At 45.1% G+C, this 60,948-nt stretch overlaps 2 protein-coding genes across 3 annotated transcripts; both read right to left on the reverse strand.

Annotated features, from left to right (window-relative positions):
* Positions 1 to 8,037: 8,037 nt before the first annotated feature.
* Positions 8,038 to 37,383, reverse strand: Ift52 (intraflagellar transport 52). 2 transcript variants are annotated; one of them, XM_057781772.1, is made up of 13 exons: positions 37,233 to 37,383; positions 32,698 to 32,822; positions 31,675 to 31,762; positions 30,696 to 30,825; positions 30,181 to 30,256; positions 27,649 to 27,720; positions 26,402 to 26,528; positions 24,776 to 24,862; positions 22,898 to 22,966; positions 18,870 to 19,024; positions 14,861 to 14,948; positions 11,114 to 11,222; positions 8,038 to 8,709 (listed from the first exon to the last, which is right to left on the reverse strand). In XM_057781772.1, exons 2-13 carry the CDS (start codon positions 32,814 to 32,816, stop codon positions 8,552 to 8,554), a joined length of 1,278 nt encoding a protein of 425 aa, XP_057637755.1. In that variant the 5' UTR covers positions 32,817 to 32,822; positions 37,233 to 37,383; the 3' UTR covers positions 8,038 to 8,551. The 2 variants fall into 2 exon arrangements, with proteins under 2 accessions (XP_057637755.1, XP_057637756.1); XM_057781773.1 differs by lacking the exon at positions 37,233 to 37,383 and adding an exon at positions 37,110 to 37,176.
* Positions 37,384 to 38,121: 738 nt separating this feature from the next.
* Positions 38,122 to 56,502, reverse strand: Sgk2 (serum/glucocorticoid regulated kinase 2). Its single transcript, XM_057780830.1, has 13 exons — positions 56,396 to 56,502; positions 55,069 to 55,230; positions 54,454 to 54,503; positions 53,868 to 53,925; positions 53,631 to 53,714; positions 51,234 to 51,365; positions 49,646 to 49,758; positions 49,341 to 49,377; positions 48,304 to 48,390; positions 44,637 to 44,732; positions 43,678 to 43,833; positions 41,377 to 41,466; positions 38,122 to 38,962 (listed from the first exon to the last, which is right to left on the reverse strand). Exons 2-13 carry the CDS (start codon positions 55,102 to 55,104, stop codon positions 38,801 to 38,803), a joined length of 1,101 nt encoding a protein of 366 aa, XP_057636813.1. The 5' UTR covers positions 55,105 to 55,230; positions 56,396 to 56,502; the 3' UTR covers positions 38,122 to 38,800.
* Between the last annotated feature and the right edge of the window lie 4,446 nt (positions 56,503 to 60,948).

Raw genomic sequence — 60,948 nt, forward strand, 5'->3', positions numbered from 1 at the left:
TCTGTGCCTCATTTCCTCATCTACAAAGTTTATCAAGATCTTAAATTTTTTTTACTATGTATTAGTCAATATTCCACACATAAATTTTAATTGATTTGATTTCCTAATAATCCAAAAAGTTATATACTAGCATTACCCGTTAGCAGATGGAGCAACTGAGGCACAGACTGCCAAACTCTAATTCTAGAGTTTATAGAAAAGAAAGAGAAAAATAAAAATGACTTTCGCCCTAGTGTCTTTGGCTTGTTTACAAATTAAATGGATCAAAAATATATTAACAGGAAAAAAACATTTGATTAGTTACATATCCATGGGAGTCCCAAAAAATTAGGATATCATATGAAGGCTCAGATAACTGAAGCTTTCTGGGTCCTAGAGCTTCTGGCAGGGTGGTAATGGCAAAGTTACTTGGGGCTAAGGAAAGGAATTGTATAACAAACAGAAGTGCTCTTGTCATGCAGATGTAAGTCTCCCAGGTTTTTTTTTTTTTTAAAGTAATTGGCAGCAGCTGGGTTCCTAGTACAGCACGCCGCCTAATGTAGATGTCCTTTACGAAAGGTCTGCCTTGCAAAGTTACTCCCTGATCTACAGTTTCTGCAGAATAGCCACGCAAAAGGAAGTGGGAGATTATTTTCTCCTATAGTCTATTTTGGGGTGCTGTGGTAGGAGCCTTTAAATCAGGCACTACAAAGATATCTGCCCTGTATGATAGTTATAGGATCAAATACATGAATATGTAGAAGGCACATGGTAAGTGTTATATCACTGCTAGGTTGTTTTTGTGGCTGAGATTAGATCCAGGGCTCTCCGCATGCCTTTCTCTCAACACCTGTACCCCTTCTATTAGTACTGATTATTATTCTGACTCCAGCAGCCTTCCCACTTGTCTTGTGAGGCCCAAGAAGCTCCTTTGCAGGTGGCACACACTCACGTAGATTATCAGTCTCCTTTTGGGCAAAAGCAGGACCTAGAAACTTTCATAAGATAAGTGCCCAAGGCAAGAGGCAGGGAGCAGATGCACAGGCCACCTGGGACCTAAAATTAAAGCCAGATAAACAGAACACCAGAACTAGAGCAGCGTGGAAGTCAGTGTAGTGAATCCAGCAGCAAAATCACTCTAGTGTCTCAAGGAATCTGGTGACCTCTGCAAGTGTGTCCTCCAGCTATCAGCACAGCATCAACACACAACCTCTGTGCAGAGGACTCCAGGCCTTCGCACCTGGGAGTGGTCTCTAGACTCAAGACAGATAATCAGATAATGTCCATTCTAAACAGCGCTGGGAGGGTTTTTTTTTTTTTTTTTTTTTTTTTTTTTTTTTTTTTTTTTAAATATGACCTCCAGGGATGGAAAGTCTCTTGCCATTTAACCCATTTAACCATTCAAGTTATCTGCCCCACCCTGGACTCCAAACACAAAGCGGTGCTTGGGTCAGGAAGACAAAGACCAACTCTTCTTGTTATACACCCTGGGCCTAGCAACTGGTAGGACACAAAAACACTGGTGACAGCTGGGCGGTGATGGCGCATGCCTTTAATCCCAGCACTTGGGAGGCAGAGGTAGGCGGATCTCTGTGAGTTCAAGACCAGCCTGGTCTACAAGAGCTAGTTCCAGGACAGGCTCCAAAGCCACAGAGAAACCCTGTCTCGAAAAACCAACAAAACAAAACAAAACAAGACACTGGTGACGAATAATAATAGATCACCGCTTTTCTGTCTGAAGTCATGGCTTCCATCTGCTGAGCAACTTTTGTTTTGGTTTTGCTTTGTTTTGTGCTGGGCTTCAATGTTTGGGTCTTCAGCCTGCCAAGCAACGACACTACCTGTAAATAAGCTACACACACGACCCACATGTGAAAGATCAGAAAACTGACACCAAAGCCATTCGGTAAATTGACTGACTGTATAGGAGGTCCTGGGCTGGTGGAAGGAAGCTGTGGGCTCACCCAATCATTGGTTCACATGAGGCTCTTCAGAGTGGGCTTTTAGGGATCTGCAGGTGGACAATGCAGGGAATGGCAAAGAATACTCAGGGAAGAGAAAGATTAGAAAATCTATGCAAGCCATGGTGTCACAAGTCTTAAATCCCTGTACTGGGAAGGCCAAGGCAGGTGCATCCAAGACCAGACTGAACTGTACAGTGAGTTCCAGACCAGACTGAGATACAAAGAGACGTTGTCCCCAAAACCAAAAGAATAAAGAAAATTCTCCCTGAAGTACTGGTGCATGCCTGAAAATTCCAGCATTCTGGGAGGTTGAGACAGAAGGATGGAGAATTCAAAACTAGCATGGACCAGGCTAGGGAGACCCTGAATCAAAAGAAAAAGGTAAAGGAGGGAGGGAGGGAAAGACCAAAAGGAGAGGTAGGTGGGGAACTTCCTTAGAGACTGGCAAGACTTCAAAGCCATTCTTGACTCCTTTCAAGTCACAAGTCACAATTCCTTTTTGTGTGTGTGTGTGGGGGGGGGAACAGGGTTTCTCTGCCTAACAACTCTAGGTGCCCTGGAACTTACTTTATAGACCAGGCTGGCCTCAAACTCACAGAAGACCATGGCAATTCTTTTAGAGGAAGGCATTTCATTTGGGCTGGCTTACAGTTTCAGAGGTTTATTCCAATATTGTCATAGTGGGAACCAAGGCAACATGCAGGAGACATGGTGCTGGACAGGGAGCTGAGAGTTCTACATCTTGATCCACAGACAGCAGGAAGTGAACTGTATTCCACACTGGACATAGCTTAAGAATATAAGACCTCTAAACCCACCTTCATAGTGACGCACTTCCCCACTCCAACACGACCACACCTCCTAATATGCCACGCCCTCCCTATAGGTCAAGCATTCAAACACAGGAGTCTATGGGAGGCATACTTATTCAACTACCATATGCACCCACGTAATCCTAGCACTGGGGGGAGGGGGGATGGCAGGTGAATTGTAAATTTGAATCCAACCAGAGGTAAAGAGTGAGATTCTGTCAAAAAAAAAAAAAAAAAGAGAGAGAGAGAGAGAGAGAGAGAGAGAAAAGGAAAAAGAAAAAAAGAAGGAAAGGAAGGAAGGAAGAAAGGAAGGAAGGAAAGAAGGAAGGTGGGGTGGTGGTAGCACACACCTTTAGTCCCAGACTTTGGGAGGCAGAGACAATCAGATCTCTGCGAGTTCTAGACCAGCCTGGTCTATAGAGCTAGTTCCAGGACAGCCAGAGCTACACAAACACTGTCTTGAAAAGCAAAAAAGAAAGAAAAGGGATGGGCAGTGGCCTGTCCATGTAACCCAAGCTGGCCTGGAACTTACTCTATAAGCCAACCTTAAGCTTTTGTTTGGTTTTTGTTTGTTTGTCTTTTTCTTTTTTCGAGACAGGGCTTGTCTGTGTAACAGCCCTGGCTGTCCTGGAAACTCACTTTGTTGACCAGGCTGACCCTGAACTCTCAGAGATCTGCATGCCAAGGTATGCGGCACCATTCTGGGCCAGACTTAAACTTTTTTTTTTTTTTTTTGGTTTTTCGAGACAGGGTTTCTCTGTGGTTTTGGAGCCTGTCCTGGAACTAGCTCTTGTAGACCAGGCTGGACTTGAACTCACAGAGATTCGCCTGCCTCTGCCTCCAGACTTAAACTTTTAATTCTGCTTTATCCTTTGTTTCTTTCTGTTTTTTTGAATTTGATTTCTGATTTTCTCTGTGTAACAGTCCTGACTGTCCTAGAACTCGCTTTGTAGACCAGGCTGGCCTCAAACTCACTGAGGTCAAAGCCACCACCGCCTGGCTTGTTTCTTAAACTCATAAACAGGCATGGTACAGGCCTATATTACCAGCTTAGGAGGAAGCTGGTGTGGGAGAATTAACTGAGCCCGAGGGTTCAAGACCAGCCTAGGCAACATAAAATGGCCCTGTCTCAAAGGAGGAAAAAGAATGTAAGAAAGTGCCCAGCTGTAGTCCCAGCACTCAGGAGCTGGAGGCAAAGTTCCTACAGAGCCAATGGCTGGCCTACAAAGCAAGAGTTGGGGTGTGTGGATAAGCTGGGAAGAAGCTTGGTAGAGGGTTTCCTGGACAGATATGAAGACCCAGGTATGATCTCAAGCACCATGTAAACCAGACCTGGTTGCACAGATCTGCAAACTCAGCACCAGAGGCAGGAGCATCACTGGAAGTTTTTTTTTTTTTTTTTTTGTTTTTTTTTGTTTTTCGAGACAGGGTTTCTCTGTGGCTTTGGAGCCTGTCCTGGAACTAGCTCTGTAGACCAGGCTGGTCTCGAACTCACAGAGATCCGCCTGCCTCTGCCTCCCGAGTGCTGGGATTAAAGGCGTGCGCCACCATCGCCCGGCTTGCATCACTGGAAGTTTGAGCCTTGCTTGTTCTACATGGTAAATTCCAGATCACCCTGGGTTACACAGTGAAATCATCTCAAAAAACATCTCAAATCAAAGAAACAAACCCACCCAAGACAAAACTCCTCCCCCCATAAACAGAAAGAGCAGCCTTACAACTATACACCTATTGTATGATCAAATCTTCATAAGTGTACACACCCACACACAGGCTTTCTCCTGTATATTTACAACAGCCCCAAACTGAACGGGTAAACAAATTACAGATAGGACCTGCTTTCAAAATAATTACGCTGAAAGAAGTCAAAGAGAACAAGACGGTTGATGCCATTTGTACAAAACTTCAGGAACTGCAATCCCATCTACTGGGATGATGGTTGTGGAGAGGGAAGACTCACAGCGGGACACAGGAAGTTCTGTCCTTTTGCATGACTCTTCCACAATCACTGGAAGAACTGTGGAGTCGGAAGACCTGATGACTTTCCCTGATCTGACAAGAGTGAGGCGCCGCGCTGCATGTCGTCACTAGAGGGCGCTTGGACCTCCCCAACCTGACGGTGTGGGTCGGCGGAGCTAGCGGCCCCTAGCGGCCAGGCCTCAAGCTGCGCCCCTCTCCACAGAGAGTCCCAGGCCCTGCTTAGCAAGTTTTAACATGCCGTAGATTTGTCATCCTTTGCATTAAAGCATTTGTCTCTATTTATGGTAATACTAGTCGCAGAGAGGGGAGCTGGATGGTTGAAGAGGTGAGTTCTTTCCCTTACACCATTTAGTTCAGCGCTCAAGACTTACACTGTTAATTCCTTTTTTTTTTTAAATTAAAAACTAAATCAGAGTTTAGTGCCCAGCTCACAACCATGGTTAATTCCAGTTTCAGGAGACCTGGTACCCTCTTCTGGATACACTGGCACCAGAAACAGACATGGTGCACACACATACATGCAGGCAAAACATGCATAACATAAAACTTGAAAAAAAAAACTTATTATCTTTTTTCTCTAAGATAGGGTTGTTTGTGTAGCCCTGACCCATCCTGGAACTAGCTACGTAGACCAGGTCAGCCTCGAACTCAGATATCTGCCTGCCTCTGCCTCCAGAGTGCTAAGATTAAAGGTGTGCGTCACAATCCCTGGCATAAAAACTAAATATTAGTTTTAAAAAAAAAACAAGAAAACCTAAACTTCAAGCTAGTTATGAAGGCCCACGCCTGTAATGCTAACACTCATACGGAAGAGGTAGGATGATCGCCAAGAACTGGAAGACAGTTGGGGCTACAGAGAGAAACTGTCTCAAAAATAAAACAAAATAAAAACAAGACAAGACAAAAAAAAATGAGTATCCAAACAAACATCACTCCCTAAATTTCTGTAAGGCGTATGAACAGAGTAAACTAGCCCTCTGATGCTTAGGTGTAGTGTGTGTGTTTTGTTGTGGGGTAGAATTTCTCTATGTACCCAGTCTGGCCTGCTGCTTCAGACTCCCAACTAGCTAGGATTACAGGGGTGCACACTGCACTAGCTGATATTTAGAGGGGGCTTGTAGATTCTTTTGATTTGAGACAAGGACATGCTATGTATCCCAGGCTGGCCTGTAATTGAGTTACATGTCAGGCTGGATTCAACAATCCTTTGTCTTCGCCTTGTAAGTGTTGAACTGTAGACAGGAGCCATGCTTGTTCTAAATTTAAAGCAATAGAGGGTGGGGTACATATCAGTGTAGAGTGCTTGCTCCCTAGACTTCATACTATAATGCCATTATCACATCTGCCACTTATGACACTCAGACTGTCCTCCACATGTTTAACTTTTTTTGTTAGATTTATTGTGTGTGTTTTCTACATGTAGATATGTACGCCATGTGGGTTCTTGGTATCCATGAAGACCAGAAGAGGGGGAGAGGTCACCTGGAACTGGAATGATAGATGTCTGTGAGCTACCATGTGAGTGCAAGGAATGGAATCCTGCTAAGAGCAGTCAGTGCTCTTAACCACTCTCCAGCCCCACTTTTTTCTTATTTGAGAAAAGGTCTCCACAGCTCAGGCCGGCAATTCTCTAGCCTCAGTTCTCAAATGCCAGGATTACATGTGTATGCTATCATGCACGGCTCTCACATGTGCTTTGTGGATATTTTTCCAAACCAGGATTCAGTCAGTTCACACATCATTGGTCTGTTTTATAACTACTTTTGGGAGGTGCTGTGGGCTAAAAGTAAAGTCTTGAACATTATATGCCAGTGCTCAACCACTGAGCCACACCCCCAATTTTTCCCAGTTTAAAATTTCTAAAAATGTTTTCCTCTTCCCACCCTCCAGTTCTTTTTGAGACCGAGTCTCACATGACCCCCTTGCTGACCCAGAACTCACTATATGGACCAGGCTGGCCTTGGACCTCCACGATACCTCTTGTCTCTGCCTCCTGACTGCTACAATTATAGACTTGGACCATGTCTAAAACTGATGTGGGATTCCCATTTGTATGCTATGGATATGTTTTATTACCATTGGTCATTAAAGAAGCTGTTTCAGCCAATGGCTTGGTAGAGTAAAGCCAGGCAGGAAATTCAAACAGAGATATAGAGAGAAAGTAGGCAGAGTAAAAGAGATGCCATGTAGCTGCTGAAGGAGACAGATGCCTTGGAACCTTACCTTACTGTAAGTAGGCCACAACTTCATGGTGATACACAGATTAATAGAAAAGGGTTAATCTAAGATGTAAGAGTTAGTTAATAAGCCGGGCGGTGGTGGCGCACGCCTTTAATCCCAGCACTTGGGAGGCAGAGGCAGGCGGATCTCTGTGAGTTCGAGGCCAGCCTGGTCTACAAGAGCTAGTTCCAGGACAGGCTCCAAAACCACAGAGAAACCCTGTCTCGAAAAACCAAAAAAAAAAAAAAAAGAGTTAGTTAATAAGAAGTCTTAGCTAACAGGTCAAACAATATTGCCATTAATATAGTTTCTGCGTTATTATTTGGGTTTGGGCAGCTGGGAAACAAACAAGCTGTCTCTGCCTACACTGGTCATTTTTTTTTTTTTTTTTTGGTAAGCTATTCCAATAGCTTCAACGATCATATGCACAGTTCAGACCTTAGCTTCTGTTAAAATATTCTAGCCATCTGCTAGTTAAGTCTTTCTTCTTTTTCCTTTTTTTTTTTTTTTAATCTTTCTTTTTGAGATAGGGTCTCATGGTGTACGGAACTCGCTCTGTAGACCAGACTGGCCTCAGACCCACAGAGATCCACCTGCCTCTGCCTGAGTGCTGGGATTAAAGGCGTAGGCTGCATGTTCAGGTTGTTTTGTATTCTTTCAAATTAGTTTACAGGGTCAACGTTAGCTTAAGCAGTTATTTCCTGCTAGGCTTTGATCTGACTTTGAACCAGCCCAGAAGTCATACAGTATTTTAACAAGTTCGACCATTAGTTATATCTTCAATAAAAGACTCAAATCTTGAGCAGGAATGTGGAGAAAAAAAAGATATTAATGACAGACCATTTCATGAATTATGAAAGTTCCATCATAGATTTAATTCAAGTAAATGAATCATCTCTTCCACCTGAACACTACAGAGGATGCACAAACCTTCTAAAGCTCAGAGAAGTAACTGTAGACACTTTGGTCGGGAGGGCAAATTCAGAACCCCAGAGTTGGCAGTCAGAAGGTGCTTTAAGAAGAGGCATGGTCCACAGTCCTGGAATGTCATCCCACTTGTATCAATAGCATGTACAGGAGGAGACAGTAAACACAGAATTTTATTTTATTTTATTTCAGTTTAGGGTCTGAAATAAGAACCTCTTTGGTATTTTGAACATCAGCTTGACATTCCAGGTCACCATTAGTTGGAACAAGTAGGAATTGTTGACTTGATGGTTGATTCTAACCCAAGGATGAAGTTTTCACAACAACCATGCACCACTCAAGTACAGTTGAAGGTTCTGGTACAAACAGTACCCCAGACTCTGGCATCCATGTGTACTGGGCCAACTCTGCTCATTTCAATAAATGCTGGCGCACTGGATCCCTCTGGCCTAGCTCTGTTTTTTCGACACCACATCACTTACCACCTCTAGCCCGCTAAGTGCTTGCTTATATACTCTGCTACTGTTTGCTGGGACCCTCCAGCTAGAAGTTCCATTCTCGAAGGGATCATCATGTGCTGTTCATCTGTAGACTCTTGGAAAGTACTTGCAGAACTAAGGAATATTGTAAACAGTCTATGTGGGTGACATCACCTGAAGGGCTACCATGTCAGTGGGCCTCCTGGTTCAATTTCTTGAACTCCACCACCTGGAAGAAGATGTGCTCAAGAATATGTTTGGCGTCCTGCTGATCCTTTGGAAGTTTACTGGTTACTCCAAGAATGTCCCCACACTTTCTGACATAGAATTCCAGGTCTTCATCAGTACCTAAACACAGTACAGTTGGATTAACCCTTCAGTTCCACTCTTTCCAGAGTGCAAACATCGTGTTTGAGGTGTTCCCTTCCTCTTGAGATTACTTAATTCTTCCTAGAATGATGTGATCATTGGACTTACATTCTGGCAACTCTCAGGTCTTGGATGTGCTGCTTTCATAAATAAGAACAAAAGTAGCTCATTTTGTTGTTTTTTAGTGAGACAGTGTCATGTTATAGGCCAGCCTGGCCTCAAACTTGTAACAGTCTTACTGCCTGCCTTCAGCTTCCTGAGTGCTGGGATTACAGGAGTGAGCCACTATGCCCAGCCTAAAATGATGAACCTAATCAGAGCAAAGTCCACCTGTTCTGGCTTTCCCACTCTCCAAATCAAGCACTGGTGCACACCAAAGCACAAAAGCAACCAAAGGAACTCAAGTTACCAGGCTCTAAACAGAGGCCACTGTAAAAAGGTCATATGTGAAGTTTAAAGTAGCATTTATGCTAACCATGGTGTACACACCCAGAATCCCAGCATCTGGGAGACTGTGAAAGAGGATTACAAGTTTGAGACCAGCCTAGGTGACACAAGAACACTCTGTCACATAAAAGAAGTCAGGGATATAGTTCAGTGGTAGAGCACTGGGTTTCAATCTCTAGTGCTGGAAGACAAGGAATGGCATTTACCAAAAGAACATTATAGAAAAGTCCTGGGTTCAATCCATAGTAAAACAAAAATAAAACCCCACCATTTACTGTAGATTATTACAGAAAAGCAGGTCATGACACAAGGTGGCTCACCCCCACCCTCACAGCACTCGAGAGCTAAGGCAGGAGGATATTGGGTTTGGGGCCAGCTGAAGTGACCCAGATGAGTTTCAGAGCCAGCTTACACTACTCTGCGTAGCCCAGTTTAAAAAATCCAGAAAGAAGTAAGGCCTGATGAGAAGTGGACACGGGGATCAGGAGTTTGGTCAGTCACAGCTACATACTGAGTTCAAGATCAGCCTGGCTATATGAGACCATCTCAAACTTCATCCCACGCCCCGAAAATTAGAAAAACACAAAGAAAAATTTACCAGTAACTACAGCAGTCTTCTGTAAAGTCAGTTCCTAGCAGTACTATATCTAAGATGTACAGCCATTACTGTTCTTCTCGAGACAGGGTTGTATACTGTAGCTTAGGCTGGCCTTGAACTCAGTGTTCCTCCAGTCTCAGCCTCCTGAGTGCTGGGATTATGTGAGCCAAGCTCCATACCACAGATTAAATGTGAAACAAAAAACTGCCATTCCTTTGCTAGTTAACATGAAGGACAATCCCAATTTCATTGCTTTTTGTTTGTTTTTTTGGAGACAGGGTTTCTCTATAATAGTTCTGGCTGTCCTGGAACATTTATAGACTACACTGGTCTCAAACTCAGAGATCTGCCTGTCTCTGCCTCCAGAATGCTGGGACTAAAGGTGTGTGCCACCACTTACAACTCATTGCAATTTGAAAATAAACAACACCATCTGGGTATGTTCATACGTCTTCTTAGTTGTACTCCAGGAGTGGGGTCACTGCTTCACAGTGAGTGCTTAACTTTATGTCTCTTGTATGGGTGCAGGTCTTGAAGCAGAGCATATCAGAAAGTTTAATAGGCAGAAGGACACTACAACTTGAAGTCTACGTAAGTCTTTTTGGTCTGACTTCTTTTTATGTTCTTGGTTTTATGGGGTGTTTTATGTGTGTTGTTGTTGGGCTTTTTTTTTTTTTTTTTTTTTTTGAGACAGGGTTTCTCTGTACCTTTGGAGCCTGTCCTGGAACTCCCTCTGTAGACCAGGCTGGCCTTGAACTCACAGAGATCTGCCTGTCTCTGCCTCCCAAGTGCTGGGATTGAAGGTGTGCACTGCCACCACCCAGCTCTTGTTTTTTGTTTTAAAAATACTTAATTGCTTTATTATTATTTGTCTGCGGAGCTTGTACATGACATACATGTGGAGGTTGAAGGACAACTCCTTTTCCTTGTGAGTAGGTTACAGGATGTCAACTCAGGTAATTATGCAAGCACCTTTACCTGCTGAGCCATCCTGGCAGCTTGTGACTCTTTCTAATATAAATGCTCCTATGACCAGTGACCCAGCTCTGTAAGATCAGGGTTAGTATTCGTCTTCTCGTCACTCAGCTAAGGGCCAGAACTAAGGGCCTTTGGGGATCCAAAGTGAGACAGTTTCTGCTTAGCATCGTGTTCTGATTCACTAGATTAACTGAACTCAGAGGACCACATTCACATGCAATGAAGACATGTTCAGCTTTGTCCATGTGCTCAGATTCGGTTCTCCAAGAACAATCTTTGAACATTCTCTTACAGCAAGTCACAGTGGTCCACGGTAAATAAAAGTCGTAAGGGAAAAAGTCTTAACGGGCTAATACTCACATTTGTTGGTGATCTGAGCAAGACGCGCCTTTTCAGAGGAGAACGTTTCATCTAGGTCAAACAGCTCCAGGGGAGGGGGCGCTAACTCCCGGAAACTGGGTGGGAAGACCTAGAGGGAATGAAGGTTTTTAGCGAAGTCTCCCAGAGCTTAACAGCGACAAGAAGCATAAGCAATAAGAGGCTGACTGAGCCCTTCCCCTGGGAGGAACCTTCCATCCCAACTCCATCACCTCTGGCTGCCCTCATTCATTAGGCCCATGTCAAGACGGAGTCCCTTGTAAGCAACCAAGCAGAACCAGATTTAACTACACTGCTAAACTGACAAAGCCAATATAACAGTGCCATGAATTCTGCACAAGCCCAGAGCTTAGGTTTGCGTAGAATATTTGAGGCCACAACTTGTTCCTATGTAGTTATGCCTTTGTTTTGAGAAAGGATCTTGTTGTATAGCCCAGAGCGGCCACAAACTTGCAGTCTTCTTGCCATAGTCTCAGAAGTCCTTAATCATAGGTGTACATCTTTTTTTTTTTTTTTTTTTTTGGTTTTTCGAGACAGGGTTTCTCTGTGGTTTTGGAGCCTGCCCTGGAACTAGCTCTTGTAGACCAGGCTGGTCTCGAACTCACAGAGATCCGCCTGCCTCTGCCTCCCGAGTGCTGGGATTAAAGCATAGGTGTACATCTTACACCCAGCTAGTTATGTGTTCTTTAGGAACAAAAGTCATTGGGGAAGCAGATGTAGATCAGTGCAGACAGGGTAAACTTAACATTAATATGCTAGCATTTTAAGAAGTGCTCCTGGACAGTAAAGAAATACAGATTCACAATAGGCCAGATTCAGACATAAAAGACCTCTAAATGGGTCACAGTGTTGGATAAATGTACGTAGGCTTGGAAGAGAGAAGAAAAAGAGTATAGAGAGTCATAAAATAAAGTTAATGCTTGTTTTTCTTTTAAAAGGGGAGGGGGGTAAAGTCTTTAAAGAGACAGTACAGAAAGTCATAGATTAAAAGGAGTAAAGAAAAATAAACCATGTAAAAATGGAAAATTCACAGTGTCTAGATTATGTAATCATTGTGTTTTCTTTGAATTATTTGACTGTGAAGGAGTTAAGTACAGAGAGACATTTCATTGTATGGGCTGCTAAGCTAAACCACGATGTATATTATAAAGGTGCCATGACTTTCAAATTTGGGCCTAAGGATATATTGCTTTAGAAAAGTTCTTCTCTTGTTTTCACAGAAGATGAGAATCTGTCGACTGCTTCTAGACCAATATGGTTTGATAGACCACAATCCCCTGAAAGATTGTCACGAACACCCTCAAAAAATTACTTCGCCCAACTGCTGACTGAGATGAACCTAGCACACAGGATATAGCATAGAAGACCTGATTAATAGTGCCCTCAATCAGCAGGAAGCAGTATGCACAAATCTAAGCCCATATTCCCAAATACTGTCTATAATTTTTTTTTTACATTTAAAGGGGGATATGATATAGATATGAATAATTTGCATTAGTATGGATCTTGGTTTACTGATACAAATTTGAGGTCAATTTTGTTATATGTATATGTATTTCTGATCTTGATTAAGATATTGTGTTTGTGTAGCTCATTTAAAAATATAATGTATAATTAAGAGATATAGGTTAATAGATAATCTATAATAGTCAAGCTTGTAATCATGTTAGATTTTCTAGATGTATAGAGATATATTTCAGTTAGATAGGTATTCTTCAAATCTTTCAGAGACCTTCAGAATATGGCATTTAAAATATTTTAAGAACTTAGAACTTTTCATGACAGTGAGATACATCTGCTCCTGACAGCACAAATTACTTAAAAACTGCTCTTGCCTGGACTGCTAAACTGGACATAAGGACCCACAAAGAAATGACTGTTGAACTTGCCTAAATATGAGATGGTCCTTCGGGGTTCCTGCTTCATGAAAGAGTCTGCAAGACACTCTGCAGGATACAGACGAAAGTGACTGGCAAACTGCCAATATAGACAGAACTGTCTTTGAAATTTTCTGCTTCATGGAAAAGTCTGCTGTATACTATGAGCCTGTAGGCTAAAGATGGATGCTTCAACGATACAGAAGAACTTTGGGTGACTGTCCAGGCAGCGAGATGTCTCTGTCAATTCTAGAGTTTTGGAAGTTGCTTATGATGCACTTCCCATTAACTTAAGTAATATTATAACCTTTTGGAGTCTTTGATGAAATTGAAGAATTTATAATTATAGTTAGAGTTTTCCTTAGTTATGATAAAAGATAGATATAAATATTGTAACTGTAATTCTTGCTTAATAACTGTTTTGTTATATGTAATTTTACTATGTTAAAGCCTTACTTTTTGTTTAAACAGAAAAGGGGAAATGGTGTGGGAGGTTCTTCTTTCTATGTGTTGCTCGTATTTGGTTAATGAATAAAGAAACTGCCTTGGCCTGATAGGGAAGAACTTAGGTAGCCGGGGAAGACGGAACTGAATTCTGGGAGGAAGAAAGCAGAGTTAGGGAGATGCCATGGATCCACAGATGGAGTAAGAAATGCTGCCAAAAATTTAGCCGGTACACTGCCATGTGGCAATACACAGATTAATAGAAATGGGTTAAACTAAGATGTAAGAGTCAGCCAATAAGAAGTTAGAGCTAATGGGTCCAGCAGTGTTTTAATTAATATAGTTTCTGTGTGGTTATTTCAGGGCTAAACTAGCCAGGTGGCTGGGACGAACAAGTGGCCCCTCCCTCCTACATGTTGTTGTTGTTTCTTTGTTTTTGGTTTTTCAAGACAGGGTTTCTCTGTGTAACAGTCTTGGCTGTCCTGGAACTCTCTTTGTAGACCAGACTGGCCTTGAATTCACTGAGATCTGCCTGCCTCTGCCTCCCAAGTGCTGGGATTAAAGGTGTGAGAAACCACTGCCTGGCCTCAGTTATGGGCTGGTTTTGTGTGTCAACTTGACACAAACTAGAGTCATCAAAGTGAAGGAGCCTCAGTTGAGTAAATGCCTCCATGAGATCTAGCTGTAAGGCATTTTCTCAATTAGTGATCAATCGGGGAGAGCTCAGCCCATGGTGGTGGTGCCATCCCTGGGCTGCTGGTCCTGGGTTCTATAAGAAGGTGGACTAAGCAAGGCACAAGAAACAAGCCAGTAAGCAGCACCCCTATGTGGCTTTTGCATCAGTTCCTGCCCTGACTTCCTTCAGTGATGAACATCAATATGAAAGTATAAGCTAAATAAACCCTTCCCTCGACAACTTGCTTTTTGGTCAAGGTGTTTTGCTGAAGCAATAGAAACCCTAAGACAATGAAGTACTCAGAAGTTGCACAATGCCTTGCATATGGCTGCTGTTCTGTAGCTGCTGCTTCTCAACTGAAACATTCCCCCCAGAAGGAGAAAAAATAGAGTCCCACAGGAGTTAGGAAACTTACAAAGTTCAGGAAGCTCACAGTCTACCTGGAGGGTAAATGAGCAGTATGTTATGTGGAGAGGCAGTGTTACAATCAGGGGGAACTGCCTGCAAGTGGGCAGAAAACTCCAAGATGCAGTTTTCCTGAATATTCACCTATGCCGGGGTTGGGCTTTTCAGTGATGCAGCTGACTGAGAAGAAACCCTGTCCCTGCCCTCCTGTGATTAACTCCTAACCCATGTTCATGTAAGTAACTCACTGCAAAAAATCATTGGTGCCCACATCGAGGGTAAGCAGTGGAGTTCTACAGCAGGAGCCCCTAAACACACTTAACTCACCGCAGGCTGAAGGGCTGGCAGCGGCATCTCAAACTGAGGTTGGACAAGCTGGAGTGGTTCATGTTTCACATTTAGCTCCTCATGAGCCCTGAGTTAGTCAGACAAAAATGTGGGAATAAAGGTAAGGCACTGTGGTAAAGCACAGCTAACTGCTCACATCAACACTATTCAGAAAATATACAGAGTGTGCTGTTCTAACAGCTGTGGGAATAGTTCATAATAGGGCTTATGCCTAACATAAGTGAGGGCCTGGGTTCTAGCCTTATCCCTTCCAGAAAGAAAAGCAAAACAAACTATATCTGTTGCTCTGGGTTGGTGAGATAGATCAGCAGGTAAAGAACTTGCCATCAAGCCTGACGACCTGAGTTTGATCCCCAGAACCCACATGGTAGAAAGAGAGAATTGACTCCTGTAAGTTACCCTTTGACTTCCACATATGGGTACACATGTACACACACACACACACACACACACACACACTGTGACGGCTAATCTTGGTTGTCAATCTGACAACCTGGAAAGAAGGAGCCTCAGTTGAAGAACTGCCTCCACTGAAGAGGCCTTTGGGGCATTTCCATGGTCGCTATTGATATAGGAGGGTCCAGTCCACTGTGAACACTACTATCCTCTGAGCTGACAGTCCTGAATTTCATAAGAAAGCTTACTGAGCATGAGCCAGAGGGAGCAAGTCAATAAACAGCATTCCTCTGTGGTTTCTGCTTCAAGTTCCTTGAGTTCCTGCCCTGACTTCTCTCAGTGATGAGCTATGATCAGGAAGATGAAATAAACCCTTTCTTCTCCAAGCTGCTTTTGGTCATGGTGTTTATCACAGAAACAGAAACCAAATTACAGCACATAAAACTGAATACAATGTAATGCAAAGGAAAAACAATTTTAAAATGTTGCTCTAACAGGATATCGTCTATGATACTTCTCTAGGGAATCACAAAGCATTATTTGAGAGGAAAACTTACTTTTAAATTTTAACAGTCCTCTCAATGAGATTTGGTTTTTACCTGGTGAGTACTGTGACTGTTTTCACGACCGAGAGAAAGCATCCCAGTGTGGTAATATTTCATTTGTATTTTAATAAATAAACTTGCCTGAAGATCAGAGAGTAACACAGCCCCACTAGTCAGCCTTACACACCAGGCAGTGATAACACTTTAATCCCAGAAAGCCACAATAGTTTTCCAAAGAAACCAAGCAGTAGTGTTGCATGCTTTTAATCCCAGCACTAGAGAGCATTATAAAATGGGAAGAGACAGCTCTCAGACACACTCTCATTCTGAGACTCCTGGAGACAAGATCGCCATTTCAGACTCAGGTAGAGGTAAGAGCCAGTGACTGGCTATTTTGCTTTTCTGACCTTGAGCCTGAACCCCAATTTCTGTCTCTGTATTTTTATTAAATATGCTACAGTCCAGCATAAGGACTGCTTCTGGTAAACGAACACATCTTCACGATGTGAACTCCCGTGTGTCCACTTTTCTCAGCAAGTACTGACTCACTGTCTGCTATGTACCAGGTAGCTTTACCTGTCACAAGCATCACAGCAAGAAGAACCAAAGGAGGTTCTCCTGGGACCTACATGCTAGGGAAGGGACATATAGTACATGGAAAACCAGGTAATATGCCAGGTATCAGTAAGTAGTAAGAAGAAAAGCAAATCCAGGACAGAGAGACAAGAAGGGGGCAGGAAGTGAGGATGGTCAGAGAAGCCCTGAGTAAGAGAGAGAGGGAAGAAGTCACACAGTTATCTTGAAAAGTATCTTTTTTTGTTTTTTGTTTTTGTTTTTTTTGTTTTTTTTTTTTTTTTTTTGGTTTTTTTGAGACAGGGTTTCTCTGTGGTTTTGGAGCCTGTCCTGGAACTAGCTCTTGTAGACCAGGCTGGTCTCGAACTCACAGAGATCCACCTGTCTCTGCCTCCCGAGTGCTGGGATTAAAGGCGTGCGCCACCACCGCCCGGCCCTGTTTTTTTTTTTTTTTTTTTGGTTTTTCGAGACAGGGTTTCTCTGTGGTTTTGGAGCCTGTCCTGGAACTAGCTCTTGTACGCCAGGCTGGTCTCGAACTCACAGAGATCTGCCTGCCTCTGCCTCCCAAGTGCTGGGATTAAAGGCGTGCGCCACCACCGCCTGGCCCTTGAAAAGCTGAGTCAGGTATGTGTAACACATGCCTATCTCAGTGCCTAGGAGGTTGTGGGGGAAAAAAAAATCACAGGTTGAAGGCCAGCCTGGGCTACACTGAAAGTTTCACACCAGCTTAAAGTACAAAGGAAAACCTAGTCTCAAGAAAACAGTTTTTAGGAGGCAGCAGACTCGGCAGAAGGGATTGGAGTCCTTTTGTCCCAGCACAGTGGCGAGAATGGTGAGGGCATCAGAGACTAGAGTGCCAAGCTCAAGTGGCTGTTCTGGCTTCTGCTTTGTCGTCACTGTCCCTAGCATTCACTTTGTCCTTCTGTGCTGTATGTAATTTTGCAAGCTAGTCCAACTCCTAGTTCAATTTAATTGTTCTCTTTATTCTACTCATTTAGGTTTTTTAATACAGAGTTTGATTTATTTTCAATATGCCTCAGTCTCACAAGTGTGGGTGGAGATTACAGGCCTGACACCACTGTGTCTGTCCTCAAATGTGCATTTAATACACATCTGTGGCCTTTCAAAATTAAGTGAGTATACAGCCTGAGCAGGAGTGAGGTCTGTGGCTGTAAAGAGGCAACCAACTGAACTACTACTGTCTCAACCACTGTCTGAACACGCGCAGGTGCGGGGGATGGGGGGGTTGGATCCTTTCCTGGCAGTGAGGATTACAGGTTCAAGACAAGGCAGACCCTGTCTCAAAAATACTACATGAACAAGTTAAGGAGAGAATTAAAGTGGACAAGGAGTTGCACTAGTTAGCAGAATTACAGACATACAAAAGGACAGAGTCCCATGGAGGAAAACAAGTAAATCCTGGTGTCTACCCACTACACACGTGTTTTCTGACCCTGTAGTGTGCAGGGCAGGGTCACTGAACTCATTTCGTTTAAGTTCGCTCAGACTCAAAACACTCTAGACTATGGCATAATTCCTGAAGCCAGAGAAAGCGAGATACAGAGACTTGACGTAGTTTCCAAAGTTGTCTTTTTAAGAGACAGGCGAGGAGTTCAGTCTCTCCACATCCCAGGCTGATGTGACAGTGCGCCCTACTCAGCAAACGTCTCTTTACTTAACCTGTGTCTGCTGAGCTGTGTGCTGTCAGAGATAAGAATGATGTTAGGAACTAAATCCACTGCGATAGGGTACTCTGCAGCAAGCATAATCGTCTGATCAAAGTCCTGGAAATTTACCCATGTTGTAAAAGTCCTGGCAGAGGAACAGTTGAAACTCAGGGCCAGGATCCTATCTGTGAGAAACTTAAAAAGACCTCTAGCAGAGGTGCATGCTTCAATCTGTTTTTCCAGAAATAGCCAAAACAACTTTTGGGAAAAAGTATCTGAGAGTCTTGCACGTTAGCTATACTCAGCACCCATAGTACTGCAGCAGCCTGCCAAATGACTGGAGTCAGGAAGAGTAGAGACTTGCTGCAGAGGGTTGACAGTGGAGCTAGGAAGAGCAGCTGAGGGGTAAAGAGTATGGGAGGAAGAGTCCACGGGCATGGGCCTCACAGGCTGTGTTGGACAAGCCCGAGAGACTCAGTGCTTTCTCTGCTCTGTTTAATTGCTTCTAAGGGGGACCAAACATACCTGTTTACTAAGGAGTTTTTAGAATCCAGGACTTGTGCTAAACCCAGAAAAGCTGTTGGCAAAGTAGAAAAGTCAGGTTACCTGAAATGCCTTTTAGATCCTGGGACACAGGCGGACAGTGACTAGCAGCAGTTCCTCTACACCATTCATGCATCCCACACCAGTGTCCCTATACTGACTTCATCACAGAGCTGAGAACACGTTTTCCTGTCACAGCTCCACGCTCATGTTTTCAAACCACAGTGGACTGCAGTGTGCAGCCCAGGCAGCCTCAGTACTAACTTGATGACCTTGGGGAGGCAGGTGGTGTCCAGCTGGTAAATGGACAGGTCAAAGAGGGTGGTAAAGTCACGTGGGTTCTCATCGCCCTCCTGGAGGCACACTCGGAGCTGCTCTGAGAGGGTGGCGGTGTCTGGTACCATCATGTAGTCAGAAATCTGAAAGTCAAACGAGAGTCCCTCTCAGCAAAAGTAAATGGAGTTTACTCTGTCAAGCATCCATTCGGGTCACAATCTACAAAACTTCTATTTCCTTGCCAAGAGATCTTACCGCCGATCATCACCAACAACTTCCATCAGACACTTTAAGCAGAAAGAGGAAGAAAGCTACTGGACTGAACCCAAAGCTAGCTGAGTCCAGCTCTGCCATTACACACGCAGTTGAACACAGCAGGAGCCATGCTGACTCAACTGCTCTCCTTTTACTACCGTGGCCTTTCACCCTGAACACTAAGCAATCAACTCTCTCAAATTTACTCACATCTCCATCTGAGGCAATATTCCTTGTACCACTGCAACCATCCAAAACAATGTTCCTTAAGGTTATTTTAATTAACAACTTTCTTTACTATTACAGTGAGATGGCTTTGTGGGAGCCTAGGCAGTTTGGATGCTCACCTTACTAGACCTGGATGGAGGAGGGTGGTCCTTGGACTTCCCACAGGGCAGGGAACCCAGATTACTCTTAGGGATGATGAGGGAGGGGGACTTGATGGGGAAGGGGGAGGGAAATGGGAGGTGGTGGTGGGGAGAAGGCAGAAATCTTTAATAAATAAATAAATAAAAAAAGAAAAAGTCCATAGCCGGGCGGTGGTGGCGCATGCCTTTAATCCCAGCACTCGGGAGGCAGAGGCAGGCGAATCTCTGTGAGTTCGAGACCAGCCTGGTCTACAAGAGCTAGTTCCAGGACAGGCTCCAAAATCACAGAGAAACCCTGTCTCAAAAAAAACAAAAAAAAAAAAAAAAAAAAGAAAAAGTCCATAAACTCTTGCCCCAGCATCTGGGCCATGTCTGCTATCTCCTGTTAGATGCATGAACACATATGACACCAATGCAGACAGGCCCTCCCCTGCACCCTATACCCCAATCTTTCTCCCTCAGTCAAGGACATCCCAGCACTGTTCAGAGCAGTGATGATGTGCTCTGTGCTGGTAAGAGGAAAAGACCAGGAGAGTCTAACTGTCCATCTCAAGAGGACACTGTTTAATAAGGGGCAGCATGTTTATGCTTAAACAAAGAGAAAACACGGCTCGGCATTAGGAGCTTTTCAGAGGACCGGCATTTCATTCCCAGTACCCACTTCAGGAGACTTACAACAACATGTTACTGCAGCTTCACGGGTTCTCATGCTGGCCTCCTTGGGCATCTGCATATGTGGTACATATATGTATAGAGGCAGGCACACCCATACTCCAAGAAAATAAAGTAAATCTTAAAGAATAAAGAACAGATAGGAGGTTCTTCAATAAAGAACAGGAGCCGGGTGGTGGTGGCACACACCTTTAATCCCATCGCTCGGGAGGCAGAGGCATCCTGGTCTACAGAGTGAGTTCCAGGACAGGCTCCAAAGCTACACAGAGAAACCCTGTCTTGAACTCCTCGGATGTGGGATTCCCCTCTGTATGCTATGAATACCATTGGTTAATAAAGAAACTGACTTGGCCTGATAGGGTAGAACAGAGCTAGGTGGGGAAAACTAAAATGAACGCTGAGAGAAAGAAGGGTGGAGTAGGGAGAAGTCATGGAGCCGCTGCCAGAGACAGACGTGCTGAAACTTTGCTGGTAGGCCACGACCTTGTGGTGATGCACAGATTAATGGAGATGGGTTAAATTAAGATGTAAGAGTTAGCAAATAAGAATAAGAAGCTAGAGCCGATGGGCCAAACAGTGATTTAAATAATATAGTATCCGTGTGATTATTTCAGGAGTCTGGGCAGCTGGGAAACGAACAAGCGGCTTCCCTACAACACCCCCCCCCCCCCCGCCCTCCTCTCCCTCCCCGCAAAAAAAACATTTCACTGATAATTTTCTTCCCAGGGGTCACATGTAGCACAGACTGGCCTAGAACTCACTACTAACCTGAGGCTGACCTTGAAGTTCTGATCCTCTGGCTTCCACCTCCCAAAAGCTGGGACTACATGTATTTGCCATCATGCCCAGTTCCAATGGTAATTTTTAAGGTGGTGGATAATGCACACACAGTGTGTGTGTAAGATGAGGGAAGGGAAGCCCACACAGACTAGCTTACCTAAGCAGACACTGTCTCTGAAGAAGCTATGGGAGACTATGACTGCTGTCACTGGAGAGAAACAGAACAGCCTGGCTGGAAGACAGAAGAAAGACTACTCACTGTGTATGACCTTTAAACCCAGAACTATGTCAATCCATTACCTATTAGTCTATGCCTGGAATCCCTTTACTTTGGAATAGCTTCAAACTGCACTAAGGCCCAAGGAACACCGAGGAAGAGAGAGTGGAAGAGTGTAAGGGACTGTAAGAACCAGAGGACAAGAAAGTCTCCTGTGAGACTGTCTCCCAGTAATGACAGAGAAGCTACACTTTGTTGGTACCTCAACAAAGTGGCAGCCTAAACAAGACCTGAACAATGACAAGACCAACAGACATGCTAATTTGGAAGGGGCAAATCTCACAGTGTTCCATCCCTAGACAAAGAACTACGAGCAGCTAATGACTGCTATTGCTGAGAGTAGAAGGAGCTAGTCCCAGGGATGAGCCTCCTAATTGGCTGTCCAATAGAAAACTGATTTAAACTTAAAAAATAAAATAAACAAGCAAAAAACCCTGATATATAACCAGACGTGGCAGCACAGCCTATGATCTCAGCACTCAGGAGGCTGAAACAGGAGGACTGCTGTAAGCTCAAGGCAAGCATGGACCACACAGGGATACTATCTCAAACAAAGAATAGCAACAGAAGCTGGTCATCTGAAGGGCTGGGGGATGGCTCAGACACTGAATGCTCAGTGTATGGGAACTCTGGATTTGACCTCAACCACCAAACAAACCAAATTGCTAGTCCTGTTTCACAAAATCTTTACCTTCAGCATAAGAGACTTGCCTGAACATTATAGAAATAATAAAATACATTCACTGTTTTTCTGTAGCCCTGTGATTAATTTAATCCCAGTACTTGATAGGCAGCAGAGGTAGGTGGCTACTGTGAGTTCAAGGATAGTTTGGTCTACAAATTGGGATGCTGGGTAGCCAAGACTACACAGTGAAACCCAGCCTAAACAAATATAAAAACAAAAATGAAACCAATGACTTTTCCCAATCCTCAAACTTTTTTTAACTCAAGAAACAAACAGATGAATGTCCTTTGCAGGAATATGTGGCAGCTTTAGCTACTTTAGTCTCCAATGACGGTGGGCTAAGAGCGAGAGCAATGGCAAGGAGACTAACACCCAGCACACAACTCAAAGACAGAAACAGGCCAGCCATCTGTTTCCACATCTCCAGCCAGAGGCCTTCCATGAAATCCTAGTTCAGACAGTCATCAAGGCTTAGACACCCAGACATAAACATAAAGAGTCTTCCCAGGATGACCAGCTGTCCTAACTTGTTCTCTTTTTAATTTTACTTCGTATTTTATTTATTTGTATATTTGGGGACACATGCACCAAGGAATGCCTGTGCCAGTGAAGGACAATGTATAGGAGCTGGCTCTCTCTTTCCATCATGTGGGTCCCGGGGATTGAACTCAGGCTGTCAGGTTTGACAACAAGGGCCTTTTCCCACTGAGCCATCTCGCTAGCCCAGCAATCTTCCAGAGTGCTAATTTTAATCCTGATGTTTATACGGAAGCACTGACTTCAATTAATCCTATCATTAACTATCTATTGTGTCTATTGATACCTGACTTTCTATAATGTGCCCTTCCTTTTCCCAAGCAGCATCGCTTTCTTTCTGACTGTCTCAAGGATGAGTTAAGAGACATCTATTCCTGTGGAAGAGGTTCTAAGAAGCTGGCTTCATTTTCCAGTTCAGTCTTCCAGTGATTCAGTCTCCTACCTCTGGGTCCTCAGCATCAATCTGGTTTAGGTGGATGTCTCCTGTCGTGAGCCACTGGAATACAACATCCTGTATTTAAAATGATAAATACAGTTAGACACCTGGCCGTTTGGGAATGCTGAAGGTCAAGCTAAATTAATTAAGGTGGGGAAAAAAGACAATCAGTAATTTTAAAAAGGACTTTCAGTCTTTTGTTGGTAAAATCTTTGGAAATTAACAGGTTTTCTTCAGTCTAATGCAAACCTTTATTATCATTTGCTTTAAGGTATTCTAACAAGTTGCAAGTCAAAACTTACTAAAAACCTGTTCACAATCCTAAGCAGCCTTTGTTTACTAGAATGACAGTCTAAATTTTTAAAAGCATACCTTTTTAACTGCGGCTATTGTAATATGACAAAATCATAATTATACAAAAAAAAAAACCCAAGCAGCTTTTCAAAGCAAACATTTAGGATTCCGAGCACAGTGAGAGGCACTGAACCAGGTAGCCCCTGGTCCACCTCCCACTACATAGAAGACTAGAAGGGCTCACTCCACTAACACACATCTTCCTCTGGCAGGTGAGCGGCTGCAATTCCAATGTTCAGGTCTAGCAGGCACTAGGAAAATACTTGCTTCCCCATTATCATCCACACAAGACACGTGCTTTTCCCACTACGTAGACAGGGCAAAGGCATGCTTCTACTTCAATCCTCATCATCTTATACAGAAAAGTCTCGCTAACTCATGCTGCCAGCCCTTGCTACTCACTAGTCACAACCTTCACTCAGTCATCGTCCTTGCTCTGGTAACTCCATCAGCCTCCTAACTGGCTCTGATTGTGCTCTTCCTTCCCACTGTCCACAATCTAGAGGGGTCTGAGAACTGTTGAGGAATATTATTTTAAGGTGTGTTGCGTTTGTTTATGTTGCATTTGTTTAACTCTATAAAGCTGTTTGTCAGGTGGTAGTGGTGCACGCCTTTAATCCCAGCACTAGGGAGGCAGAGGCAGGTGGATCTCTGTAAGTTTGAGGCCAGCCTGGTCTACTGAGCTAGTTCCAGGACAGACTCCAAAGCTACAGAGAAACCCTGTCTCTAAAAACAAAAACAAAAAAACAAAACAAACAAACAAAAAGCTGTGTTACTGTGCTTGTCTAAAATACCTGATGGTCTAATAAAGAACTGAATGGCCAAGAGCAAGGCAGGAGCAAGGATAGGTGGGGCTGGCAGGCAAAGGGTATAAATAGAAGGAGAAATGAAGACAACGGGGAGCAAGCAACGAGAGAACAAGAAAAGGAGAATGTCAGGGGTCAGCCACCCAGGTACACAGCAAGCCATGGAGAAAGAAGTAAAGTAAGATATTCAGAAGTAAGAAGGAAAAAGCCCAAAGCCAAAAGGTAATCAGGATATATTTAAGTTAGAAAAGCTGGCAAGAAACAAGCCAAGCTAAGGCCAGGCATTCGTAACTAAGAATAAGCCTCTGTGTATGAATGATTTGGGAGTTGAGTGGTGGGTTCCTCAAAAAGCCAAAAGAGTGAAACATCACACAACAGAACACCACCATGGTTGTTCCCTGTGTTTTCAGTGTAAGCTCACGCTACGTGCTTTACAAGGGAGGCTTGCTCCTCACCACTTTTCCAGAGTCAGTCAGCACTCCTATTCAGCATGCTTCCCCAGTACTGTTCTAGACTCACCAATCTGTCACTCTTCTGATACACCATAAACTTCTGTAACGCAAGGGCTAAGCCCAACTCAACTTTGTGTTTTTAGTGCCTGATATCTACTCAGTTCAGTACAACTCATGTAGACGAGTGGCAAATGTACTTATCAGTATTTTCTATTGCCATAGAAGTCATACTTACATAGTGTGCATTAATTTGATGAAAGAAAAAAGCTTACCATAATCTTATTGTTTTCTTCTTTATCCAAATATTGGTCACTGAACATGTGACATGAGCCAAGCACTGCCAGCTTCCCACCTTGGTTCTGTTGGTGACAAAGCAGGGTCAGGTGCTTAGGTCTGGAAACACACTGCATGTATCATTTATCACATTAGCAACTGTCTGATACACCAATAAATGCCAATTCACATGAAGACTTAACATTTGAAAAGTATCAACTATGAAAACAATTACTCTTTACTGTTACTCATTTTTAGAGACATTTATTTTTCATTTATGTATATGAGTGCTTTACCTACATGAATACATGTGCACCATGTGCACGTAACAGGCTGTGCACGTAACAGGCTGTGCAGGCCAGAAAAGGGTATCAGATGCCCTGAAATTAGAATTACATGTAGTTGTGAGCCTCCAAGTAGGAATCAAAGTGAGGTCTCTGAAAGAGCAGCAAGTGTTCTTAATTACTGAACCATCTCACCGACACCTACATTACTATTTTTCAACAAATAAAAACAAAGTATCTTTGCCTTTCTGATAAATATGAAAAAAAAATGATGATCAGTGTTTATTAGATTTCAATGAGTGAGTTCTTTTCTTTTCTTTTTTTCTTTTTTTTCGGTTTTTCAAGACATGGTTTCTTTGTGTAGCTTTGGAGCCTGTCCTGGAACTACTCTTGTGACCAGGCTGTCCTCGAACTCACAGAGATCCACCTGCCTCTACCCCCTGAGTGCTGGGATTAAATGTGTGCGCCACCACTGCCTGGCTAATGAGTGAGTTCTTACACTACACTGCTACTAAAAATTGTCTTTATCTTCAGCCAAGGTGGAAGAGATAGCTTGGTGGGTAAAGTACTTATGTGAGCACAGGGACTGAATGTTAATCCTCAGAATCCATATAAAACCAGTTGAGGTAGCACTAATGTCTACACCATAACCATAGCACTCCTGTGTGGTTATGGGAGACAGAAAAAAACAAAATCCCTAGAATTTTGTGAGCCAGCTAGTCTGGCATATATAACAGAAACAAAACAAGAGACTTTGTCTCAAAGTCAAAGATGAAGACCAATTTCCAAGGTTGTCCTCTGACTTCCATTTGTGTGCCATGGAATACATGTGTTCATATTCATACACACAAATGAAGACACATGCATACCTCCCGACACACACATGCACACCATACGAACATCTAAACACACACACACACACACACAATTTTTAAAGGAAACAAAACTCTGCAACTAACAATCCAAAACAGAAACTCTATACACAATCTGTAGTCATAATTACAGACAATTAGAAATAGATCCAAATGTTCAGTGGAAAAACAGACTAGCTTCTATATCTCATAAGAAGTAAACATTTTACAGGAAAAATATTACTATTTTGTTGCGTGTGTGTGTATGTGTTGTGTGTTTTCTGTTCAAAACATGGCACCACTGTGTAGCCTTGGCTAGCCTGGAACTCACTAATGTAGACCAGGCTGGCCTAGAACTCAACTCACAGAGCTCTTAACTGCCTCTGTCTCCCAAGTTCTGGGATTAAAGGCATATGTCCATCACAACGTAACCTTTTTACTTCAAAAACAAAATAATATTCCCCACCCACATATCTAAGAAAGTCAATACCTTTGAGTGATAGAAAGCCAGAATGGGTCTGTTAAGTGGGAAGCAGACAGAGCCTGTGGACAGAACAGCTACTGCAGGTTTCATGACGCTCAACGTGGCACCAAATGGGTAGACAAAGGTGAGAGCCCTGTAAGAAAACAAACACATCCAAGTGATTACGGAATGGATTTTAGGAGCCAAGAGATGGGTCAGTGGGTAAAAACACTTGTCACCAATCCTGAGTTCACACAGTAGGAAAGAATGACGGCATGCTGCTCTCCAACCTCCACACATGTGCTGCTGACATGTGTGCACAAACCACACACACACACACACTAAGTAAAAATATAATAAAACCAACCAAGTACAGTCTCTGGCAGGACATGGAGCACACATCTGTAATCTTAGCACTCAAAGTCCTGACACAAGAAGACTGGGAGGCCATCTCATACTACACAGCAGGTTTCAGGCCAGCCTGAACACATAGCAAGACCTTGTCTCCAAAAAAAAGGTAGATTCTCTCTGGGGCAAACCGCATAGGTCTGAATCCAAGATCTGACAACAGTTTAGTCATGTGAAGTAGGGCAATGTATTCACCACTACTTAGATAAATTAGGATGTAGCTAATCTGATCCAATCATTTAAAATAATAAACTGCTTAGTTACATAAACCATTATAAAGTGCTTAGTTAGCTATATCATTATGTGTGGGGGGAAAAAACCCAAAAACCAAAAATAACAACCAACCTGGAAATCTAAATTCCACACTCTTAAGACACAATGCCTCTCTTGAAGGGAGGAGCATGGATTTACAGTGCGGAATTTCTACTCTGCTTCCTTTTAAGCTTTACCATGGGTTGGAGTTTGGTTTATTTTCTTTTATTTGGTTTATTTCTTTTAGTTAAGTGTGTATGTGTGTGGAGGTGTCCACAGACCAGAACAGGGCTTCAGATTCCCTGAAGCTGGAGTTACGTGTAACTGAAGCTGCCTGATATGGATGCTGAGAGCTAACCTCAGGTCCTATAAGAGCACTATGCACTTTTAACCACTGAACCATCTCTGCAGCTCCCAACTGGGATTTTGCTGCTCGTGGTTTTGGGGTTCTTTTGGTGAGAATTACTTTTATAACCAGAAAACTCTTCATCCTGAAAAAGGCAACTCTTGGAAGTGAGAGCTCCTTCCCTGCAGGGAGCTGCAGAAGCACACTCACTGGGCAGGGAGCTGCAGAAGCACACTCACTGGGCAGGGAGCTGCAGAAGCACACTCACTGGGCATTGTTTCCATTGCTCTCTTCATCAATGATTCCAGGCACGGCCTTTCCTGCTGCTCGGCTAATTTCCCTAAAAGAAAAACATTAAAATCTAATAAGCAAAGAAGTTGGGGAATTTCACACCGCCTTCATCAACAGTAAATATCAACTAGACAAAAGAACTCTGTATTTTAGCAGTTTTTAAAAAGGAAATAAAAGCACATACCCACATACCCACATTCTTTTCTGATGCTTGCAAAAATTTCCATTAAAAATTAGACTTGTTCCAGGCATGGTGGTGTAGGCATTTATCCCAAGTACTAAGGAGGTAGAGGCAGACAGATTTCTGAGTCCAGACCAGCCTGGTCTACAGAGTGAGTTCCAGGCTACCAAAGGCTATATAGGATGTCTCAAAAAACAAAGCAACAATAAACCGTGACTATTACAACAAAAAAATTAGGCTTGGGCTGGGGCTGAGCTGGAAGAGTGCTGGCCTAGCACACACCAGGCCCTGAGTTCAATTCCTAAGACCACATACACAGTCTGGTGGTACACTCGTGTAATCTCTACACTTAGGAGGGAAGAACAGCACGATCAGGAGTTCAAAGCTAGCCTGGGCTATGTGAGACTGACTCCAAAAAATTAAAAAAAGAAATCAACTAGACAAATATTTAGTTGAGTTCCTTTTTGTGTTGTTTTAAGAAGAGAAGCTTAAAAAGAGGGAGGATGTGATGGGGGAAAGCCTTTCTTTTTTGTTTAAACAGAAAAAAGGGAAATGATGGGGGAGAGTCTTCTGTTTTGTGTTAATTTCATTGGTTACATAAAGAGACTGCCTTGGCCCTGATAGGACAGAAAGTTAGGTAGGTGGAGTAGACAGACAGAATGCTGGGAGAAAGAAGCCGAGTCAGTCAGTCGCCATGATTCTCCCACTCCAGACAGACGCAGGTTAAGATCTTTCCTGGTAAGCCACCTTGTGGTGCTACACAGAATATTAGAAATGGGTTAGATCAATATGTAAGAGCTAGCCAATAAGAGGTTAAAACTAATGGGCCAAGCAGTGTTTAAAAGAATACAATTTCTGTGTAATTATTTCGGGTAAAGCTAACCAGGTGGCAGGACACAGCCCCGCAGCTCCATCAACAAGGATCCAAAGTTGGGGTGGGAAGATGGTGTGAATCTGAGGAATTAAGGGGAGGAAGAGGGGGTAATATGACTGAAATACATTGTATGAACTTCTCAAAGAGTGAACATATAATAAGGAAGGAAGAAGGGAGTGAGGGAAGGAGGGAGTGAAGGAGGGCCCATGGTTGGCATGGTTGGCACTCTTTAGCCAAGACTGGCCTCAGAATTGAGCCAATCTTTTTGTATTATATTCCCAGGTGTGAGGATTACAGGAGTGTTCGACCACACTGTCTCAGTCTCTCCATCTTCGGTCCTAAGGAAAGCACCTATACCCTAGATCCACACTCTACACTGTGTAAGTAGGGTCAGCAGAGTACTTGCAGATGGCAAGCTCGAGTGTAGAATGAGTAATTTCCAACATGGGAGAAAGCTCATGGGACACCTGATACTGCCTTCTGTACCCATTTTCCAATTCCAAAAGCCCCCCATCTGTTTTAGGATCCAGAGCAATGAAAGCTGACGCAGTCTCAGTCTCCATGATGTGAAATCAGGGTCAGTTCAGGCTGGGCATGGGTCTGAGGATGGCCCAAACAGCATATCATGGAGCTATTACTTGGTGTTTTTTTTTTAGATTTATTTATTACATATACAGTGTTCTGCCTATATGTATGCTTGCACACCAGAAGAAGGCACCAGATCTCATTATAGATGGTTATAAACCACCATATTGTTGCTGGGAATTGAACTCAGAACCTCTGGAAGAACAGCCAGTGCTCTTAACCTCTGAGCCATCTTTCCAGCTCAGTTATTACTCTTGTGGGAATGGTGAGACCAAATCATATCATGCTACCTCTAGACGCTGTGGCAAACAGTTATGAATTAGGGAACTTTAAAACTTGTTGGAAGGTAGCTCTGGAGGCACACAAGTCATTCCAGCACTTGGGAGGGTGAGGCAGGAAGATCACAAGTTTGAGACCAGACTGGGCTACATATGGAGACCTGGTCAAAAAAAATTAAAAAATAAAGTGGGGGAGAAGATGACGACCTGACAAACAAACACACAAAGATAGTCAGCTACACAAACAAACAGGAATGCAAATCTGAGAGTAGAGGAACTGCGGTCTTAGCGCTGTGGCTCCTTAGTCACTCCATACTCAAAGCCTGCTCTACTGCTGCACATTCCCGTGACCCAAAGCAATAAAGTTTCTTTACTGCTCAATCCTGCCAGGATGAGGTTTTCTTTTACTTGGAGTGGAGAGAGAATATCCTGACCAAAGGTAAATGTGAAGTTTCCAATGATGAAAGAATAGTTTTGGAGAAGAAGAAATAAATAAAACATAAAGGCCAAGAAAGGAGGGAGGTGCGGCAGTGAGAAGGTGTGAGAAGAACGGAAGCCACATGAAGGGCATTCTGCTTTCAGCGCCCTTACCTGTTCAACACTCCGTCTGAAACCAGAGCTTCCTTGGGATGGAAATACTTGTAATATACATTTCTAACCACAGCATCTTATGGGGCAAAAGAGGAAGGCACATTTTAGATTAGAAACAACCTTGACATAGAGACTCATCCAAATTTTGAAATAAAAAGAAACCTAGAACTCTGTTCAAATTCCTCCCACTTTAGTGTACTAGTTCAGTGTACCAGTGAGCTCAGGATGGTGACCATGTCACATTGGGAGAGTCTTCCCCCAGTGCATCAGCAGGTCAAGAGGGTTATGATACAAACATTAAATAGGCAATCAGTACCTTTGTTTAAAATACTAACAACCATACCAATGACAGTTCAGTGAGTAAATGCACTTGCCACCAAGCCTAACAGCATGAGTTTGAACCTTGAAATCCACATGGCGGAAGGAGAGAACCAACTCCCCCAAGTTGTCCTCTGACCCCCATATGCACACTGTGGCACACACAAATAAATAAAATGTAGTGAGATAATAATCACCATTATTAACCATGATTCCATATTCTTCTAGAAGAAAGTTGATATTGGTATCAAATCTGGATTCTCCCCCTTCTCCCAGCATCACAAGGATATCTCCACCACCGTCAAGGTACTTCTTCAGGACTTCAAACTATGTGAAGGGAAAAGCAGATTGTGAATATGGTCAAAAGACTTTTGTTTAAAATATCCATACCATGAATAAGACCTTAACTAACTAAAAAGAAACATTTAAAATCTATAAACTACTTAAATGTTCTTAGAATAGTATAAAATTTTCTCGCTGTACAAGATCATCTTCCTCTGTGTGTGGTGGTGCATGTTTTTAATCCCAGCAAGGCAGAGGCAGGAGAGGATCTCTGTGAGTTAGAGGCCTGCCTGATCTACACAGTGAATTCCTGGATGCCAGTAGAATGTAAAACAAGCACACAAAGACCCATCTCCAGGTTTACCTTTGAACATCAAAGCTCTAACATGCTCAAACAGGGACAGGGGAAGTAGCTTAGGTGATAGAAGTGCTCCTCTAGCAGATAATAGATCCTGGATAAAACAGTGCTGGTGTACACCTGTAAGAGGACCCAACACTTCGGAGTAGCATACCACCTGTATTATAAATGCCACTGTTTTTGTTATGGGTTTCAATGCACTGATAAGCTGGGCACGGTGGTGCACGCCTGTAATTCCAGCACTCAGAAAGTGAACGTAGGAGGATTACAGATTTGAGGCTAGCCTAGGCTACACAGGAGTTTTCCTATGTTCAAAGTAAATTTAAGGCAAAGACATGTTCCTGGTCCTTGCCTACCTTCCCTGTGGGTTAAGGACTCCATGGGTTACCACAGTTCATCGCCAGAAGGGGAAATGACCACTTCAGGCAACAGAGTAGGTCTAGAAGGGAGACTCCAACCCACGAGTTCAGGTCCTTGCTTGCTCCTGGTTTCCTCTCTTGTTTTCTATATGAATATTCTGTATAAATATTCCTTACCTCAGCTGCAGTAAATTTTTCCCTCGGTCCAGCAGTAATCCATAGTTTCACCCCAATTAACTTCTCAGATGTGATTTCATCTTTTAAGCTATAAATAAGATTTTAAGAGCAAGTTAGATCCATAATTTAAACCAATTTATAAATTATTTTAGCCTTTTAACTATATGGCACCATAAAGGCTGAGACAGTTAGGGACATAGAACAGCCTCTCTCCCGAAGTGAGATCCTCTCTCGCTAGGTGAAAGCCCCTCTCACGTGTGCCCTGGAGGCATCTGGTCTTAGTTGAGATCTCCCAATAAGCAAAGGAGTTCAAATGAACTCACACTAAAGAATAAAGAAGTCTTCCAAATATTAATTTAATCAATTATTCTATTAGTTTCTCTACATTTTAAGACAGGGTCTCATAGAGCCCAGGCTGACCCCAAACTTACTATGTAGCCAAATCTAACCTCAAACTCTTACTCCATCTACCGCTACTTCCCCAGTGCTGAGATTACAGGCACATGCCACCAAGCCTGGCTCTAACCTTAATCTATACAACGATGTTTTCACTCATTGAAAAAAGAAAAAAAAAAACCACTTAAGGACTGGAACTGGAACTTAGTACTTGCCGAGCTTATGCAAGGTTTTGGTTCAATCTTCATGACAAGGGGGAAAAGGACATTTAAAGAAGGCACATTTAAACAAAGAGACATTCTCATTTAACTCTCACTTTTCCTTCCTTAAACTGAGATTTTAAACCAACTTAAAATATAGAGAATAACTTCTCTGCCTTTTGGCTGAGATCAAGTATAAAAAATGGAGAAAACTTCTGACATCTTTTAATACTATATATGCATAATTATGAATCTTTGATTTTATGGGGGCAACTTAATAACATTCAGTTTGATCTTCAAAATATTAACCAGGTAATTTTTAAATTGAACCCCTCCCACTTAAACAACGAAAGTTAAGAAATTACTATTCAGTTCTACTGTAGGCCACCATTAGTACTTAGAAAGCAGTGCCCAAGATCATGGTCACCTCTGAATCTTCCAGTTACTCCGAAGTCTTTTCTGCAAAGATTTGTAGCCAGTATTGGTGGTAAACACCTCCTTTTTGTATGCATTGAAAACAATGGTACTCCGCACCTCCTTCTCCATGGTTACCTGATAAAGACAAATCAGAAAAGCAGCATTTTAAAAGTGCCCTGTAACACTGGTGAAGGATACACAGCTGCAACTACATGTAAAACCCTAATGATTCTCAAAGGCTGAGAGGGAAATGCATAATCATAGCTGAAAAACCAATGGCCAAAGCCAATCCTGCCTGTGCCTGGCTTTCGCTTTTGGGCTGGTCTCTGGCTTTCCTACCAGCCAACTTTCATGACCTTGCCACCACCCTCCCATTTTACACCAAGATCCTATTTCCAAAGTAATTCCTCACCACTCACTACCATCAAGTATAGCTCTCGAGATTTTAGGCAGAACTTAATTTTATGAAATAAACCTTTACAATAAATGCTCCTCCAAAACATACCATGTATTTGATACCCTTTCTTGTCAATATACATAGACCAACTCTTTCATATAACTACATAGTATTGTTTTTTTTTTTTTTGGTTTTTCGAGACAGGGTTTCTCTGTGGCTTTGGAGCCTGTCCTGGAACTAGCTCTGTAGACCAGGCTGGTCTCGAACTCACAGAGATCCGCCTGCCTCTGCCTCCCAAGTGCTGGGATTAAAGGCGTGCGCCACCACCGCCCGGCCTACATAGTATTGTTTTAAGGATGTTGCACAAATATTTAACCAATCATAACTTTAGTGACATGTTATTCAATTTTGTTAGTAAAATACTAAAAACATTCCTAGATTCGTTTTTCAATTTTTATTTTTTGGGACAGGGTCTCACTATGTAGCCCTGGCTGTCCTAGCACTCACCTGCCTCTACCTGAAAGTTCTGAAATTAAAATCCTGCATCCCTATGCCTGGCTAGAGCCATTTTATTTTTATTTTTATATATGTATGTGTATGTACATGTGCCTACAGAGGCCAGAAGGCAGATCCCCTAGAGACAGACTTACAAACGGTTATATGTCACCTGATGTGCTGGGAAAACCATGGTCATCTACAAGAGCAGTATATCCCAACTACTGAGCCATCTCTCCATCTCTCTCAAAACATTCTGAATGTGAAGTTTTGTGTATTTTGCAGCATTAGATTACTATCTGTTGAATGGTTAAATAATGTGCAAACTGCCCTCCAAAACACTAATCGTTTGTACTTTCATTAACAAATTGTTTCCATTCAACACAATTTTCCAGTCTTTGTCATCTTTACCAACAAAATAGAAAAGTATCCCTATCCATGGCTTTGCTTTTCAAGGGCTGTTACTGGGTTAAATGTGATTTGATATTTAATTGTTTGTTTGTTTTTCAAGACAGAGTTTCTCTGTGAAACAGTCATGGCTCTTTTGTAACTCACTTTGTAGACTAGGCTGACCTCGAACTCCCAGAGATCCACCTGCCTCTGCCTCCCAAGTGCTGGGATTAAAGGTCTGCACCACCACCACCCAGCTTTTTCTTTCTTTCTTTTTTTTTTTTTTTTTTTTTTTTGGTTTTGTGTGTGTTCAAATATAAGAGTGATCTGAAATTTTAAATGGAAAGATCCAAAAATAAAATTTTAAATTGTGAACCATTCTGGGTAGTATGGTGAAATCTTAACACTATCCTACACTACCTTCCCCTGGACATGAGACATTTCTTTGTAGAACCTATCAATGCTATATACACTATCTACCTATAGTCACTCAGTAATCTGTCAGATTGGTGGTTTTGGCATCACAGGGCTGTTATTCAATGAACCAAAACAATATCCCGGTACCATGTATGTCACAAAGCCTATGTCATTCTCCTTACTTCACAGCATCACACAGCACTATCTATTAGATATCGTCACATAGGTATTATCTCAATCACAACACTAAGGCTAGAATAAGCTATTTTGAGAGAAACCATATTCACCTAAGTGTTACTGCTTTTTTAAGATTTATTTTTTACTATGTATACAGTGTTCTTGTCTGCCATGCATGGCTGCACACCAGAAGAGGACACCAGATCTCATTACAGATGGTTGTGAATCACCATGTGATTGCTAGGAATTAAATTCAGGACCTTTGAAAGAGCAGCCAGTGCTCTTAACATCTGAGCCATCTCTCCAGGTCAGTTTTACAGATTTTTATTTATGAACGAGTGTTTTGTCTGCATGCCAGAAGAAGGCATCAGATCCCATTACAGAGGGCAGTGAACCAACAGGTGGTTTCTGGGAACTGAACCCAGGCCCTCTAGATAAACAGCCAGTGCTTTTAATCAGACCATTTCTCCAGCCCCAGTAATACTAGTTCTTCTAAACATAAACAAATACAACCCACATTCACGCACGGTTTGTTACTGTTTGTGGCTTCAGGTATCCCCGACAGTCTTAGAACAGCTCCGAAGGCAAGAGGAAACCGCTGCATTGGTCACTGCTCATTTTCTTGTCTGTGTCCTCTGCTCATTTTCCCATTGGGTTTTATGTCACCAAACAAAACTTTCAAAAGTTGATTTGCCTTTAGCCTTGGCTTCTGGTAACCTTTTGGCTTAATTTTACAGGTCACATGTTTTATAGATCCAAAAGTATTAACATTTCTCTTTTTGGCTTCTGGACAGCATGAAGCATTTAAAACAAAAACTTTTGCTGTAGTAAGATTTCTAGGTATATCCAATGATGTTTTCTTCTTGAACTTTCATGATTATCCTTTTTTATTAAGATTTTATTAGCATATATTAATTCAACAATTTCATTCATGCACTTAATGTATTTTTTTATCATACTTCCCAATTTGTGACCTTGTCCCGTCCCCACTAATCCCCTTCTCTTCCCTAAACCGTCCTCCCTTAACCGTCATGTCTTCTTCTTTTCTCTTTCAATAAATGAGTTTAGTTAGGATTGCTTATGGAGCTGTGAGACACGGATGGCAACACTGTACCACTGAGGAAAATGTCTCTCCTCGCCCACAGAGCTTCAGGGAGGGACAAGGCCTCCTCTCCGTGAGATAATGTTGGCAGGCCCCATTTGGGATAGGTCTTGTGCAGACAAGTATGGCATAATTTTTTAACACTGAAATCTGGGACCTCTATGGACTGAAGAGATGACTCAGTAGTTAAAGGCACTGGCCACCAAGCCTGAAAAACCCATAGAATGACTCCTGCAAGTTGTCTTTGGACTTCCACAAGTACTTGGTGGCATGTTCACCCACACATATACAACAAATAAATGTAAATTAAAAGTTAAAAACACTCTTGGTCCATTTGAAACTTATCTTGATGCTCAAAATGAGCATCATTATTTTTTCCTAAATTACCAGAAGACTGCCCAATAACAATCCATGTTTTCAGAGCTGATAAGAGATTCCTTCAATACATTTTTTTTTCTTTTGAGACAGCATCTCATAGCCCAGGTTAGCCTCTAATGTACTATGTAGGGGAGGATGACCTTGTACTTTTTTTTTTTTTTTTTTTTTTTTTGGATTTTTTTCGAGACAGGGTTTCTCCGTAGTTTTTGGTTCCTGTCCTGGAACTAGCTCTTGTAGACCAGGCTGGCCTCGAACTCACAGAGATCTGCCTGCCTCTGCCTCCCAAGTGCTGGAATTAAAGGCGTGCGCAATGTCTTAGTTTCCTGGGTGCTGGGGTTACAGGCACACTGCCACCATGCCACAGCCTTCCCAATGGCATTTATTTTTCTGTGCTGAGATCAGACACCCAGGGCCTCATGCAGGCACTCTGTGCTAACTAAGCTACATCCTAACTCCGTCAATGAAATAAAAAACATTTTGCCATGTTGATTTCGCCACGTAACAGTGCTATATTTTTATGTTCCATGGACAATTTTTTTTTTTTGGTTTTTTCGAGACAGGGTTTCTCTGTGGTTTTCCATGGACAATTTTAATGGCCACAACGAACCCATGCATCGCAGTACTGGAATTATATTTTTCTGGTTTTGGGACTTTTCTACCCCTCCCCCTTTTTTTCTCTAAAGGGCAGATTTCCGGGAAAAGCAAATAACCTGCTTTGGGTATTGGATGGTTCTTAAAGGAAGAATACACTTCGTTTACAGTTTATTGTAGTTTTAGCCTCGGGTGAGAGCAGCAGATGTGGGGTCCTGATGTTTGGGTAGAGTAAGGGCCAACCTTATTCTCTTATTTTCTCTTCAATAACCTTATTAGGTAAATCATATTTTGTCAGAGTGATGAAAAAACAGAGGTGGTAGCATGAATAGCCGAGTCCAAGACCTGATGGCTCCTCATCCAGGATTTTTTCATACTGTGCAGGACGACGACAAATCCGCGCAGTCTGAGGAGCTAGAGATTCCAGATCACTTCCAGGACCCTTCCCCAGCCCATTTACGCGCCCTCAGTTTACCTCCGCCGACCTCGGGTTTCCCACAAGGCAGGCCTAGGGGTCTCCGGAGCCGCACGACGAAGCCGTCACCACCCCCGAGGCACCCAGCGCCCAGCCGGCCCGTGCGACCCGCCCTCTCCTTACCTAAGGCCCAGAGGCCGCCAGGTATCCAAGGCCGCGCGCCGAGAAGGCGTGGCTCTGGGCCCCGAGCGACTTCCGCCGCGGAGTGATGACGACAGAGAGCACAATGGTAGTGCCAGCGAGCCGCGAACGCTGGGGCTGATGGGCAGGGGACTGGACTGATGTTGGCCTGGACAGTTCCCGCGGGTGGAGGGAGCAGCCAGGCTTGAGGACTCACGTTTTGATAAACCCCAGCTTATTTCCTTATAACTACCGTTAAAGACTGATGTAGATCCCCAGGCTCCCTGAGGGCGGAGGCTGTGGGCAACCCACGCCCCGGCTGCAGGACGCAGGCGCAGGGCGTCTTGGCAGGTGTTGGGAGAGGCCGAAACACCTGTCGGCCTGCGGCACCTGGGACGTTTGGGAGGCCAGGTGTCCTGAAATGCCAAATTACCAACTTTTAGAAATAGAAACTGCCGCAGGGAGATGTGGACTTTGGGGAAGCATTTGGGACAGAGGGAAGTGCTTGTGCAAACGATTACCATGGAAATGAGAAAGGCCTGCACCCACAAACAGGCCCCCTCCTCTTCAGGAGAGCGCTCTGCCTTCGTCGAGAGGGCTGTGGGTTTGTGTACAAAGCGGTTGCAGCCTCAAGGCTTGAGCAGGCCAGTGATGGAACCCTTTCCCTCAATGTTTGAACGCCCTTGCTATGAGAGGTAGCTTGTGCCCAGGCTCCATTAAGTAGGGCTGGAGATATATGACATGCTAAAAAAAGTCACTGAACTGGGCTTCTGGGAAACTCTTTAATGGTGTCCTTTTGTAACCCACTCCTGTCCCATACCTTTTTTCTCTTGCTTAGAACACAAAGGTGGCTATGGTATCAGCAACCATGTTGTGATCATGTAACCCCAATATTCAAAGCTATTTTACTTTGGATCCAAAGGTTCCCCTGTCCAGCTGATGGGGTTTTAGTATATGATTGGGTCACGGGGGCCCAGGCTTCATCCGTGATTTAGTCCATTCATAGATTTGTATGGCGTGGAGAGGTGGTGGAAAGGTAATTAAAACGTGGGCCCCGCTTGGAGGGTGTCGGTCACTTGGGACGTAAATCGGAGGGTAAATCTTATTTCCAGCCCAGTCTTCTACTTCTGCTTCCTGGTAGGAAGAAGGTGAGCAGTTTTTCCATGCCGCTCCTTTCACCGAGGTTTCAGCTTTGCCAAAAGGCCACAGCAATGGGGCCAGCCAGCCGTGGACGGAAACCGCTGAAGTGGTGAGCCTGAGGAGATCCTCTTTCCATTACCTTTCTTGGATATTTTGTCACAGCAGCAGCAGCAGCAGCAACAACAACAACAGCCACCAAACACAGGAGTCATTTCTCAAGACGAGCAAATCAGAATGACAGACGCTTGGTACTCGGTGGCCTGTCCTGCCAGCCTGAGCGGGTACTCGGTGGCCTGTCCTGCACTGTTTTTCATGTGACAGAAAGCACTTCCCTCTTCTTTGAGTCATCAAACTCATTGTGTCTTGCTGGCAGCAGAAGGTGGCCCCTGCAGGTGCCAGCTGGTCTTGGCGGATTTGCAAGCGCTTGTCACTTATGAGTCCAAGATGTTATCATCCTGTGCATAGGAAAATCCAAGGAATGCGCTTGAGGCCCCAGAACTGCTGGCCATGGTGTCAGGGGTGCAGCCAATAGACCTGGACACAGCTTCCTGGGTGAACTCTGGGTCAAAGTGTTTCAAGTCAGCAGGTCCTTCCTGTAAGTAGAAGCCAAGGGTGAGAACGAGGCATTGGGATATGAGTCACGAAGGGTTCCAGAGTCTAGAAGAGGGATGCCAGGCCTTCCTCTCTGAGTGAGTGTCTCCTGGTCCTTCATATTTAATAGTGATTGTCTTGTGCTCCGCATCAATCCTCAGATAAGCCACTAGTCAGTGTATACTTCCTAAGTGCTTACCACAGTCCCGGTTTAGAGCTCTGGGAATATGGGAGGACAGAGCAGAGCAAGCCTCTACTTTGACTTTCAAGGACCTTGTATGATGGAGGAGGTAGGAGGATCATTTAGGGACTACTAAGTCCTAGATAATAGAGACAAAATAGGGTAATGTGGTGAGACCCTGGGGCTGCCCAGCGATATTGGAGGGAGATCTGTACGGGAAATGGCAAAATGGATCACAAACAACACAGCTGTGCACACCTGAAATCCAAGCTCTTGGGAGGTGAGGTAAGGGAATCAGAACTTCAAAGTCATCCTCAGCTACAGAAGTTTAAGTTTAGGCAGGAGTACATAAGATCCTGTCTTTAAAAGACGTGATGCTAGGCATAGTGATGCAGACCTTTAACCCAGCACTTGGGAGGAGAGACAGGTGTTTTTCTATGAGTTTGAGGCCAGCCTGGTCTACCTACATAAAGAGTTTCAGGACAGCCAGGGATACATAGACAGACCCTGTCTCAAACAAACAAAAACAAACAAACAAAACAAAAAGAAAAGAAATGATAATAATTGATTCTCTACTTCCACTTCAGAGACAGACTACATATAATATCTTTTCAATATGGGCCAGTCATGTGACTGGCCAATCAGATACTGCCAAATAACTAAGCAAAGGTTTGAGAAGGGCACCTCAGAGGAGTTGTCTTTCTTGGTACCCTGAGGCCACCACATATACAAACTCAGACTGGCTTGATGGAGGCAAAGAGGATTCAGGGAACAAACATACGTGAGGTAATTCCAGACCACCAGCCTCAGCTCCTTCATTACTAACCACAGACCTGAGGGCTCCACAAATCTACTCCAAAAAACCCATAGAATCCAGGTAGAAGACTGTTGTTCAGCAACTGGAGCGATGACTCGGTAGTTAAGAGTGCTTGCTGCTTTTGCAGAGGACCCAAGTGTGGTTCCCAGCAGCCTTCGGGAAGCTTACACAGCCAGCTGTAACTCCAGCTCCAGGGGATCTGATGCCCTCTTCTGCTCAGCTTGCACCTCAACCACACCCACCTGCACACACCCGCTCCCCCCACATACATAATTAAAAATAAATAAATAAAATCTTTTAAAAGATTGTTATTTGAAGTCCCCTACTTTAGAGGGCAAGAGTAAACCTAGGCTAGTGTTTCTGCAACAGAAAAGACGCTGTTCTCAGACATAAGCAGATGAGTAGTGGGAGGTCTGCAGGTGTGCTTACAAGCAGGTCTTGGACTGGGGAAACACACAAGCCACAGCTGCCAGCTTCTCAGGAGGGCCATAGGGTACAGTAGTGCGGCCCAGAGTTCAGTTCCTGGACCAGAATGTGAACCTCACCCATGACCCTTGCCTAACTTTGTTAGTTGTATCACTCTTGACAACTCAATAGTTTCCAGTTTTTACAAACAAAGAATGTGGTACTAAGTATAATGTGATACTTTGTATAATGTGTGTAATAGTTTTTATCAAAGCAGGGGCAATGGGGGAGAAGGACAAGACACACACCACACACACACACACACACATAAAACTGGTGCTAGCTGGTCATGGTAGTTCATTCTTGCAAACCCAGTACTCAAAATGCAGATGGATCAGCATGGTTTGAGGCCAGCCAGAGACGCAGGGATAGTGAGATAGTATCTAGGATAGCCCAGTACAGAGTCTCACAAAAAAAAAAAAGGGAAAAGAAATCTAGTGTCACATTCAAGGGCAGGAACTCCACAAAGGAAAAATACAAACAGGGAATGAATGATAAATCCCGGCAGTATTCAGGTATGGAAGGAAGTCTACCAACAGTGGTTTCCCTTGCCTGGCGAGACACCCAGCCGTTTCCCTATCGCTGCTTCCAACTCCATTTTACACACTTCCTACAAAAAAATGCACATTGTTTTTATCATCAGAAAAAGACTGTATAGGAGAATCTTGAGCTGAAGGCTAGCCTGAGCTACTACCTCTCAAAAATAAACACTGTATCAGTTCTGTGGTGGGGTTACAGTGCTGGAGATGATGGAGCAGGCCACAGCTCATCCTTCTAAGGCTGAGCCAGCCATCAGGGGCCAGGATGGCTAGAGCCAATTCTCATTCTTATTGCTTTGTATGAGACTCTTGGCCCCTTCAGTTTTTCCAGCTGTATGAAGGGAGTTGGCCTAGATCCTACCAGCCCTGGGAATCCAGAAACCAAAATCTGGAGAGATCCTTGTGCTCACTTACCACGTTTGGGTTGAAGGGTGGAGTTAGCCTCTTGTGGTACAGGTCATCCCAATTTATGGGACTGAAGAACACATGGTTCTTTATGTCGAGCTGCAGGGAGAAGACACTGGTCAGCAGTCCTCACCATAGCCACTCCCCAACTGGTGCCCACAACTGGCCACCAACTAGACAGAACTCTGCAGCTCTGGCTGGTTTGCTCAGCCCAGAGAGCTTTCTGTTGACAGCTTACTTCCTGCATCATCCGAACCCAGATTTTCCCCACAGCCACAGGTGACTTCCATACCAGGCTCTGGCGGCATGTCTGTGAGCAAGACTGCAGAACTGGTTATCAGGGGAGAGGGTATGCAGATGGAGCTTGAAGATAGCCTCCCACCTCCACACACAATAATGCATCCTGATTCTTCCAAAATGCAAGCCAGAGAAATAAAACAAACCTGCTCACCAAAGACGATGTAAGAAATGAAGCCCTAAGGAAAGCTGTAGGTTCCCAGGGACTCAGAAGTGAGGAACGAGTCCTGGGCATGGTTTTCTGCTTTGTTCCTAAACCGCCTTTCCTCCCTCTGTCTGTTTCACGTTGACAATTCTCCAACACCTTGCATCAGTATTGCCTCTCAGAGGTTTGATTTCTGTGAACACATAACTTGTCTCAAGAATCACAGGCACGCATGCTCTAAGATGCAAACTCCTCTCTGGAAAGAAGGGATCTGTCTTCGCAGAAGCCCGGATGGATCTTTAAGCCGGATAGGGAAACAGGCAAACAGCCAAAGTGGTTACCACACATCACAATACCTGACATAGCGATCTTTTCAGTGTATATAACGCTTGTTATATGACACACATGGATCAAAAAGCTGTGTTACCCACAGAATGGGGGTGGGCAGCCCTGGAGCCTATTCATTAACTGCTGAGGTTGTCTGGACTACAGTCACCATCTCCTCATTTAAGACAGGGTCTTACTATGTCGCCCTGGCTGGCTTGGAACTCACTTTTCAGACAGACTGGTTTAAAACTCACAGAGATCTGCCTGCCTCTGCCACGTGTGGAGGTCAGAGAAAAACTTTTGAGAGTCAGTTCTCTCCTTTCACCATGTGCATCCTGGGTATTGAACTCAGGTTGTCAGACTTGACGGCAGTCACCTTACACCCAAACTATCTTGCTGTCCCTGAAATGATCCCACACTGAGTAATAAATAAGATTTTTTGTTTGTTGGCTTTGTTTTTTGAGACAGAGTTTCTCTCTGTAATAACTCTCACTGTCCTGGAAGCTGATCTCGTCTTGTAGATCAGTCTGGCCTTGAACTCATAAAGATAAACCTGCCTCTGCTTCTGCCTCCCAAACTTTGGGATTAAAGGTGTGTGCCACCACACCAGGTTTAAGATTATTTTTAAAATTGATGCATTAATCTTTTTCTTTAAACATGTATGTGTCAGAACAGGAATGAAAAGAACAGACAGACTAGGAAGTCTATGACTTACTTATTCCCATTCTCATGTGTCCAGCCAGGGGTCTGGCAAAGTGAATTGCTCAGATATTTGTGAAAAGCAAGATACTTATGCAGTTTCTCTGCACAGAAGCAGGAAGAAGCTTCTGAAACCTTCCTCTGCTCAGCAAAGACATTCTTCTTCTTGCCATTCTCCTCCTTCTGTAGGACTGGTACACATGCTGTGCCTACGACTGGGATGCCCCTGTCCAATTCTTTGCATGGCTCCCCATATTCGAAGTTCAGCTTGTTACGTCTTTAGAGGGGACCTGCCTGACCATGCCAATGTGAAACAGCACTGTCTCCATACACCCTCACTGTCTGTCTCTGCTCATCATTTATTTCCTTCCTGAAGCTTGTCAGACAAGCAAGAGGACTTGAGCCTGAATTCCTGGCACCTATGTAAAAGCTGAGAATGATGGCATATTCTATAAACTCAGAGCCAAGGAGGCAAAGACAGGCTAGCCAATCAGCGCCAGGTTCCGTGAGAGACCCTGTCCCAAGAAATAAAGTGGACAATTGAAGACATTTGACATCAACTTCTGACCTACACACACACACACACACACACACACAGACATATATCACATACAAAAAGAAGACACATACACATATACAGAGAGACAGAGAGAGAGAGAGACAGACAGACAGACAGAGAGAGAGAGACAGAGACAGAAATAGACACACAGAGTTCAACTGGCAGAAATATCATTTCTAGGGAAATGCACCAACAGCTCCTGGCTTTAGAGGACAGCAGAAGGCAGGTGCTTCTGAGCTGTCCCTGCAGGAAGGGACCTGTGCTCTTCTGCTTGGTCACTTACAAAGTCTTCCTTGGAGCCCAACCGCTGCTTCTTGTCCTTGTGGAGAAGGCCTTGCAGGAGGTCACAGGCGGCTACTGTCCGGCCTCCAGGGATCTGTAGTGGCTGGTGCAAAATATTCTCATACATCTGGGCCACATCTTTGTTGAAGAAGGGGGGCTATGGAGACAGGGAGAGAAGCTGGGGATTCAGTCATGAGTCCATGGAGAGGAGTCTCATCAGGGAGGGTTAGAACAAGCTGGATAGCCGGGAGTATGTGGTCAGGCTGCGTCCAGTACCACATCTTGCGGGGCAGATGGGGAGAGAAAGGACCTCCAGGCTTCCAGCACGGGATAGAGGATCGCTGAGAGAGCCACAGGCTGTGCACACCCACAGGAGGCTCCCGGATGTCTTTTCTCTCCCCCTTTCCCCTTCAGCATTTCTTCCTGGCCTCACAGCCACCTTATGCCAGAGGCTATGGATTGGCAGACAAGAGAAGACAAGGCTAGGGACCACTGAACCACACAGCTAAGAAAAGAGCTGGACTCTAAATTACACCCACGGTCTATCCCTCCTCGCTATTCCTCCAGCTCCTCTACCCACTGGTCCTTCCGAACCCTCAGCGCTTACTCCTTTGACAACATGCCATGTTGGAGAATCCAGCCCAGAGGAAAGCCAACCTCAGCAGGTCCACACAGGCTTCCACTGAAAGCATACACTCCAGGACGGCTCCCAATCTACCAATGGGACCCTTCAGCCTCAGTTTCCCTCTTAGTACAACAAATGTAACTACGCTCTGCAAAAGAGGGAGTGCTATAAAGGTAAACTGTGAAAATGACACTTTGGCCTCATCATTCCTTCCCAGGGTAGATGGCTAGCTCTTTAATTCCCTGTGCAAAATGAGAGTAAGCCATATAAAATGGGGGCCACCCTCAGCTGTCCCAAGCCACATGTGTCCTGTAGAGACATCTCTGTCCACTCACCAGGCCATGAAGCATCTCATAGAGGACCGCCCCTAAGCACCACCAGTCCACTGCTCGATCGTAAGGCTCTTGACGAAGCACTTCGGGGGCCAGGTACTGTTGGGGGAAGCAGTTATTTGCGGATGCCTGGACTATTTCTATGTCTGTAAAGAAGGCACTGGGAGGGGGTTGCTACCACTGTCACTGTTTCACAGCTTCTCCTGTGGTCATTAGCATCCATTCACAGAGGCCAGTTTGGTGGCAGGCCCTTTGCAGTGCACTGGGGACAGACAGGAGATCAGGTGAGACAGCCCTGTACAATCGTGCACATTGTACGTCACACAGGAGTACCAGTCAGGGGGGTAAAGGGAGCTACAATCAGTCTGTGATCTGCTCACCAAGCCAGCATGGTAATTCAGAAGCACGGCATGCCTTCTTGTTTGCACATGGTCACCTATAGGCTCTCTGTGTCCTAGCGCTGGGAAGGCTCACAGCGTAGTGGGGGTGACAATGGGGCAAAGCTAAAGGAATGGGTCAATGGAAGGGAAGAGAATCATACATCCCTGAGCCCTCGTCAGTGTGTGGGACCATGCAGAACACCTGATCTGCCAGAACTTAGACTTCCTTATCCTTAAAACAGAAACATAGTCGGAGTGGTAGCTGGAGAGACGGCTCGGTTGGTTAACACTTGCTGTGTAATCAATCATGAGGGCCTATGTCCAGATCCCCATCAGTCACGTAAAAGCCAGGTGAGATGGCTCACATATGAAGCTCCAGTGATGTGGGGTAGTGGTGGGGAGATAAGCAGACCCCTGGATCAGTGGCCGGCCAGCCTACTCAAATCAATGAACTCCAGGTTCCTTTCGAGACACTGTGTCAAGATACAATGTGGAGAGTGTTTACGGAAGATACCTGACATCAACCTCTGGCCTCCATGGGCATGCATGTGCCCATGAACCTGCCCACATTCACATGAACATGTGTACATACTACATACACACACACACACACTAAATAAAAATGGGGACATGGGAACAAACATAGGTCTGTGTGCCTGGCGCTCAGAGGTGGCAGTCATGGAAGAAGGGGTGTCTCTGACATGAGTAACGATTCTGTGGCCCCTGCTCCCCCGTGCTAGTTACCCCCACTGAAGGACTGGCTGTTGTCAGGCTTTGGGGTCAGCTTTATCGAGTGGACAACCCACGCACAAACACAGACAATGGTCCCCTCTGGGAGAGGGTACCAGGCCATCGGGTCCCTGAGTACCAACTGGCGGATGCCGCCTGAGGGTCCAGGCACAGCTCCGCAGGCTGATGGAGACATAGGGCGGCGCTTAAGTCCTGATCCAGACTAACAGGGAGGCGCTGCTCGGCCTTGCATCCTCAGGCCTCTGCCCCCTTCAGGCCTAAGGCCCAACTCAAGACTGGTGGGAGTTCAAGGAAAGGTTTTAAATGCAAGGCAGATCAGATAGACAAGTGAATGCCTGCGTAGACTTGCAATGCTTGTTTATTTGTTTGTTTGTTTATTGTGATGCTGGGGTTAAACTCGGGGCCTCATGCGCACCAGGCAACAATGCTACCACTGAGCTATACTACCAGTCCTAATTATTTCTATTTTGAGGCACTTTCTTACAATCTTCATGCCTCATCCTCTCAGTGAAGAGAAATATGAAGATTACAGAAATCTACAAATTTTAAACTGCTAGACTCTCTGTCTGAAAGAGGGAAGCACATTTATGTTTAACTATTACAAGCTCTGACCTTAACTCTCAGGCCGTGCTCTCCTGGTCAAGCACTTGGCCCTGTGGAGCAGTGCCACCCCACACAGCGACCTCTAGGCATGTGTTGTCATTGAACAATAGTTTTTGCAGAGGATCGAGGTTTGGGGTCTAGCTGGGCATGTCAGCACACGTTTTTAATCCCAGCACTCAGGAGGTAGAGGCAGGTGGATCTCTGAGTTCAAGGCCAGCCTGGTCTACAAAGCAAGCTCCAGGACAGCCAGGGCTATTTCACAGAGAAACCCTGTCCAAAAAAGAAAAAAAGAAAAGAAAAGAAAGATTTGGCTCTATTGAAATGTGGCTAATCACAGCTGATGTGTACTATAAGTGTAAACTATATTCACATACTAGATTATAATATTAATAGTTCATTATTTCAACATTTTTACATTTATTTTGTATGTATTATGTGTGCACATGCACATGTGTGTACACATCTACAGCATGCATATGAAGGTCAGAGGACCTATTTGGAAAAATTAGTTCTGTCCTTCTACCATGTGGGTTCTAGGCATTGAACACACACAGGCCCTTAGACCTGGAAGCAAGTGTTCTTACCCACTAAGCAGTTTTGACAGTCCTATTTCACAATTTTATACTGATTATGTATTGAAATGTGAGGTTTGAGATACATTGAGTTAAATAAAATACATTGCTAAAATTAGTTTTACCCATTTTTTTCCCTCCACACACACAACCCAAGACAGGATCTAACTATGTAGGCTTGGCTGGCCTGTAACTTGTTATCTATGTCAGGCTAGTCTTGAACTCACAGAGATCTTCCTGTCTCTGCCTTCCAAATGCTGGGATTAAGGCATGTGTCACCATGCCTGACATCACCTGTTTCTTTTTACTTTGTGCATGTGTGCGTGTGTGCATGCATGTGTGAGTGTGTGCATGCATGTGTGCATGTGTACATGCATGCGTGTGTGTGTGTGTGTATGCATGTGTGCGTGTGTTACTGGGAACCAAACCCAGGGCCTTGAGAATGCTCTATCATTTATCTACAGCCCGCAGTCCTGTCCTTACTTTTCTTAAAGATTTATTTAATTTTATTTTATGGGTGTTTTGCCTACACGTGTCACACGTGTGCAGTGCCCACAGAGACCAGAAGAGGGTGCCAGATCCTCTGGAACTGGAGTTACTGTGGATCGGCTGTGAGTTGCCATGTGGTTGCCAAGACCTGAATCCTGATCTTATGCAAGAGCAACAAATGCTCTTAACTGCTGAGACAGCTCTCCATCCCTGTCTATGCACATACACACACACACACGATTTATTTCAATTTTATGTGCATGGTGTTTTGCTTGCACTTCTTGCATGCAGTATCCATGGAGGCTAGAAGAGGGCATTGAATCCGTTGGAACTCGAGTTCTAGACAGTTGAGAGCTGAGGTGTGTAAATTGGGAACCAAACCCAGGTTCTCAGGAAGAGCAGCCAGTGCTCTCAAGCACCGATATCTCTCTCTCCAGCACATCTTTTTACATTTTAATGTAGTTGCCTAGAATGCCTGAGGCTCTGAGTTCAACCTCCATCTATTTGCTTTTGGTCTCATGAAGTCCCAGCTGGCCTGGATCCTACTGTATAATTGAGTCTGGCTTCAAACTCCTGATCTTCCTGTCCCCATCCCCAAGTGCTTAGTATTACAGGCATGCAAGCCCACGTTTAGCGGTAGCTTGCCCATGCCCACTGGGCAGCAGTAGAATTCACTAGAGGTAGCTGGGTGCCCACCATTTCAAACGCTGGTTCCTTGACACTTATGAGGAGATGAACGCTCAGCTTAGGTCTGACTCGGGGAAGGGCTTGAGAGGATGGAGTGAGGCCTCGCTGCTGTAGCCTGGTAGCTTTATTTAGGGGCTATGGCGTCAGCCACTTACGGCCTCCTGTCTCCTCCATAGGTCCTCCACATACCTCGGGAGTGCCACAAAAAGTAGAAGTGGTCTCCTCGGGCTCCACACATTCCTTGCAGAGGCCAAAATCTGTCAGGACCACGTGTCCCTGTGGGTGAGAGACAACAGGAAGGGGTTAGTGGTCAAAGCTCAAATGCCACACCTTAGAGAAAAGGCTGTGCGGTACAGCAAGGAGACACAGGCTGCATGCCTTCTGTAGACTCAGGGTTCCTGGCCCGGATGCCAGGAGATCTCGGGGCACAGGCTGGGACCATGACATCATGACTCAGGCCCATGCTTACGACAGTGGCAACTCCAGGGTGTTCTTTCTGGGTAGCAATCCCCTTTCTAGAGGGCTGAGGACTGAGAAATCAAGTCCACCAATGTCAACTGGGCATGAGGATGGAGAAGATAGATAGGTAGAGAGCTATCAGACTTTAGGAACTGCTGTGCGCAATCCTCACTGCCGGCCTGTACTCCTGTCCAAAGCCTTGCTGCCCTCTAGAGGGCAGTCCGCAACCAGCAACAGAGCAAGAGGGGCTGTGAAGGCCCAAATTTCCTTGAGTCAACGAGGTAAGAGCCATCTGTGCTGAGGGTATCCATCCTATGAGATGTCCTGAGGCCTCTCTTGCAACCACAGTGCAGTGACACCCCTCCCTCTGCCCCACTCTGTTTTCATCCCCCTTAGAGTTGTATCACTCTCCATCTCGGGGTCTGTCTCCAGGGAATCAGGAATCATGGAAGGTCTACAGAGCCCCACTTTCCACCTGGTCGCACCTCCCACCCCTCTTCCCCCCCTGTCACCACCGCCACAGGCCTATATATCTATATCTGTACTGACATCTGTACCTGTGTGTGTCTCCTGTGCACGTTTATATACACAGATATGTGCATAAGCACATATGTACACATGCACACAAGAATGCATATGCATAATTACCATATGCATAATTACCAATGTACACAGACCATGGCTGAAGAGCACAGATTTGAGCTGCATGTGGGCTCACACACACACACATACACACACACACATACACACCACACCATACCACACACCTGGCAGTCCAAGAGAATGTTTTCTGGCTTCAAGTCTCTGCAAAAAATAAGAGAAAACAGCCATTTACTGAGTGAATTGGGGACTTGGGTCCCAGGGGGAGAAACTCCTGGAAGCTCTCACAGATGAATAAGGAAAAATCCAGGGAAGCTGGGTACTTGACTCTTAAGGGAAGGACACCTCAATCCAAAATAAGAGCCCTCCTCAGTCAAAGGACCCAGTTCACCGGGACCTCATGGCCCACATAATCCCTGCCTGGTGGAGCCAAAGGTCCTAGGACTGAGCACGAGCCAAGAGCAGGCCTCACCTGTAAATGATGTTGAGAGAGTGCAGGTAGCCAATGGCACTGGCCACCTCTGCAGCGTAGAATCGGGCCCGTGGCTCCAGGAACCTGCGTTCCCGCTGCAGGTGGAAGAAGAGCTACGAGAGGGGACAGTGAGATGGCTTCTAGATTCCAGGTCCTAGATCACAAGACAGGGCCTTCAAGACCCTCAACTCCGTGCAGGCCAGTCACCTAGGCTTAGCTGCGGTGTACTTGACAGGAGAGACTGCATGCTGACCCCACCCCTCAGGACGCTTGTGATCTCCCCGCCTTCCGTCAGCATAATTAAGCAGCCACTGTCTTCCAGGCTGCAAGCCAGGGTCTCTCACAACTCCTGTTTAATCCTCATGACCATCTTCAAGATCTCAGCTGCGACGCCAGTTTCATGTCTAAGGAGGAGGAGCTAAATGATTTGTCTAAGGTCCTACATCTCAGAGTTAGCAGACCTGGAATTTGAAACCAGGTAGTTCAAGACATACGTTGTGGGCAGGGAGCTGGGGAGGGAGTAGAAGGGGTATGTTCTATGAACCCAGATTGACCTTGAACTCAATCCCCCTACCTCTGTATCCCAAGTCTTGGGAGTATGGGTGTGAGGCACCATGCCCAACAAATATGTACTTTTTCTTTAAGCCAAGCATTAGGATGCCACACTGAGCTCAGCTCTAGATCTTTCTGTTTGGTCTGCTTTGTTGTTTGCAAAGTCGTCATTTAGGGAGGCGCAGGATAAAACCTCCCTTGTTGGGCTCATGCTGAAAAATATTTGGTTATAGGCCAAATCTGGTACAACTGAGGAGAGCCCCTATTAAATTTTACCCCCTTTGTTCAGTAAGACAAAGCAAAGTCCAAGACGGTGCCTAGTTTGCCCCTGCTCTGCTTGGGGTTAGCAGGTCACTCAGGTCTCTACTTAGGACAGTGACATCAGGCTAGAGAAATAGCTCGGTGGTTAAAGTACAAGTATAAAGACCCAAGTCCAGGTCCCCAGAGACCAATATAAATGCCAGAAGAGCATGGTTGCCCACCTGTAATTCCAGTCTTGGAAGGTAGAGACGGGATCATCAGAGCAAGCTGGCTAGCAAGACTAGCTACACTGTCAAGCTCTGGGTGTGTTTGGGAGACTCTGATTTGATGAAAAAGATGGAAGGGAAGTTGAAGGTAACTCTTGACATCATCAGCCTCTGGCCTCCATGTGCAAACACACATGCACTTACACGTTTGCTCCTCACATAAAAATAGGTGTGTATAATACATATACATGGAAATAAAAAAGATGATAGTGATGGGCCTGGGCCTGTGGCCTGGGTGTGGGAAATGGAAGCACTGGGAACAGTGACCACATATTTCTCTTGGTAGAGACCTTTCCTGGGGTCTCTGAAAGTAATTATGAGCCACCTTGCGTAGGAAACACTCCTGCAATATCAGGAGTAAAAGGGACCTGGTGTAGCCTGGGTTGTCTTGAGGAGCGCCTTACTGAGTCTACCAAGTGGCTCTGTTGTAGGGGTTCAGTGAGATCACTCTGGAGTGGGGTACGCAGTGGACACACGGGAGGACAGCTCCCCTCCTGAGGTCCACTCACCTCTCCTCCGTTGACATAGTCAAGCACGAAGTAGAGCTTCTCAGGGGTCTGGAAGGAGTAGCGCAGGCCCACGAGGAAGGGGTGGCGCACGTTCTTCAGTAGCACATTGCGCTCTGCCATGATGTGGTTCTGCTGTGGAGTCACACAGATGGGTCCGCGTCACAGTCGAGGACAGCCCCTTTCATTCCAGCGTAGTCAGGTGACCTTGCTCTTAGACGTGTCCTCCCAAGGCTTTTTCCTGCCCCAGCTCAAATACCCACATTGGCTCTCTATTGCCCCCAAGCCAGGCCTAGGCTCCTTGTCTAGTACCTGAGCCTCACTCCAGCCACTCATACTAGTGGAACCTCTGAAACCCCTGCCCCAGGGGACAGGCAAAGCATACACTATGATAGGATGACTGAGTCCCAGGGAAACTCTCTAGGAAGAAAACGTCACACAGTACCTATACTCATGTCTTTGGTTGTTGGTGGCCGTTTTACTCGTTTTACTCTTTTGACTTTTGTGGGGAGCCCACCATCCAGGTCCCAACTAAAACACACGGAGGCTTATTATTTCTTATGAAGGCCTGGCCTTAGCTTGGCTTGTTTCTGTCCAGCTTTTCTTAACTTAAATTATCCCGTCTATCTTTTGCCTCTGAACTTTTACCTTTCTCTATTTCTGTATACCTTTTCTTTCCTTCTTACTCTGTGTCTGGCAGTGTAGCTGAGTAGTTGGCCCCTGAAGTCTCCCTCCTTCCTCTCTCATTCCTTGATTTTTTTTCTCTTTTTCTCCTTCTATTTATTCTGTCTGCCAGCCCTACCTATCCTTTCTCCTGCCTCACTATTGGCCATTTGACTCTTTATTAGACTAATTAGTTGTTTTAGAGAGGCAAAGTAACACAGTTACACAGAGTTAAAACAAAAGCAACATAAAAGAATGCAACACATCTTTGCATCATTAAACAAATATTCCACAGCATAAACAAATGTAACACACCTTAATATTCTACAACATTTGATCCTGCTATTTTATCCACCTGGACAGCCCCTCCTGTGTGTGTCTGTGTGTGTGTGTTTGTGTGTGCGTGTGTGTGTACAAGAAGTTGATGATGGGTGTCTCCCTCCACCACGCTCTCCACCTTATTCTTTGAGGCAGGGTATCTCACTGGATCTAAAGCTTATTGATTGGGATAGTCCATCCAGCTAGGAAGCTGGAGAGATCCTTCCTCTCCATCTCTACATCACTGAGATTAGAGATGCATGCTGCCACACTTAGCTTTTTTATGTGGGTTCTGCAGGATCCAACTTAGGTCTTCATGCTTGCACAGAGAGCACTATATCATTTTAGCCATCTCCTTAGCCCCAGACAAGCCACCTTCCTTTCTGTTTTTTTTTTTTGTTTGTTTGTTTTTGTTTTTGTTTTTGTTTTTCGAGACAGGGTTTCTCTGTGGTTTTGGAGCCTGGAACTAGCTCTTGTAGACCAGGCTGGTCTCGAACTCACAGAGATCCGCCTGCCTCTGCCTCCCGAGTGCTGGGATTAAAGGCATGCGCCACCACCGCCCACCACCTTCCTTTCAAACTATCAGAATGCTGTTTACTGTCAGGGTCAGTTCAAGTCCTCCCTTCCTTGTTGGCATGGAACATTCTGTCTCCTTAGTAGTCTGACTTGACATTCTATCCTCTCTCTGTCCTCCTAACAGTGTTGAAGGGATTCAAGTCACTGAGAGATCTTGCTGTGGAATAATCCATCTGTACACTGTGTGAATATATGCCACTCTGATTGATTAATAAACAAGCTGACTTACCAATAGCTGAACAGGATAAACTTAGGCAATAAAGCCAAACTGAGAATGATGGAATGAGGAAGGGCAGAGTCAGAAGAGTTGCCAGTCAGCCAGATAATGAGTTGGAGACACAAAATGGGATAGAGGTAAAAGTCACGAGCCTCAGGGCAGCAGCACATAGATTAATAGAAATGGATTAAGTTGTAAGAGGTAGTTAGTAACAAGCCTGAGCTAATGGCTAAGCATTTATAATTTATATTAAGTTTCCAAATCAGTTATTTGGAAAGTTATTGCCTTTGGTTGGGACAGGAAAACTCCACCTACACAAGCTGACCAGGCTGAAGGGGCCTTTGAAGAGGGTGCGCTATGAGCCCACAGTGTGCACACGGGTAGTCTGACACCTAGAGGGAACAGAGAGCTGGTCCATCCGTGGACCTGTTAACTGGAAGGTAGAGACCTTTTCATCCTCCAGAAAGCTCCTAGGGAGATGGCTTGGCCTGCCTTCCTCTAAAAAGGTTAGGATCCTGTGTGCCAGCTGGACTTTCTGAGCTGCCCCCACTGGACCTCTTGGGAAGTCACGCTAGGCTGGGGATGAAGAAGCAGGAGAGGAAGTGAGCCTTCCTGAGTTCTGGTACCTCTTTGCTCTTCAAGATGGACTTCTTCTGTAGCACCTTCACTGCGTAGAAGGCTCCGTCAGACTTGCGCTTGGCCAGTAGGACCTGAAGAAAAGTACAGTCATAAGGCATCGGGGATGATGGGTTCCCCTGGCAGCTCCCATACCCATTCTGCAAGTATGTGGCATGCCAGACTTCTTTCTGCATATGCTAATAGAGACCACAGGCAGAGGACTCCAGAAAGCTCTCTTTACTTACCTTCCCATAGTTCCCTTTGCCAATGACTTTGAGGAAGTCAAAATCTGTGGGCCGGGCACTGTGAACAGAGAAGAATAAGGATCAGCATTTAGAAGCTCTGGAAGCTCGGTCTCTGGTTCATTTCAGAGATGAAAAGTGCAGGTGGCCGTGCAGGAGCATCCTGGCCTCCCTTCTGAAGAACATTATGTCTTACAGCCCAAAGGAGCTCAGAAGACAGAACCTCACACACCTCCCTTTACACCCACTCCCAGCTCACAGACCAGTTATTACTAGGAGGAACAATCAGGTACATGGTACAGAAGACAGTCTCCTTCATCTCTGCCCACCCCCACTCCCAGCCAGGAGAAGGCAGAGAGCTGCTGACAGAGAAGATGTTTGGGGTCATTCCAGGTAGAGAGAGCTCGGCCTGGGCCAAAGCTGGGAAGTTAATGAGAAACGAAGCTGAGCAGGCACAGGCTTAGAAGGATTCTGGTCCAGCGGGCAAAGGCTTTGTGGACACCACGGACCCTGGATTTTATTTCTAGAGCAAAGAGAACCAACAATGGGACAGCCAGGAAGGAATTTTATCTTAGAAAAAAGAACTCACTTTGGGTTAGCGGATGGTCCCAGGTTGATATTCCCATTGGCCCTAGAGGGCTGAAGACATTTAAAGAAAGAGGCAACGAAGATCAGCAAGCTTCCTCCTCTTCCTTTGGCCTAGGCCCTGATTCTGCCAACATCACTAATAACTAGCTCACCTTCCCATCTCCCTCCCTTCCTTTATTGGTTTTCCTCTCTGTACCCACCCACTCCTCCATAGCCACCCCTCCTCCATCTAAACACTCACGTCACACTTGCTTCTAATGACCTTGAGAGGCTGATGGCCATCACAACAATTAAGAAAAGAAAACTGACACCAGAGAGGAGTTGTCCAGGGCCTTACATGTGGCCAAGGTGGGATTTGAACCTATATATTTTCACAACCAGTGTTGTGTTTTGTTTTTTCTAACCAAATCTACTTCTGATAGCTTCCTGCCAAATCTCTCTTCAATGTTCTTTGCAAATGGCCAACTCTGTGAGTTCACAGTAACCTGGCAGATACAAATTCTGGTTGAAGGCCCACAGGGATGGCTGGGATCCCTACAGATTTCCTCAGCCTTGGGAGGAGGAAGTGAGTCTCTGGTGCAGGGGGCTGGGTGTTGGAAGACTGAGAACCACTCACCTGTGGGCTAGGAACTCCAGCTGGGCTGGAGGCCATTCTGTAGCTGTGATGAGGTAGGCTCTGGAGGTACTAGGAAGACCAAGCACGACAGATCTTGGCCCCCAGGCCGGGCTGCCCTCTTTCCCACCTTCAACTTCTGAGACAGCCTTAGCAGCTCTCACCCTAAAGACCAGAAGTCCATGCGTGGATGAGACAAATGACAGACAAAAGGCCAGACCCAGCCTTTCTCACCAAACAGTTCAGGAGGGATGGAGAGGGACAGCGAGGGTGGTCCCTGCCTGGCAGCATCTTTGCAAAGGCCCGAGACACCCAGGACAGGAAGATTCTTGTGAATGACGGAAACTCCAGACTCCAAGGTGGCCGGAGGAGGCAGGAGACTCGAAAGCTTAAAGCTAAACATTTCCTTTTACTTCTCAGGGAGGCTCGGAGACCTTGAAAAACGCTTTACGTGTTTTTGCTACTCTAATTTTTAAAACAGGGCCTTGCTCTGTGGCCCATGCTGGTCTTGAGCTTGCTGCATATCCTAGGTTGACCTGGAACTGCCTTAACCTCCCAAACGGTGAGAACACTGAAGTGTGTTCCCACACATGATTTAGAACAGGACTTTCTTGACTCTTACTGTTTGTGGGTAGCCTGGGCTCTTCAGACTCACAGACTGCCGTGTTGGCAACTGTGAATCTTGTGGAAAGTCCCAGGATAAGCTGTGTTGAATGCAATCTGGCCTGATGCTCTCCTCAGGGTTCAGTAACAGTGACTACACCGGGACTTTGGATCCGAACCATGAAATCCCCGAAGGAGCCGGTGTCTGGGAGTTCAGGTGATAGAAGGGGTGGGTAGCTGGTCTATGCAGCCAGCTCAGCACAATAGGAGAGGCCAATTGTCTAGGATTTGGTTCAGGGGCTTGGAACCTCATCCGCTCTGTATCTCTCACAGGGCATGGTGCAAATTATTCATTTAAAGACCCTGGTTTTGGTTGCTGTAGGACCTGGGCTAAATAGCTTGGCATCTCTTAGATCATCTTCTTTTCAGGAGGCACCACCCTGTGGCTGGGTGGGATACTGACACCCACTCACCTGTGGCCAGGAACTTCTACCAGGTCAGAGGCCACCCGGCTGAAAAAGTAGCATTAATGGGAGTTCCCAGCTAGACTGATCTAGAGGCCTCCCACTGCCAAACTTCTGCAGAGCAGGCTATAGAATTCTAGCGGAGGGAAGTGTATCCTGGCCTCTCTGATGCATGCCAGGCTATGCTCCTACAGTCAGCCTGAGACACCACCATCCCTCCCATGGGTCCTGTGCCTGGTTCTGGCTGCCCGGGTCCCACATACCTATGCAGGCTGGGCAGAGGCCTCCGGGAGATGCAGCAGTTGGAGCCGAGCACAGGCCGTGGACAAGAGAGACTCTCTCTGTTCTCCCAACAAGAGCCAAGTGTCAGTGCCTGGTGCCCCCAGCACAGAGCTCAGAACTTCCAGCAGTGGCAGCAGCAAGGGGGTTGGTGATGTCACACAGATCGAGCAGTGCTTACGACAAGACTGGCACGGGAGACCTCTGTTCCCTAGGGGATGCTGTTTTCCCTAGGAAATGAGGGATTATTCAGCAGTCCGAGAAGACCCCGGAGACCACTGGGGACTGTAAGAACGTGTGTGACTGTACGGGTTAGGGTATATGCTCTCTGCAAGTATTTTGTGTAGAGTTGTGCTTTGGCATGTCTCTGGTGTGCCAGTGTGGCTGCGGATTTCAGATATTTGCGTCAGTGTCAGTGTGTGTGTGTGTGTGTGTGTGTAAGAATGTGTACATGTGCCGGGCAGTGGTGGTGCACACTCGGGAGGTAGAGGCAGGTGGATCTCTGTGAGTTTTAAGGCCAGCTTGGTCTACAGAGTGAGTTCCAGGACAACCAGGGCTACTCAGAGACACTCTGTCTCCAAAAACCAAAAAGACAAAAACTAGGAAGAAGAAAAGAAAGAAAGAAAGAAAGAAAGAAAGAAAGAAAGAAAGAAAGAAAGAAAGAGCGAGCACATGTGTTGGTGTGACAGCATTGTATGTATGTGAGTCTGCATCTGTGCTGAGTTCATCATTGTTTTGCTGTTATGATTGGTGGATGTAAAGTGCCAGACATCAGTGTGCACGGTATAGTATATGTCGGCATGTATTATATATGTACATATATATGTATATAATGTTTGGTGTGAGTCTGCATGTGTTTATGTGTCTATCTTCAGATGAGACTGTGTCTAGTAATATGTACATGCGACATATGCATGCATAGGTCCATAACTGTGTGTCTGTGTCCATACTGGTAAGTGTTGGATAACCTGTGTGTGTGAACATGTGTATACACATGTAGAAGGCTCATCAGTTAGAATCCAGGGTTCTATTCAGACTCTATATAGACCACCTGGTGTGAAGGAGAGCTCCCTGGGACCTGAGTTATGGCCACAGAGAACAACCCAAAACCGTGTAGGTACTCCAGAGGAACAGGAGCTGGCTCTCCGTCCAGCTGGCCTTGGTCGTGGACGATGGAGCACTTGGCTACCTGGGTTTTCCCTATGGGCTCTTCAAGAGCTCACTCTTCTGGCTCACTGTCCCTGAAGCAGGCCTGGCTGGTCCACAGCTCTTCTGCTACGTGAGAACTCATGCCTCAGGAGCTCCAGGCCCACAAAGGCCTGCCTGACTGTGAGGTGTGCTGTTAGGTTCTCACAGGGTCCGTTCCTCTATCAGAGGATCAGCAGGGGTTGGCAGGTGCTCTGAGCAAGGAAGGAATTCATGGGAGCAACACAGCCCCTGTCTCTCTGGAGCTTTCTGTGCACTATGCAATCACTCTAGGCTCAGAGGGGGTGAGTCAGGCGTGCTCTTTTTGCTTTTGTTTTTTGTTGTCTTGTTTTTTGAGACAAGGTTTCTCTGTAGCTTTGCAGCCTGTCCTGGAACTAGTTCTAACTAGTTCTTGTAGACCAGGCTGGGTCAGGCATTCTTATAAACTAAAATTCAAGGGACCTGGAGGTGTTGACCTAAAAACACTGCAGTAAACAGCATCAAAGTTTCATTTTCCCACAAAATAGAAATGTTGAATCCATATACAAGTCTGCAGGGTGACATGTTGACAAAACACAAGTCCTTACCAAGAACATTTCTTTTCAATAACAAAAACCCATGGGGTCTTAGGGGAGCAGCAGCGGGGACTAACAATAGGGTAAGAGCCTCTGGCTGGCACTTAGGAACACTCCTGCCATGCGGACTCAGACCCTCACCCTGCACCACGGTTAGACAACCCATTCCTCTCGATTTCTTTTCTCACAAAACTTCTCTAAGGACCTGTTCTCATCTCCACTCCTTTTCTGTTCCACTCCTGAACCTAACTTAGATTTCATCCCAGCATCCTGAGGAATCAGTGGACAGTGGCCTCATATGTCAGGGTCAGTGATGGCTCCCAGGTTCTCACCTTAGTCAGCCCAGCCAAGGCTCTGGCATCCTTCCTGGCACCTGTCCTTTGCCTACTTGGCTCTGAGAGGTCCTGGGGTTCCTTATTGGACTCTCTTCCCCTTCAACCCTGGCTTAGTCCTTGGGTCTCTGTCTCCCCTCATTTCCCATGTCCACGAACCAGTTCAATGGCTTAGCTCCTTCTGCTTTCTCTGTCTAGAAAGCTCTTACCACCACACAACACGTGGCTAACTTTCAGTAACACGGCGAGGACCCAGCTTCAGTGGTACCTCCAGGAGAGGCCTGTGCTGACTGATAGTAAGTAGGTGATGGGGTTCTCTTGATCTATCTGGGGCTTAGGGCTTTCAGTGCTGAGCCTATGCAGTCCTGAGCAAATCCTGATGGCCGGTCCATCCCTCCACAGTAGCCGGCTTCTCCTCTGGAGACTGTGTTTCTGACTGTGTTTCTTTTGTCACTAGTCGAGTGTTCTAATTTTCCATCTCAAACTAGAACATCAGCTCATGAAAGCAGACTCTTTTTGCTCACTATTGGATCCTTTATATCTATAACCAGCCTGAAATAGAGGAAGTGTTCATGACACATTTAATTAATGAAGTCATGGAGTTGAGTGATCAGGTATAGTATACATGCAAGATGAAAAATTATATAACCCAAACATCTGTCTATGTAAGCCTATATGGATCAAAATGGGGGCATACGTCAGATGCTATGATCAAGGAGAAAGCAAGTTTCAGAATGGTGGGTGCACTGGGGTACTAAAGTGGGGGAAAAGGACAATGGACATTTGCATGAAGAGCAACAACAAAATTGAAGAGGCCGTGACCACTAGTTACTAGGCCATTTGTTTTTCTTTTTGAACTATGATATAAAGTTTCTTACAGCGCCACTGTTTCATTGCTAAAGTACCAAGCCTCAGCCGCCCTTCAACGTGTTCACTGCTCAGTGTCCTACCACCTCGCCTAAGAACCCCACCCCACCCCTGCAGGTCCTAAGAGTTCCTTTTCCCTTGTATTATTACTGCCTTGTGATAGATACAGCCTGGTCCAACTTGGCACCAGTGTCTTCTCCTGGTTATTTTATTTTTATTATTACATTTATTGACTCTCTCTCTCATGTGTGTGTGTGTGTGTGTGTGTGTGTGTGTGTGTAAAACTTGAAGGAGTCAGTTCTCTTCTCCTGCATGAGGGTTCCCATGATCAAACTCAGGTCATCAGACTTGATGGCAAGTGTCATTATCCAGTGGGCAATCCCATCATCCCTTCTCTCATCCACGAGCCACTAATATCATCCCATTCCTTGTTGCTACCTAGACTTGCCCTTCTCTGGCCCCTCTCTGGTGTGCTCGTTTCCATCTCCCTAGACCTGCACGGCACAAGGAATGATACACATCTCCCTTTCGTGAGAACACCGCTACCGACATGGCCAGCTTGCCTCACCCTTTCAGGAGTCACCATTTGCTTTCCCTTAAAAACTTTGCCCAGTGTCCTCTTCTTGTATCTGCTTCTGTCATTGTGCCTGGATTCACTCCATTGGACTGTGTCACTTACCTGCCTTCTTAGCTCAAGGGCTAGCTTGGTCTTATCTTGCTCATATAAACCCCATAGGATAAATTTGCCAACATCCGCACGTGTGTGTGTGTGTGTGTGTGTGTGTGTGTGAGAGAGAGAGAGAGACAGAGAGAGAGACAGAGAGACAGAGAGACAGAGAGACAGAGAGAGACAGAGAGAGAGAGAGCACATGTGTACTGGTGAAGATTAGATCCAGGACTGCCAGCCAAGTGCTCCACCCCTAAGCTAAACCCCCCAGCCCTGTTATCCCTTCTTAAATGAGGAGGAGACTGAGGTGTGGCGAAGAGAAACAGCTTGAGTGAGATGCCATGTCAATAAATGATATAAACAGGATTTAAATCCAGGCAAGCTGACCCCAAAACCTACAGCCTGGAACCTCCAGAAGAGATTAGACAGAAATGGAAAGAATGAAAGTGGGGATGAGCTGGTTCATTAAAAAAGAAGAAGTTGGCTGAGGAGGAGAAATTAAGGAGTCGCTTGGATGGGAAGGTAGGAGACGGGAAAGGAATTAGAGAGTTAAGAAAACTCAAGAGGAAAAGGAGGTAGGGGGATAAAGTTAGGGAACAGAAGGGGAAGAAGGGCATGGAAAAGAGAGAAAGGTAGTTAGGAAGCAATCTAGCCTGGGCAGTCAGCTGGAGTACAGAAAGCTGTGAGCAAGGCAGTTACTCTGCACACAGGGGAGCCCCTCACCTTGAAACCCTGGGTCCCAGCGCAGGTCCTGAAGAACTGTGCTTTCTCCGTCTCCCCAATCCTGACTCATCCAGCAACCTTCCGAAGCAGGAGTGACCTGTCACCAGCTCACCCGTCTCTCAAACCAGCACAAGTTCAACCTCCCAGGCCAGCCAGATGGGAGTCGGCTTCAGGACTGTCCGGTTACT

This window comes from Chionomys nivalis, chromosome 9, assembly GCF_950005125.1.
Source record: "Chionomys nivalis chromosome 9, mChiNiv1.1, whole genome shotgun sequence".
Classification (NCBI taxonomy): domain Eukaryota; kingdom Metazoa; phylum Chordata; class Mammalia; order Rodentia; family Cricetidae; genus Chionomys; species Chionomys nivalis.

Bases quoted from the DNA above. Each gene is read 5' to 3' on its own strand.
- Sgk2 (XM_057780830.1), bottom strand. From the start codon at position 55,104: ATGGCCTCCAGCCCAGCTGGAGTTCCTAGCCCACAG. The intron at 53,926-54,453 runs GTGAGTTCTTTT...CTCTGTTCACAG, and splicing joins GGACCATCCGCTAACCCAAA to TGCCCGGCCCACAGATTTTG. The intron at 53,715-53,867 runs GTAAGTAAAGAG...ACTTTTCTTCAG, and splicing joins GCAAAGGGAACTATGGGAAG to GTCCTACTGGCCAAGCGCAA.
- Ift52 (XM_057781772.1), bottom strand. From the start codon at position 32,816: ATGGAGAAGGAGGTGCGGAGTACCATTGTTTTCAATGCATACAAAAAG. The intron at 27,721-30,180 runs GTAAGGGCGCTG...TTTTTCTTTTAG, and splicing joins TCAGACGGAGTGTTGAACAG to GGAAATTAGCCGAGCAGCAG. The intron at 19,025-22,897 runs GTAGGAGACTGA...TTTGACTTTCAG, and splicing joins TTGATGCTGAGGACCCAGAG to ATTTCTGACTACATGATGGT.